Below are 72,089 nucleotides of genomic sequence, written 5' to 3'. Positions count from 1 at the left end.
ACCCTCCTCGACAGGTGCTAAGTAAAAGCATCTATTTTGCTCCTGCTGCTCATCAGGGAAGCTGATCTATTAGTTTGGTCTGTCACATGTTTCCAGGTGTGATTTACTGGGTCTGAGGGAGTGTCCCTACTGTATCCAATGAGGGAGCTCATTGGACAGTGAAGGAAACCTAGGCAGTGGCACACTCTGTTTTATGTCAGTTCCAGTGGGAGGGCATTCCTGCATTGCATCCTGGGATTGCACATAAATAGGAGGGGACATGTGACAGGGTGTCTTTTGGCAGGAGCAAAGTCCTAGGAGGAGGCGGACGGCTGTCTTTCTTCCTGCAGAGTGAGGAAGGTGGTCCAGGCAGTCGGCCTAGGGACCAGGAGTGGAGCTGGGCTGCAGAGGATCCAGTGTGCTGACCAGTGGAGCTGCTGGGCAGAGGACTTTGGGAAAAACAGTATCGTGAGTACTGAGGGATCTGCCCAGGGGTCTGCCTGAGAGAGGGGACCACTTCAGAGAAGTCAGGGGATCAAGGAGCCAGCTCACTCTGGGTGTTACAGTAAAGGTGGTGCCGTGTAGTGAACCCTGAAGATTAGGAACAAAAGGGGGTGCCAGGAAGGGCCCTGGAAGTTGTTCAGCAGTACAGTACAGATTGCTTCAGAGTACAGATTGCTTCAGTTCTGCGTCACAGCAGTGACAGAGTGAAACCAGCAGCCTAGCCGTGACTGACTAGCTCAATTTTAGTGTCACTCAGCGTTAACCAGCGTTTATTCAAGTCGTCCCTGCTTATTGTGTATAGTTTGTTTAGTTGGAGTATCCCACTCATCTCTTCTCATATCCAAGTTCCTACTAAAACATAAAAACCAAAGAAACTGGACTGGTCCTTGTCTGAGGTAAAAATCACTTGGAAACATGTCTGAATGTTCTACTGTTGCTAATGGTAACCCAGGGGAACCCGTCTTCAGCAGCTCCCTTGGGAGTAGTGCTACATAAGTTTATACATTTGATTGTCAAAAAAACTATTGTTTGTAGAGCCTTTGGGAGTGTGTTGATTGACAAATGCTATTTGCTTTAAGTGGATCTAAGAGTTGGAATTCAGAGCTCACAGGTATCCTTGCACAATATAAGAAATAGATAAGTGAGTCTACCCTCTATCAATCCTTCAAAATCACCCACTGTGCGTCTAAACTATTAGGACCTTTGGACTTGTGTCATCTGACGAATGTTGCTTGCTTTTAGGTACATTCTGCTTGAATTTGAAATTAGCTTGAGGTGCTTCTGAGATCATTTAGAAACAAGTGCATTTATTCTGCAGTTTACCTTCCTCTGACCTGCATCTGGCTTCCCTCTGAGCTGAAGCTCCAAACTGCTTTTGCATTTTCATTGGCTTGTACAAAGTAGTTCTGGTCATGACCAAGAGCTCAACCACGCTGGCCATTAGGAATTCTGGATCAGTTTTGTTTCTGTCCCATCTCTGCCTATTTTTCTCACAGTTTATAAGTGGATATTGTAAAGGCTGTGCAACTAAAGGCTCTTGTATGACAGTCTAAACCAGCATTTTTCAACCAGAGTGCCAAGGCACCCTGGGGTACCTTGAGGTTCCTCCAGGGGTTCCTTAACAAAATGCCTGAAAATTGCTCAAAAATTGTATACAAGCTGGGGTGTGGATGAAGCCTGCATTTTATTTACACAAAGACACAGGTTTTCATTTTTCACCTTTACAACCTTCTAGCTGCCGGCATCCTAACGACCAATAGCATCATCAGTTTATATGGAAGACGTCAGTCGCCTGCACAGCATCCTTGTATCCCCCTCTCCTGTCCCTCTCCATTAGTGTTGGGGTCACTTTAGCTGAGTGGTGGTGAAAACTGAGGCAGAAAAGAAGCATTGGAATACTAGTTATTACCATTTTGCAAAAAAGTGTATTTGCTTTGGAAGAATAAATCCCCTGTAATGTTGGGTGTCCTACTTCTGTGGCTATTGCTACATTATGTAGAACTATTAGAATCGTTTTTAAATTTTAGAATGGGGTGCCTCGAGACTGTTCAAAATTTTTAAAAGGGTGCCTCGAGATTGTCAATAATTTTTTGCCTTGACTAAAAAAAGGTTGAGAAACACTGGTCTAAACAGGTACCAAATTCAGTTATTATGTGATGCAAAAGCCTCACAAACTAAACAAAAAAACCTCCCTTTCATCCTCTGACATACCGTAAGTCATATCCTTGTTCATCGGTATCCCACACGCTACCTTGGAAATGAAAACGAAGGCAGCCACCACATCTAATGATTAGTAAGCTGCAACATACTACATTTTGGGTTTTGGGTTTAATACTGCTTTAAGACTTTTTATTGCTTGTTAAGAATATGTCAATAATTTACTGTCCCAGGTGTGGGCACAGGTACACTTTAGATTTCAGTATTTTTTATTGATTTTTAAGAAAAGATCACAATGGTACAAAGGTACAATCAGGCCATGGCCATGAAACAAAGAAATAAAAACGAAACTTTCAAAACAGTTGACATGGAAGTGAAAATAGTTGAACAGTAGCACAAACTTCAGCAAAAGCATAGCCCCCCATGCCCACCAAGTCAACATTGGCTGGCCCGGGCCCCACCAACCCCCCTCCGGCGCCCACATGGGAATTTACTTCCCCCGAGGGGGAGAGCGTCCCCCCCGACCCCCAACCCATTACATCACTATTAGGCTCCATGTACATGGGACGCTGGAAATGGGCGTTTAGGAGCAGTTGGACGTTTTTTTTAGAAGCCCCTGAACCCATCTACATTTTATCTTATCTGTCCATGTACACCAGGTCGTTTGCGGTCGTTTGCGGGCAGTTGCGTTCAGGGACTTTTTTTAGAACGCAATTATTTGCGTTCGAACGTGTGTTTCCCGGCATTTCAAACGCAAAAACGCGGCCGCATGTGTCCGAACGCGACCGAACGCAATGACCCGCATTTGGCGTTCGCATTTTTCCATTTTAAAGGGGAATAATTTTTTTGACCTCTAGGAACGGTTCTAAACGCAAATGCCCGCTAAACGCCCGCTAAACGCCCGCTAAACGCGGGTACAAACGCGAACAAACGGACGTTTCAAACGTCCTAAAAATTCCAGCATTCAAAGGGACTTTTAACAACGTCCCGTGTACATGGACCCTTAACTGGGGAGGCGTCCACCATCTGCGATTCCACAGAAAAGCCAACTGAATGATTAGTTCTTATTGTTAAGAATATGTCAATAATTTACTGTCCCAGGTGTGGGCACAGGTACACTTTAGATTTCAATATTTTTTATTGATTTTTAAGAAAAGATCACAATGGTACAAAGGTACAATCAGGCCATGGCCATGAAACAAAGAAATAAAAACGAAACTTTCAAAACAGTTGACATGGAAGTGAAAATAGTTGAACAGTAGCACAAACTTCAGCAAAAGCATAGCCCCCCATGCCCACCAAGTCAACATTGGCTGGCCCGGGCCCCACCAACCCTCCTCCGGCGCCCACATGGGAATTTACTTCCCCCGAGGGGGAGAGCGTCCCCCCCGACCCCCAACCCATTACATCACTATTAGGCTCCATGTACACGGGACGCTGGAAATGGCCGTTTAGGAGCAGTTGGACGTTTTTTTAGAAGCCCCTGAACCCATCTACATTTTATCTTATCTGTCCATGTACACCAGGTCGTTTGCGGTCGTTTGCGGGCAGTTGCGTTCAGGGACTTTTTTTAGAACGCAATTATTTGCGTTCGAACGTGTGTTTCCTGGCATTTCAAACGCAAAAACGCGGCCGAACGTGTCCGAACGCGACCGAACGCAATGACCCGCATTTGGCGTTCGCATTTTTCCATTTTAAAGGGGAATAATTTTTTTGACCTCTAGGAACGGGTTCTAAACGCAAACGCCCGCTAAACGCCCGCTAAACGCGGGTACAAACGCGACCAAACGGACGTTTCAAATTTCCTAAAAATTCCAGCATTCAAAGGGACTTTTAACAACGTCCCGTGTACATGGACCCTTAACTGGGGAGGCGTCCACCATCTGCGATTCCACAGAAAAGCCAACTGAATGATTAGTTCTTATTGTTAAGAATATGTCAATAATTTACTGTCCCAGGTGTGGGCACAGGTACACTTTAGATTTCAATATTTTTTATTGATTTTTAAGAAAAGATCACAATGGTACAAAGGTATAATCAGGCCATGGCCATGAAACAAAGAAATAAAAACAAAACTTTCAAAACAGTTGACATGGAAGTGAAAATAGTTGAACAGTAGCACAAACTTCAGCAAAAGCATAGCCCCCCATGCCCACCAAGTCAACATTGGCTGGCCCGGGCCCCACCATCCTCCCCTCCGACGCCCCCATGGGAACTTACTGCACCCCGAGGGGGAGAACGGCCCCCGACCCCCAACCCATTACATCACTATTAACTGGGGAAGCATCCACCATCTGCGATTCTACAGAAAAGCCACCTGAGTGCTTAGCAGAGGCAGAGGCCATGGTAAACAAAAACCCCAGACCAACCGTGGTCCGATGACACCCAAATCATTGTGTCGAACAGTTCAAACATATGAAAAAAAAGAAAGAGAAGGAGATAGAAGGATAAGGGAGAGAAAGGGAGAGGATAAAAGATGGGGGAAGAACAGTAGGAATTAGAGAGTAGAAAGGAAGTAGTAGCGGTGAGAAAGGGTCAGTGCCCAGGCTCATGTCCCGGAATCGGGGTTCACTCACAAATTATGCGGTCTTGGTAGGTAACGGTTCCTCCTCAACTCAAGGAGGGCCAGCTAAGTATCGTACCCAAGGGTCCCAAGTTTTCTCAAGGAGGTGCATTTTGTCATGAAGTATCACCCACACGTAAACTTTAAAGTATTAAGTTAAATAAATGTCTTCACTACATTATTGTAATCCAGATATAATCAGATGGCGATTCGCCTTTTGTATGCCAGGAAATGTAATGGGTTTGCAGCAAATTGTGGTTCTATATTAGCGTTAGGGTGTCTGCTCTGTTCTGACTGCCATCAGCAATAGTTTACTGTTGTGGTGTATGATTGTGCAACTAGTTATAATAAAGGCTGTGGTAGATGAAACCATAATTTAATGCTGGTCCTGCATTGAATAAACCCACAAACTGAAATCTGAATTGTGATGATCTAAAAATAACAGGGCTCCATGGGACTTTGATCCAAAGTTTAGAATCCTGTTCTATTCACAATGCACCTCTCCCTGATTTATTGTATGTCTTATATAAGAAAGTACTGAATAAATCACACCTAAATAAACTTTAAGTAATGTCATATTGCAAAAACTCCCTGATTTCAAAACAAAAGTGCATCACCTAATAAAGCTGAACTTGAGCTCTACCTTTAGGCTACTCTCCTGTACTAAAATTCCCTACTCTGGTTTCACTGCACACTGTGAGCTTCTCATAGTGTGCATTATAAACTGTATTACCAAGGGTGTTCAGGTATAGTCTGCCTAGGATTGCCACTTCTCCAGACTAACATTCACCTATCAATGTGTTTTGATATTTGTACAACATCTCCTAAGAGGAAGCCCACTGCTTTAATCAGGAGAAAAGTACAGATGCAGGGTGCTGTGATGTATTTAGGAAGCTATGTACCTGTCCTGCTGGTCCCTTCCACTAGTCATGAGCTGTCTGCTTTGCATAGAGAAGCACAGAAACTCAAATATGTAAGAAAATTTGACATTGATGAGGGGAAAAGGAGGAAACAGGGAAGACACAATTTAGATTAAACGTTAGCTTTATGAAATAATCAAAACGTATTCCAACTTTAATAGCACCTATTCTCCTATAAGTGTAAAGTTTTAATTTAATACTGACTAAACCAACTGCTACATCTTAGAGAACACGTATACTATTAAAAGAGTTTATTTTATTGTTCTGTAAGGATCAAATGCATCTTCAAAGTCAATTAGGAAGACCACTGTGAAATTTATAAATATTTCTCCAAATCCTAAGGTGTGGTGTTCCTTAAGGCAATACTGTGTTTCCCTTGCACTCTGTCCAGCCTGTAAGCAGGTGCAGTTAGCTAGTCTGCCACTTGGTGGCTCTATTCCAAATAATGTGGTAATAGAGAATTATGCCATTGGGTGTTAGGTCCCCATTTAGACAAAGCCTTCCTGTAGTGATGTAATGGGTGGTAAGCGGGATGCAAAAGGCCTTTCAGACCAGGCTAAGAGTTCTCTGATATGGTAAAAAAAGTAACATCAGGGAGCATGCCCGGGTGAGACATAGAAAGAGAGACTGGTATAGACAAGCACCCTGGTAAAGAGATATTAAAGTCTTGTTTTTTTTTTCTTTAAAATAACAAACATGTTATACGTACCTGCTCTGTGCAATGGTTTTGCACAGAGCAACCCATATCCTCCTCTTTTAGGGTCCCACACTGGTGCTGCTGGCCCCTCGCTCCAGTCGGGTGCCCCCACAGCAAGCAGCTTGCTCTGGGGGCACCCAAGCAGGCGCACTGCTGACCTGCGGCTCTGTGTGTCCATTCACACATGGAGATGCGACTCTGCCCCGGCCCCTCTGTCTCCTGATTAGCTCACTGGCTGCTGCCAAAAGCCAATCAAGAGTGCGAGTCCCCAGAGAGACAAGGCTATTGTGGACAGCACTGGATTGAGAGGGTGCTCAGGTGAGTATTCGGGGGGCTGCTGCACACAGAAGGTTTTTTACCTTCATTCATAGAATGCCTAAAGGTAAAAAACCTTGTGCCTTTACAAGCACTTTAATTTTGGTTTGACAGACCAGAATGCTATGGATAGTTTTGGGAGCTGGGTTCCAAAACTATAATGTTACCAAGGAAAAGGGACAGGAGATGCTAAGGGAAGATGGTTTAATAATTCCATTCTGGTGTTCTACGCCTGAGTGACTGCTACAGAATGTCTGCTGATGCCTACGGTGTTTACGCCAAAGAGTTCTGTCAGTATGTCAATGTGATATTGAATGTCACAGCCATCTTTGCAAGCTACAAGCATGAAAATATACTGCTTATGTGGACATTCCTTTCTTATTGAATATAAAGGCTCAAGGCTGGGTTGTCATGGGCAGGCCTATGGCCAGGAGTTGTTCACAATATGCCCAAGGTTTCTATCTACCAGCAGTAGGTCACTGTCCTATCCAAGAAGAAGTTGGCGGAGATTCTAGTAATTTGGCGCCAACACACAGCCAATCATGGTCTCCCTTACAAGCTTCTAGGAAGAAAGAAAATCCCAAGTATGTAGAAGCTTGTGACTCACTATCTTTTCTTTGTATGTGATGAATAGTATTGAATAAAGGGTTAAAATGTAGATGTGTAACCTGGGAACAGATCTCTTTAAAGAATAAGTCCAGTTGCAACACCAAAAAATAAGTACAATCACTTCCAGCTCACTGTACCTTTTTTTAAGTAAAAAACAAATACCCACCTCCTGCCACTAAATGCTGTTCCTGGAATTCGGCAAATGGGTTTCCACAAAAAAAAAAGCAAATGTTGGAGGCACCCTGTTCACTGTTGTGCCCTTTAGTCTCATAGGCTTGTTTTCTACCTCTCCTGTCTATTTAAATGAATATTTGGAGACTATATATGGATTTAAATGGAGCAGCACAGTGCCTTAGTGGTTAGCACCATGGTTCAAATTCTAATCATGACACTACCTGCATAGAGTTTGCATGTTATCTCTGTGCATGCATGGGTTTCCTCCGACACTCCAAACACATACTGTTAGGTTATTTAGCTCCTTTCTAAATTGGCCCTAGTATGTATTTGATATAGGGACCTTATATTAACCACTTAAGCCCCGGAAGATTTTACCCCCTTCCTGACCAGGGGGTATTTTGCGATTCGGCACTGCGTGACTTTAATGGACAATTGCGCGGTCGTGCGACGCTGTACCTAAACGAATTTGATGTCCAGTGCCTGCTGTATAAGCGATGTCAGCGATCTGTTACCAGAGAGAGACTCTGCGTCGGCCACGCACGCTCCTTTCCCCTATACGCGTTACGTCGAGCGTAATGCTCCTTTGACTTCCTCGGTAGGGCTGCCTTTCTCTAATAAAGCACACCCTTATTAGTAAGGAGAGAGCACTAGATTTCTTCATCTGTTTTTTATATGTCCCGGGATCCCTCGAGGTGCAATACAGTGTGGCTCTTTCCTGGAAGTCTGGTCCATGATACATGTGATTGCTGGCCCGTTTGGGTCCTTTAGGAAGGTGAGAGGCTAATTCACCTGGTGGAGGGATTCACTAATTGGTGTTTACAACTTGTTTTCATCACTGGATTTTCTTCAATTGGATACGGGGACACTTTTCATATCACTTTATTGGAAGCACACACATTGCTATGTGCCTTATGAACTGGATATGATTTATAGTATTTAAAGTCATCACTTTTTTATTATATTTCTGGCGCATCACATTTTGGTAGGGTCTAAAAATTGTACCTGTGTAGTTTCAGCTCTGTAGCATGTCCAGAACCAGAAAAAAAAAGATAATTTTTCTTAGAATTTTTAGTAGCACAGGGATAGGGCTCCACTCCTTTTACACCAGGGCGTTTTTGTTGTAGGCATTTATTGGGCATTTTTTGGGTGTTTTATTTATTAGCCAGGCATTCGCCACATTCCCCACTGGACTCCAGAACCAGAAAAAAAAAAGATCGTTTGTCCAGAACCAGAAAAAAAAGATCATGTTTCTTAGAATTTTTAGTAGCACAGGGATAGGGCCCAATAAACGCCTACAACAAAAACGCCCAGGTGTAAAAGGAGCGGAGCCCTATCCCTGTGCTACTAAAAATTCTAAGAAAAATTATCTTTTTTTTCTGGTTCTGGACAAACAATCTTTTTTTTTCTGGTTCTGGAGTCCAGTGGGGAATGTGGGGAATGCCTGGCTAATAAATGTCCTTCTTCTTCATGGAAAGTCGGATCACAAGTCGCTTCAAATAAGATAAGGAGGCGACTCCCATTGAAGTCTATGGGACAAGTAGGATACAAGTCGCCTCAAAGTAGTAGGAGTAGTAGGTAGTAGTAGTAGTAGTGGGAGCGACTTCAGTAGTGCCAATTAAGACGAAACTCATTGATTAACATTGCTTTTGTTATGTCAAGCGACTTTGGGCGACTTGAGGGCACACAAGTCGCCTCACAAGTCGCGGCAGTGTGAATGGACTCTAAGATAGATAGTGGAAATGTTATTATCAATTATTTTATATTAGCATATAAAACAGATAATAACATGCATTGTTGGCAATTTACAAACAAGATAACATGTTGGATGTGTGCAGTCATTCTATAATGGCCGCTCTTCCATTTAGCTCTATAAACGGATAACATCTGCAGTAAATAAACCCTTCAAAATGTAATGACTTCCAGTATTTGACAGCAGCATGTTCATTTGGAAGTGGCTGAAAATAGTTCCTGGGGAGGATTGCACAATAGAGCTCAAGCCACTATTAGAGTCGGGTAAACCTTGGAGGTGTGAAGCTGTTATCCTCATACCTCCTGAGGAAATTAATCATTAAGTAGTTTAAATACACACTGTGACTACATGAATAGCCACACAGAACCTGTGATTTAATACCGTGTTTCATCAAGGAAGAATTGCCGTGTTGTTGTATTAAACTACAAGAAATGACTGATTTCTATACCCCCGTTTTTTGACCAGACCAAACAGAGAAACTTGATTTGGAAGTGTTTCCCAATGTTCTTCTCTCTAGGTAATACTCCATTCTTATACTAATCATCTATACTCTCCATAGTCATTTATTTAGATATGTCCAGGACTGGATTAACAATTAGGTACAGTGGAGTCTAAGTTTGCAGAGGCAAAGGGAAGACTTTTTTACTATATTAAAGTGTATGAATATTCATTTAATTTATTGAATCTTGTGATAAGCATTTGACTAAGGGATTTGTTTTTTCCAGCCCCTTGATCTCAAGAAACACACAGACTGCACAACATGAATTTAAATGGCCACCACAGCCCTTTATTTAACCACAAAAACAATTAACAGCTCAAATAAACAAATAAAAACATACCAATAAATAACATAACGACTGTTGGTTACAAGAATGGAACTTTGTTGTCTGCTAGCTAACAAAGCCTAATTAAAATCAACAGTTGTCCCCAGCGGCACCCCCACTGGCTAAAGGACAGCAACAAAATTGACTAATATTGACTTCACAAAGGACTGAACCCCTATTATTACAACCGACACCAATGTGGGAGCAACATACCACCAGACAGATCCTTTGTAACCATTTCACCTTTTTTTAACAGACCCCCCAAAAAACTCCCCAATCCACCAAGCTGCTGTAGCAATCACATGAAAAACCATATCTGTTGTCAACAGTAAAACAAGGGAGGATGGATATATTTCTCACTGACATTTTGGAATATACTATATATAGATAGTTATTAGAAATGGAACTTTCACACTGGATTGTCACACATGTCACAATCCATAGCACTTCCTTTTTGTCGTTGAAAAGGGTTAGAGAGACTAAAGCTAGACTTCCAGACTGTAAAAAAATATCCTCAAGAAACATTGGAGAAAATCGAATGCAAAAAATGAAACCTAATATAATGTTAATGTAAATGCAGTTTCAAATTGTGTTTCATCTTTTTTTGAATAAGCTGGTATGGGGTGACAACTGTCTGCCAGTTAGGCTTCTGCATTGTCACCTTGTCATATGGGCTCCAAATGAAGACTACTAGCAATGATGCATATCTGATACTGGAATACACGTGGACCAGAAATAGCTGAAAAAGGCTAACAGTGAGATGCAAAATAGATGTAAAAAGATAAAAACAAAATGTTCCAATAATAAAAAAAAAAAAAAACACAAAAAAGGCAATTGTTTATGGCACACAATGCTTATGAAAATGAAGTGACATTAATTTAAGGTTTAAATCTACCTTGTCACCTACGATTTCAATATCCCAACATCAGAAGTGTCCCCAGTACCATTTTTTTTTTTTTGCATTCTTCACGTCTACGTCTCATAGTCTTTTGCAATCAAAACAAAACTAACAATATATAAAATGAATAATGATATTTACCTTTAAATTTAAATAGAAGTGCGGGATTTAAAAATAATAAACATTCACATTTACCAAGGTGGATGCAGCATTGGTCCAATGCTGCAGCTATCCTCCACTGCCTCTACACCAAGAACTGAGCAATCAAAGCCTGCTGTATTAAGTATTATTAAGGCACCATAATACACTTGGGTACAACACAAAGCGGTTGATTTATCAAAGAAAAATAGACTGTTCACTTTGCAAATTCATTGTCTCTTAGCTTAGTGCAGCCTTTTTCAAGCAGGGTGCCCAGGCAACCTGGGGTGGCCTGCAGATTTCTTCAAACAACAGTAAACCGCACCTTTAAAAAAAAAAAAAAAAAAAAACCTGCAAGATAATGGAATAATGTGCTACAAATTACTAGCACATTATGAAACACTCACCTTAGAACTACTGTAAGTTCTTAAGAGACGCGCTGTCACAGCTGACAGGGCTTCCATCTTCATCCGGTCTTCCTTCCAGGTTTGAGTGCTCCGGCTGTCTGATTGGCCGAGCCATGATGATGTTGCGCATGTGCTCGGGAGTCACAGCCATGGCACAGAGCTCTGAAGTAATGGCACAGGTATGCAGTCCCTTCAGAGTGCTTGCGCCAGTGACGTCTTCGACTGCATGCAGTGTGAATATCTTATTATATGCTTACCTGTAGGTACAAGTAAAAAAAAAGTCTTTACTACCACTTTCAGGGGTGCCTTGGCAAAATGCGTCGAAAATTCCCAAAAACGGTATGCGAGCCAGTGGGTGGATGAAGCCTGTCTTTTAGTTACACAAAGCCACAGGTTTTCATTGTGCACCATTACAACCTTCTAGTCGCCCGCATCATAATGTCCGATGACATCATTGGTCGATAATTAGAATGTGGGGTGCCTGCACAAAATCCTTGTTTGCCTCTCCCCTGCCCCTCTCTGTCAGAAGTGGGGTCACAATAGCTTAGTGAGGGAGAGAAACTGATGGGGAAGAGAAACATCAAAATACTAGTCAGCACCAGTGTGAAAAGGTGTGTTTGCTCTGGAAGAATAAATCACCTCTAACTTTGGGTGTCCTATGCGTGTAGATTTCTCTGTGTTCTGTAAAACTATTGGTTTTGTTTTTTTACAATTTAAAATGGGGTACGTTGAGATTGTGCAGAATTTTAAAAAATGCTATGACTGAAAAAAAGTTGAGAAACACTGGCTTAGTGAATGTGTTGGGAAAACCTGCCTACCTAATCACGTGCAAGAAAAATAAAGAAAATGTAATTTTGCTTACAAATGATTGGATGGTGGAAGTCATAAAAAGATTCTGCTTGTTCACTAAGCTAAGTGAAAATTTCCTTACAAAGTGAACAGCCTTTTGCCTTTAAAGCCCCGGAAGATTTTACCACCTTCCTGACCAGGGCCTATTTTGCGATTCGGCACTGCGTGACTTTAACGGACAATTGCGCGGTCGTGCGACGCTGTACCTAAACGAATTTGAAGTCCTTTTTTTCCCACAAACAGAGCTTTCTTTTGGTGGTATTTGATCACCTGTGCGATTTTTTGATCATGCGCTATAAACAAAAAAAGAGCGTCAATTTTGCAAAAATAACAATATTTTTCACATTTTTTTTATATGAAATTCCCCAAAAAAAATGTAAAAATCAAAATTTTTTAACATTTTAGGCCAATTTGTTTTCTACTACATATTTTTGGTAAAAAAAAAAATCGCAAAAAGCGTATTTTGATTGGTTTGCGCAAACGTTATTGCATTTACTAACTAAGGGAAAGATTTTTGTCATAGAAACATAGAAACATAGAATGTGTCGGCAGATAAGAACCATTTGGCCCATCTAGTCTGCCCAATATATCTGAATCCTATGAATAGTCCCTGGCCCTATCTTATATGAAGGATAGCCTTATGCCTATCCCATGCATGCTTAAACTCCTTCACTGTATTTGCAGCTACCACTTCTGCAGGAAGGTTATTCCATGCATCCACTACTCTCTCAGTAAAGTAATACTTCCTCATATTACTTTTAAAACCTTTGCCCCTCTAATTTAAAACCGTGTCCTCTTGTGGTAGTTTTTATTCTTTTAAATATGCTCTCCTCCTTTACCGAGTTGATTCCCTTTATGTATTTAAAAGTTTCTATCATATCCCCTCTGTCTCTTCTTTCTTCCAAGCTATACAAGGTCATTTTTGTTGTTTTTTTTTTAACGCGTAATGGCGGCGATCTGCGATTTTTTTTTGCGGGACTGCGACATTGGGGCGGACAGATCGGACCCTTGACTGACATTTTTGACACTTTTGGGGTTACCAGTGACATTTCTACAGTAATCAGTGCTATACATATGTACTGTTACTGTAAAATTACACTGGCAGTGAAGGGGTTAACTTTTTTGAGAGGGAGGGGTTGTGTGTGTCCCTAGGGGCGTGATTCTAACTGTGATTGGCTGTGGCTTGAGGTGTGGGAACAGTGATCAATTGTCCTACATAGTAGAACCGTATGATCACTATTCTTACACAGGGGAGAATGACAGGCGGCTTGTTTACATCAGCCGCCTGCCTTTCTCCCGCTGTCACGGACGATCGCGAGTGCCAGCGGACATCGGGTCCGCCAGGCACACGCGCGGGGGGGGCCTGTGACCGAGCGGGAGCGTGCATTTGGCGGCGCGCGCTCTCTCCCCAGAGCCTCACGGGCTAGCGACGTAGACGCTACTACGTCGCTTTGCCTGTGAGGGGCTGACTGCCGCAGTAAATATACTGTGGGCAGTCGGCAAGTGGTTAATAAATCAATCCCAGTGTCCCCTGGTCATAACTCAGTCAGCTAGTTCAAACTATACACCATATCCACTCTTTTAAAAAGCCAATCAATGAGCAAGGTGACCAAACTGTGTTGCTTTACTACTATAAAGAAAAGGTTGTCGACTAACCTGGATCTGATATCTGCTGTGTAAATCTCAGGACTGGATGGGTGAAAATACAAACCTTTGGCAGGAAACACAGCATCTATACATTTGTTTCAGCAGTGTAATTAGCTTGCAGTGGGACTTTAAATGGCAAACTACTTGCTTCCAGATTTTCAAACAGATTAAAATACTGGAATAACGTCTTGAAACCAATGTTTCTGAAGCCGGATAATTGAATTGCAATAATTAGCGTATATTTACAGCCAAAGAAGAAAACATAGAAAAGAAATTGAAAATATTTATAATAATCAACTAATTGAAGATCAGAAAGAACTTTAAAACAAAAATTGAATGTAAATATTGGAAAGTCTGCTTTTTTCTACCATATACTTTCTTCGCAATTTTAAATGGTATGTCAAAAATAATTTAATTTTAGTGTTTTCTTTCTGTGGAATGTTCAACAGAGGAATTCCAGAATATCCCCAGAACCACAGGAAATTTGTGGAGCATTTCTCACAAGATCAAAGGGTTTGCCTATTCCTAGATGAGAGTTCCTAAAGAACTACGAGGTATAATGATAGCCGAAGTTCACATGAAATTGAAGCAAAGTTCAGTGATGCATACCTCTATCACCCTTGGGTATCCAGCGATTGAAGTCGGTGCTCTAGTGTACCTTATACATTAAATGACATTGAGCTGGTCCAATCAAATTAATTGAACAAAATTTCACTGGAATTTGAAACGTGGCCAAGTAAAATGTATGGATTGGTTTCTTTCTATTCTTCACATCCCCATCATTCCTAGCAACCTTTCTAATGTCTACAATGACAAATGAATCTTAGTAAGAAACATGCTTCAGACATCTCAGCAGAAAATTCCTTGAGCAAGAAAAAAACTTTATCTACACATTTGCTGTCAGAAAGTAAGACAAGCCAATCACTTTGCAACTACAAAAATTGAATGTGCAATCAACCCTTTTATAGGGATAATTAGACTAGGAAATACAACCATTCACATAGCTGGATAAATATTTTACAAAATGGAAGTGTCAACTGTCACAAATAGATATACAGAACTAATCAAGGAATCATTGAATGTATTAAAAAGACAGCATGCAGTCACAATTGTAGATGGCATTCGTTTCTAATGGTGAAAAAAGGGGAAGACATCTTTTTCAAGTTATGTCTTCAACATAAATACACTATATTACCAAAAGTATTGGACTGTCTACTTTCCAAAATGGGGTCATTTAGGGGGGTGGGGGGGGAGAGTATTAGTACTGTCATAGCATTTTATGGCTTCAAGAAATGAGATGATGAGGCCATCAGTATTGATCGATATTCAGCTATACAGTGTCTCACAAAAGTGAGTACACCCCCTCACATTTTTATAAATATTTTATTATATCTTTTCATGCGACAACACTGATGAAATTACACTTTGCTATAATGCAAAGTAGTGAGTGTACAGCTTGTATAACAGTGTAAATTTGCCGTCCCCTCAAAATAACTCAACAAACCCCTAAGTGGAAATGTCCAAATTGGGCCCAAAGTGTCACTACTTTGTGTGGCCACCATTATTTCCCAGCACTGCCTTAACCCTCTTGGGCATGGAGTTCACCAGAGCTTCACAGGTTGCCACTGGAGTCCTCTTCCACTCCTCCACGATAACATCATGAAGCTGGTGGATATTAGCGATCTTGTGCTCCTCCACCTTCTGTTTGAGGATACCCCACAGATGCTCAATAGGGTTTAGGTCTGGAGACATGCTTGGCCAATCCATCACCTTTACCCTCAGCTTCTTTAGCAAGGCAGTGGTCGTCTTGGAGGTGTGTTTGGGGTCGTTATCATGTTGTGATACCGAAGTCTCCAAAGGGAGAGGATCATGCTCTGCTTCAGTATGTCACAGTACATGTTGGTATTTATAGTTCCCTCAATGAACTGTAGCTCCCTAGTGCCCGGCAGCACTCATGCAGCCCCAGACCATGACACTCCCACCACCATGCTTGACCGTAGGCAAGACACACTTGTCTTTGTAGTCTTCACCTGGTTGCCGCCACACACGCTTGACACCATCTGAACCAAATAAGTTTATCTCAGTCTCATCAGACCACAGGACCTGGTTCCAGTAATCCATGTCCTTAGTCTTCTTGTCTTCAGCAAACTGTTTGCAGGCTTTCTTGTGCATCATCTTTAGAAGAGGCTTCCTTCTGGGAAGACAGCCATGCAGACCAATTTGATACAGTGTGCTGTGTATGGTCTGAGCACTGACAGGCTGACTCTCCACCCCTTCAACCTCTGCAGCAATGCTGGCAGCACTTATACGTCTATTTCCCAAAGACAACCTCTAGATATGACGCTGAGCACGTGCACTCAACTTCTTTGGTCGACCATGGTAAGGCCTGTTCTGAGTGGAACCTGTCCTGTTAAACCACTGTATGGTCTTGGCCACCATGCTGCAGCTCAGTTTTAGGGTCTTGACAAACTTCCTATAGCCTAGGTCATCTTTATGTAGAGCAACAATTCTTTTTTTTCAGATCCTCAGAGAGTTCTTTGCCAAGAGGTGTCATGTTGAACTTCCAGTGACCAGTATGAGAGAATGAGAGTGATAACACCAAATTTAACACACCTGCTCCCCATTCCCACCTGAGAACTTGTGACACTAACGAGTCACATGACACTGGGGAGGGAAAATGGCTAATTGAGCCCAATTTGGACACGATCACTTAGGGGTGTACTCACTTTTGTTGCCAGCAGTTAAGACATTCATGGCTGTGTGTTGAGTTATTTTGAGGGGACAGCAAATTTACACTGTTATACAAGCTGCACACTCACTAGTTTACATTGTAGCAAAGTGTTATTTCTTCAGTGTTGTCACATGAAAAGATCTAATAAAATATTTACAAAAATGTGAGGGTGTACTTACTTTTGTGAGATACTGTATATACCATAGTTCGAGGACTCTATAACTTTACTATGGACTAAATATATTACACTGAGTTGGGTTTTTTTTAGCAAAGAATTATAGCAGAATACAATTTGGTCTAAATTTATGAAGAAAGATTACTTATTTGAAAATTTTTATATTTCAATAATTTTTATTGAAGTTTCTTATGGAAAAAGGTAAAAAGGGATACGAAAACATTGAAACTTTCTGTTATGCATGAGTACAATGGCAAAACATGAATACCAATGAACTTGTACAGTGGATGCAGTATTTGTGCTAAACTAACTGGCAGGGTACTGTACCCCACCTCCAGACACCCCATCTGGGAGCAAACTGTCAAAAGGAGGAAGGCAACACAGCCAACCTTCAATTTACCTTGGAAATCTTTCACTAAATTTAGCATAAGGCAATACATATTCAGATACCATGGGAGGGGTATACACCCAATGAAACAGAGACAAAAAAATAATAAAGAATAAATAATAAAGAAAGTACAGAAGGCTAGATTAGAGACAAATGAAAACTTCATCAAGTAAATAGTGTTATCAGCTAAATAGCATAATGTGTCAGCCATAAACTCTAAGAGAAAACTATACTTGAAATACTCATACAATTGCGACTGTAACAAAAAAATGTCCTGGTACAAAAATACAAAAGTTGTTGAAAAAATGAGAAGGAAAAAGAAAACAGGGGATAAAGGAAGGTGAAGGCAAAAGCCTACAAGAGAAGAGGAGTGAGGCACCAAGGTTGAGACTCAATGCGACAGACTACACAGGCTTATTTTCAAAATGTTATAACAGAAAAGCGAAAAATAATTTTTTTTTTGTTTTTTTTGTTTATTTAGCAAAAAAAAAAACTCAGTGGTGATTAAATTAAAGAAAAGAAAGTTCCATCTGTCTTAAAAAATGATAAACAACATTTGGGTACAAAGTTGCACAACTGAGTAATTGTCACTCAAAGTGTGACAACGCTAAAAATCTGAAAATTGAAGTTGGCAGGAGGAGAATGAAAGTGTCTGGTATTGAAGTGGTTTAAAATATGTCTAAGCCATGTTCTGCACCTACTTTACATGCAGATAGCTTCAATATTCATTCCTATGGCGGGAGTCATGTGCCCCTGGAGGGCTGCGATCATCTTCGATTTGGACCAACCATAGGAATTACTGAAGCCGTGGCGCACATCCCCAGTAAGTGCAGGGATCGACTGGCACTTTTTGTCAGCAAAGGCTGTGCAGTGCCAGACAGGGCCATGCAGTTAAGATCTCTGGAGCAGGTCTGAAGGCAAGTACTTTACCATGTGGGTTGCACTTCACCAAAAGTGAAATTGTCCTTTATTGTCTTCTACCCAACATGGCCTTGTGTGTAAGTAAGCACATTTTTGTTAACCAAGCCATTCATATTAAGTGAAAAATACTTCAGAGACTGGAACACTAGAAATGTGTGATTCTGAGCCATACACAGTATTTTCATATTATTCTACCAGGACAGAGTCTTTGATAAACGACGGCCATTGAAAGCTTTAGAAATAATGGGCAGGCATTATGTTCCTTTAAAACAGGTATGTGAATTTATTGACTGCTCTATAAACTAACAAAGACAGACTTCACCCCTCTACAAAGCTCAGATGATGTGTTAGAAATGTGGAACAAATGTATGTATATCACATGTGGTGATGGCCTTCTGCGTTTGTGGTACATATCCGTCAATTCTCCTCTGTATAAATTTGTACCAGGCTGGTAAAAAAAAAAAAAAAAAAAGGAAACAATAATAGAAAAATCCATTAATTAATAACAGCAAGCCTGAGCAGAAAAGGTGTCCCATTTCCAAAGTGCTTACAGCGCAAGGTGCTGCTGACATGATCAAGATGGGAGAGTGTAGATTAAACTGAGCTGCACCCTCCATTGTATGTGCTAAACTTGGGTGGCGCTATTCAGTATAGCTCTCTGTTTTCCCTAACAGCTGCAGAGAGATGTACACTGAGCTCCACTCAGTGAATGCCATGAGGTTCTGATGGTGCTAAGCTCTTCACACCACTTGGGTAGAACTATGTTTTATTAGAGACATCTTAATACTCAAACGTTTTTTTAACTAACTAGGGCTTCAAGATTATCCTGGGGGAAACGCTGCAGCCAAATTCTGTACAGAAATATAGACCATTTCAATAAGAAGTGAACAGAGTGAAACTTTTTTCCAGGGCAAAAAAAGTGAAGACAAATGGGGAGATTAATTAGGTAGACAACATATAAATTAGTCAGGATGACGTAATCTACAGGGCCTTTATGGCCTGAGATTTAGTACTGAACGTGCCTCGGGGAACTCCTGAAATGTACTGGGCTGTAGATTTACAAACAGCAGAGTTATTTCAGCCGGGACGGGAGGATAGAATGCAGAGTAGAGATTTTGACTTTAAGTCTTTAACATTTACAAGCCGCAGAGTAAAAATTCTGCATTTGCGTTGCAAAAAATTGGCTTTCAGATGCTGCTAAAAATAAAAATAATAAAAAAAATAAATATGCAGCGCCTTCACACAGTAAATAAAAAGTCTATCACAGTCCCATAATAAAATCCAGAGATTGGTAGATGCACCACCACAAATACACTATTAACACAAATAGTGATCTGAAGATGTCCCCCCCAGTATCACAGCACTCCAAGCCTCTTATCCTTTGTTGTGGACCACCTAAATAAAGTGGTCAGCAGTGCTCAATTAAACATCAGCCCCAATTGGTGCATCCAGAGTGGCCTCCTGGTATATTAAAATTCTTAGGACCAGAACATTCCACCAGAAACAATATATAAACCATGCAGCATAGGGGGCTCAAACAAAACCTCATTAGAAACAAGTCTACATTTATTTAACCACTTAAGCCCCGAAAGATTTTACCCCCATTCCGACCAGGGTTTTTTTTGCGATTCGGCACTGCGTGACTTTAACGGACAATTGCGCGGTCGTGCGACGCTGTACCTAAACTAATTTGACGTCCTTTTTTTCCCACAAACAGAGCTTTCTTTTGGGGGTATTTGATCACCTGTGCGATTTTTTGATCACGCGCTATAAACAAAAAAAGAGCGTAAATTTTGCAAAAATAACAATATTTTTCACATTTTTTTATATGAAATTCCCTAAAAAAAAAAAAATGTAAAAATCTAAATTTTTTAACATTTTTGGCCAATTTGTTTTATGCTACATATGTTTGGTAAAAAAAATCACAAAAAGCGTATTTTGATTGGTTTGCGCAAAAGTTATCGTGTTTACTAACAAAGGGAAAGATTTTTGTCATTTTTGTTGTTTTTTTTTTAACGCGTAATGGCGGCGATCTGCGATTTTTTTTGCGGTGCTGCGACATTGCGGCGGACAGATCGGACCCTTGACTGACATTTTTGACACTTTTGGGGGTACCAGTGACATTACTGCAGTAATCAGTGCTATACATATGCACTGTTACTGCAAAATGACACTGGTAGTGAAGGGGTTAACTTTATTTGAGAGGGAGGGGTGGTGTGTGTCCCTAGGGGCGTGATTCTTACTGTGATTGGCTGTGGCTTGAAGTGTAGGAACAATGATCAACGGTCCTACATAGTAGAACCGTATGATCAGTGTTTCTACACAGGGGAGAATGACAGGCGGCTTGTTTACATCAGCCGCCTGACTTTCTCCCTCTGCACCGACGATCGGCGAGTGACCGGCGGACATCGGGTCCGCCGGTCACATGCACGGACTTGCTGGGGAACAAGCCGGGGCGGCGGTCGGCAACCGGTTAACATTTACAAGCCGCAGAGTAAAAATTCTGCATTTGCGTTGCAAAAAAATTGGCTTTTAGATGCTGCTAAAAATAAAAAAAATAAATATGCAGCGCCTTCACACAGTAAACAAAAAGTCTATCACAGTCCCATAATAAAATCCAGAGATTGGTAGATGCACCACCACAAATACACTATTATCACAAAGAGTGATCTGAAGATGCCCCCCCACCGGTATCACAGAACTCCAAGCCTCTTATCCTTTGTTGTGGACCACCTAAATAAAGTGGTCAGCAGTGCTCAATTAAACATCAGCCCCAATTGGTGCATCCAGAGTGGCCTCCTGGTATATTAAAATTCTTAGGACCAGAACACTGCACTAGAAACAATATATAAAGCATGCAGCATAGGGGGCTCAAACATAACCTCATTGCGCAGTATTAGAAACAGGTCTACATTTATTTACGTACATCAGAATACTTACAAGCAACAATGCATGAAACACATTTCAATCCAAAAGAAATGTCAAAGTTTCCAACCAACAAAATGGCCGACTTCCATGCGTGGCAATGTGTCATAAGCCAGGCTCTACCCAAGGCGTTTTGTCACACTAAGACATCATTAGATGCTGCTGGCCATTTTTTTGTCCTGATTTTTTTAGTGTTCTATCCATACCAACAATAACGTTTTTTGAGGAGGCACATCCTAAAGTGGAATTACTGTAAATCCAAAAGCAAACATTTATCATATTGCAGCTTACCAATCCTCATGTGTGGTGACTGCATTAGTTTTCTTTTTTTTAGGCTTTCTTTCCTTTATCACCTGGTGATCTGGTGTTTTTCAAAAGAACAAGCTGTTCTGTGGATGTAGCAGTTACAGCCCTGAGACAAACCATTTGCTACTGATAGGTTGCTTACAATGATCAACTTTTATTTATGCAAAAACTTTATTCCAAAAAGGAAAAAAAACTGTTTGCTGTAACTGCTTATAAAGTTTGAGCTGGAGTTTGGCTTCAAATTGTTAGTGCATCGAAATCTGCTATTACTAACACTCCCCTTCCCAGCCTGGCATTGCTGATATCCATACATGCCCCTGTGCTCCACTGGAGGCACTCTAATGCAGGAGGTGTGTTATTGGCTAGGTCACCAGGTGAAAACAGAGGGAATAAAACCTAAAAAAAGAAAATGAATGCAGCCACCACACCGAATGATTTGTAAGCTGCAATATATAAAATTTTTGGTTTTGGGTTTATCACTGGCTTTGAAGACAACCTGGAATTTACAAAGCAGGGTACAAATGGCGAATATCATAAAAACATGCAGAAGTAAAAGGTTATTTTCAATGCAAAACAGATGATATTACAGGTAAGGGCATCACTGACACTGAGATCCTAAAAGACCCCCCAGAAAAAAATGTGGTAGCACCTATAAAATTGGGTCAGGATTTTTTTCCCCGTTTACTGTTTTCTAGGGTCTCCAGTGTCTCCCCCTCAGTCAGCTCTCCTTGACCTCTGGTTTCAGCTCCATTCCTCTGGCCTTCAGGGCGACCCTCCTGAGGCCACATGCCAATGCTACAGAGGAGGAGGCAGCCGCCATCCTCCCTCCGGGACTCTGCTCTCCAGCCAAAGACCTTGCAGCACATGTGCTCCTGGCTTTTTTACAGTTTACCAGAATGCACCGAGGCGACCTGCCACTGCCAATCACCAGGACTGTATCAAAGCCTATTCATTCATTCATTAGGCTTCCTCCCACTGTCCAACATGCCTCCCTAATGGACCAGTGAAGCGATCTAGACACAATGAATCGCATACCGAGTACAATGAGCAGACCTCACTAACAGATCCTGCTCTCTAGTAGGCAGAGAGCAATATCAATTTGCCGGCAGCTCCTCTGATAGACAGACAGAGCCATAAACTATACTCTCTCACTAGCATCTACCTAGGAGGGTGCTACACTCACCCCCCCCCCCCCCCCCCCCGTGAAAACGAGCCATGTCCTCACTGGCTTTGGGCAGCTGCCCTTATAAAAATTATTTTACACAAAATTCTCATGGAGTATCCCACAAACTTGGAAAAGGGGAAAAGGGAAATAACAAATGTACAGGGCCATGGAGCATACCCCATATGTGGCCAGTAGATACAATAAATTACATGGAAAAATATATGACTCTGCTGTACAAATATTCACACATTTATGTACACATAACAGGCACATTTAAATCAATGCACACACCCCCCCCCCCCCCACGCCAAACCAAAATCTGCTTGGACAGAAAAACATCACCCTGTCTAGTTAACTACTGTAAATACCGTATCTACATTGCATGGAAATTTGCATTAAGTAGTGGAGGGCTTAGCCAGACCCGGCCGGAAATCCTAAGGAAGCCTGCAATGGAATCAAGTTAAGCATGAGTTAATACATTGTTACTTATTCACAGTGAGATTGCCCTCTCCTCAGAGACAACCTTTTCACCACATTTATCTCTAACTGCAACTTCTTGTAGAAATCTTCATCAGTCCAGGCACCCTAAGGGCACACTTGACTCGATGTTTCATTGTTATTCCTGAAACAGATAACAAACAAACCCTGCTAGCTTTACCTTTTTTTTTTTTTTACAGCCCCTTTAGGAATAACAATATTCACCAAATGAAGTTTTGTTCCAGAATAAGATTTTTTTTTTTTTTTACAATCCCTAACTGTTTCAGCCCTGGAAGATTTTACCCCCCCTTAATGACCAGGCCATGTTTTGCGATACAGCACTATGTTATTTTAACTGACAATTGCGTGATCGTGCGACGATGCACCCAAATAAAATTCATGTCCTTTTTTCCCCACAAATAGTGCTTTTTTTGGTGGTATTTGATCACCTCTGCGGTTTTTAATTTTTCTGCTATAAACAAAAAAAGGGCGACAATTTTGAAAAAAAAAAAATAAATAATAAATATTTTTTTCTGCTATAAAACAAAAAAAAAAGTAAAAAATCAAATTTCTTCATAAATTTAGGTCAATATGTATTCTGCTACATATTTTTGGTAAAAAAAAATCCCATTAAGCATATGGGATATTTTTATGGAATTTTTAATTTTATTTATTTTTTTACTAGTAATGGCTGCGATCAGCGACTTATAGTGGGGCTACGACATTGCGGCAGACAAATCAGGCACCTAACTGACAATTTGACACTTTTTTGGAGACTAGTGACATTATTACAGTGATTAGTGCTAAAAAGATGTACTGTCACTGTACCAATGACACTGGCAGAGAAGGAATTACCATCAGGGGTAATCAAAAGGTTAAATGTGTTCCCTGGGAGTGCTTTCTAACTGTGTGAGGATTGCTCTGATTGGGGGAAGACAGATATCGGTGTTCCTGCTTAGCATGAACACAAGATCTCTGTCTTCCTCCTTGTCAGAATAGCGATCTGTTTACATAGGCAAACCACCGTTCTGTATCTCTCGGAAATGACAGGTCTACTGGCCCTTGTAGCCAATGACCGTGCGATCGCGCCTCAGGCGGTGCACACGTGCCCCCTGGGGCCCCTGCAAACAATGATATACAGGTATGTGATTTTGCTCAGGGGAGCCGGCTTGCCACAGTAAAAGTACATTAGGCAGTCGTAAAGTGGCTAACCATGGTCAGATAGATCCAAATCAATATATAAAATTTAATTTTCATTTTAGGCAAGCTATTACTTAACTGCAGCAAATTAAAAAAAAAAAAAAGGTGCCGACACTCCATAGTAAAACAAAAGTAAGTAAATACAATTTGGTTGTCTGTACATGATCACTGCATTATGTGCAAAAGCTTTAATAAATCAGGCCCATTTTGTTGTGCTATTAAAGAAAACCTGTAAGAAAACAGAGATGCGTTTGCTAACTTGAATTTAAAGTGGTTCTAAAGCCTTGGTGTTTTTTACCTTAACGCATTCCCTGCATTAAGATAAAAAAAACACCCCACTAACTATTTCTCTCCACTCAGAGACTCGGGCAGCAAGGGGAGTGATTGGTTCCTGCTGCTGTCAGTCAAATCCTATGAGCAAAGAGACAGGGGCGGGGCTGAACCTCACTGCCTGTGTCTATAGATCTACGCAGTGTGGCTGGGGATCGAGCCGCAGGAGTGCCTCAATAGGCAGCAGCTTCCTATGCTGAAACACCAAGAAAAGGAGGAGCCAGGAGTGCCAGCGGGGGACCCAAAAAGAGGAGGATCGAGGCTGCTACTGCGGCAGGTACTGTAGGAGGAGGGGGGAGGGAATGTTTTTAACCACTAAAGCCCCGGAAGATTTTACCCCCCTTCCTGACCAGGTCCTATTTTGCGATTCGGCACTGCGTGACTTTAACGGACAATTGCGCGGTCGTGCGATGCTGTACCTAAACGAATTTGACGTCCTTTTTTCCCACAAACAGAGCTTTTTTTTGGTGGTATTTGATCACCTGTGCGATTTTTTGATCATGCGCTATAAACAAAAAAAGAGCGACAATTTTGCAAAAATAACAATATTTTTCACATTTTTTTACATGAAATTCCCCAAAAAAATGTAAAAATCAAAATGTTTTAACATTTTTGGCCAATTTGTTTTCTGCTACATATGATTGGTAAAAAAAAAAAATCGCAATAAGCGTATTTTGATTGGTTTGCGCAAAAGTTATTGCATTTACTAACTAAGGGAAATATTTTTGTAATTTTTTTTTTTTTAACGAGTAATGGCGGCGATCTGTGATTTTTTTTGCGGGACTGCGACATTGCGACGGACAGATCGGACCCTTGACTGACATTATTGACACTTTTGGGGGTACCAGTGACATTACTACAGTAATCAGTGCTATACATATGCAATGTTACTGTAAAAAATGACACTGGCAGAGAAGGGGTTAACTTTATTAGAGAAGGAGGGGTTAAGTGTGTCCCTAGGGGCGTGTTTCTAACTGTGCAGGGATGTGGCTTTTCATGTAACAGCAGAGATCAACGGTCCTACATAGCAGGACCGTATGATCTCTGCTGTTACACAGGGGAGAATGACAGGCGGCTTTGTTTACATTAGCCGCCTGCCTTTCTCCCTCTGTAACTGACGATCGCGAGTGACCGGCGGACATCGGGTCCGCCAGTCACTCGCACGGAGGTGTCTGTGAACGTGCGGGGGCGGGAGCACGCCTGCGGCGGGGTGCGCTCGCCCCCTATTGGCTCACAGGAGAATGACGTACCAGTACGTCACTTAGCCCGCACGGGGCTGACCGCCGCAGTATATGTACTTGCGGCGGTCGGCAAGCGGTTAATAATAGTTAAAGGTAGGCCTTACTACCACATGAGGTCATTACTAGGTCCACTTTAATGGCCCAACAAAGCTAGAAAAAACAGGTTGAGCTGCCCACAATTCTGTTACTCCATCAAGGCCACTGTCAACAGGCTTTTGTCCATGAGCAAATGGAGGGTGCTTTACGGATACGAGTCCCCTGACCCAATGGGTAGCCCACAAGTGCGTGCTGTGGGGTGAACTTTTATTGCTCTCTGCGGCGCTCAAGAAGGAGCGCCAATCATTGATCGAGTCACTTCACACACGCCTGCGAGAACTTGAGAGATCCCATAACAGGTCCAGGGCTGCTTTGACCCTGGAGGAATTGTCAGAGACGAGAGCCAGGCTGGTTGACATTCTGGGGAAACAGAACCACCGGCAATGTGTTCTCCGTCAAAAAATGAGCAGGGCAACAAAAGTGGGCGCCTACTGGCGAGGGCAACTTATGCCCGTAGGAAGACCTCCAAAGTTCACTTTATCAGGGATTCGGCAGGGGTAAACTATTGCTCCAACGAAGCCATTGCCCAACAGTTTCAGATCTTCTACAGCTCTCTATATAACCTGCAGGACACCCAACGTTTTCAGGCCCCGAATCAGGCAAACTCTCCTTGCCGAGTTCTTCAGGAACTTTGGTTCTGCTCCAATCCCCCACTCCGATGCCCTTGATCTCGAGGCGCCCATCAGGCTTTACACAGCGCTTAAGGAGATGAAACTGGGGAAGAGCCCCGGCCGGATGGCTTCCCGCTCCAATATTATCACACCTTTTCCGCTGTTCTCAAGCCTCATTTCCTCAGAGCATTCAGAACCTTAGCTGACTCCCCTCATCAATCTCCCTCCTTGTTGGAGGCGCATATAACTGTGATCCCCAAGGAGGTCAAGGATCACTCCTTGGTTGGCAATTACCGCCTCCATCTCCCTGCTTAATGTGGACATTAAGCTCTACGCCAAGATCCTTGCAAACAGATTACTTCCCTTCTTACCCTCCCTCGTCTCCTTGGACCAAGTGGGCTTTGTCCTGGGGAGAGAGGCGAGGGACAATACCACGAAGGCTCTAAATATCCACCACTGGCTAATCTCACATAACGAACCTGTTTTTTTCCTTTCCCTGGATGCCGAGAAGGCGTTTGACAGGGTGGCCTGGGACTATTTGATGTCCACTCTGGAATCCATCGGTCTCCTACCTCGTACGATATCTAACATACAGGCTTTGTATACCAACCAAAAAGCGTTGTATACCAACCAAAAAGCAAGGGTCAGAGTGAACGGCCACCTGTCAGACGCCTTCCACCTTTCTAATGGCACAAGACAGGGGTGTCCACTATCTCCTATACTGTTTATCCTCTCCCTTGAGCCCTTCCTAAACTGAATCTGCACCAACCCAGATATGTACTACCTACAAAATCACCGCCTTCGTGGACAAAATGTTGCTGTTTCTCTCCCATCCCCACACCACACTGCCTAACCTCCTCAGTGAACTGAAATATTATGGATCCCTCTCGAACATGAAAATAAATTACTCTAAATCGCAAGCCCTAAATATCTCTATGGCCCCGGGGGAGGTTGAGAGATGCAAATGCAACTTTCCCTTCCTTTGGACTCCCGAGAAACTGGCGTACTTGGGCATGCATATCCCGCGTGTACTCTCAGATCTATACCACTCGAACTACCGCCCAGCGGTGACAAACATTTGCTCTGATCTGAAATCCTGGCAATGTCCTGGTTTGGGAGGGTGGCTTTGCTCAAAATGACGGTCCTCCCATGGCTGCTCTACCTCTTCCAAACTGTCCTGATCCACCTACCCTCGTCCTTTCTTGCCACTTTTAGAAGGAGTGCTCGAAGTTTGTATGGAGAGCCAAACCGCCCAGAATCAATCTCTCATGCCTATCGGCCCCAAAGCGACGGGGAGGTCTGGGACTCCCAGACCTGGTCAGCTACCACGTGGCTTGTCTCCTTGTCAGGCTGGTGGACTGGAATTTACATTCCCCGCTGAAAGCGGTGGTCATGTTGGAACACTTCTGGTCTGCAACCCCACTGCGCCTTTTGCCCTAGGCAAGCACCTTCTGACTTGCCTCGAGATCTTAAATCCCACCCGTTTATAGGTCCGCCATTGAAGGCCTGCTACCATTGGTCTAAGCGACTGCAAGCCGGAACAAGCCAAGGACCCCTGACTTCATTGCGCATGAACCCCGCCTTTCCACCTGGGATGGCCCATTCCTTCCTTCAGCGCGGCTGGCCCCACAAGGATGTCCTTGCAAAACACTTCTTCTTACATAAGGGAGCCATGCTTTCCTGGAAATCGCTGAATCTCAAGCTTCACCCCCATTAAATGCCCCTGTGGACGTACTTTCAGATTAGACACTTTTTGACCTCAAATCAAAACATGGCCCTCTGGACGAGGCCTTCTAATGGCTTTGAGGCTATCTGTGAGCACACAGGCCCTCAACGCCACCTGATCTCGGAAATCTATGGCTTGCTCACTGTAGCCGCCCCTGCTTCCTCGTCTTCCTTTTGCCAAGCCTGGTCGCAGGACCTGAATCTCTCCTTATCAGAGAAAGAGTGGGAAAGCATCTGCATCACGACACATCAGGCATCAGTGAATGTAACCATTCAAGAGAATGGCTACAAAGTCCTCTCCCGCTGGTACAGGACGCCATCTCTCATTCACAAGTTTTCTCCGGAAGTCTCCGACCTCTGCTGGCGTTGTAACGCCAGCGAGGGTACCATGCTGCACATCTGGTGGTCCTGTAAGGACATTCAGCCTTTTTGGAAAACAGTACACAAACTTATATTGGAGGTCACTTAGTGCGTTTTAGAATACACACCTGTCCAATACCTTTTGCACTTTTCCGTTACGATTTATTTTACCAAAAATATGTAGCAGAAAACAAATTGGCCGAAAATGTTAAAAAAATTGTAATTTAAACATTTTTTTTTTTTTGAGAATGGCATATAGCAGAATGTGAAAAATATTGTTTTTTTTTTTTTTTTTCAAAATTGTCGCTCTTTTTTTGTTTATAGCACAAAAATAAAAATCGCACAGGTGATCAAATACCACCAAAAGAAACTCTATGTGTGGAAAAGAAGAACATGAATTTTATTTGGGTACAGCGTCCCATGACTGCGCAATTATCCGTTAAAGTAATGCAGTGCCGAATCGCAAAATAGGGCCGGTCAGGAAGGGGGTAAAATCTTCCGGGGCTGAAGTGGTTAATTTGTGACGCTTATGAGATCATTTAATATCCATTGCAGGTGCAGTTGACCTGCTTCTGAACTGCTTCAAGCTGCTGTTGTATTCCCATAGACTCGTACAGAGAGAAGCAAACAAAAGCTTGTCGACACAAGCCCTAAAATAGGGGGCATATTTATAAATCAGTGAATGTGACATTCACCAAAAATGCAGGGATAATTTTCTGGTGCCTGTGTTTAAATTTCAATGACTGCTTCACCTGCAGTGAGCATTAGGTTCATGTCATGTTCATACCTAAAACATGACAATTAGACAGAATTCCAAGGGGCCTCAAAGGGCCACAAGGACACTTGTTTGGGAAAGTGTAGAAGTAGCTCATCTGGGAAGATTTACACTCACGCAGGGATGTGAGCAAAATATGCCCACATTTTAATTAGACACATTTACAGTAACTATGCACATACCTTAGGAGCATAGGAGAGGAAAATGTGCAAATATGCTAGAAAATTCCCGCATACACTATAAAAAGTATAAAAAGCAACAAAAAAATCCCTGAATAACTGTAAATCTTCCCCATGGTCTCTTAGTGTTATTGGACCTCCTATGTTCAAATAAGCAGGAACACCTATTAAAAAGAATGTATCAACAAGTCAAACAAATACAAACCCAATATGATGGGATATTTGCTTTTGTTTCTGGGGTTACAGAAAGATGCATTGAGGCTGATTTGCTTAAGAATATTCACATCAGCAAGTGAATGATAGTAAAAAAAAAAACAACCTCTGTTCACTTTAAATATCCAATCATGTGCTTGAAGTGAACACAGATGTATCCTATTTCTAAACTCAGGGAACAATCCCTTTTACAAAGTGAGAAGTCTATATTCTTTTAATAACTTAGTATATATAACTATATATGAGGGGTCTTCAAAAAGTTTCCACCCTTTCTTAAAATTAAGTTTATATATATATATATATATATATAAAGTGCAGAAACTTTTTAAAGACCATATATATATATATATATATATATATATATATATATAGACAAAAGGTTGGGGGGGGGGGGGCACACCCTAAACATGCATTTCTAAAGCTGGTGCTGCAATAAAGACCAATATGCATATATAACCACAGAGAATAGCGCACACATACAAAAAGGAGTAATGCCCCGTACACACGTGCAGATTATCTGAAGACTTTTGTCTGCAGACTTACCAAAACCATATAATATGAGGTCAAACCTAAACACTTTCAATTTGTATGCAATCCGGCAGGCCCTTGCACTACATAGAAAAGGTAAATCTGAAGACAAAAGTCTTCAGATAATCTGCACGTGTGTACGGGGCATAACTTACAAATATTACAAGGCTACTGAGACCTGATCAAAATGAGAAAAAAATGGGGATTTGGTCACACCATATGGTCATATCATGCTTAACCCCACCACTGCGTCAAAGTATCCCCATTTTTACTCATTTTGATCAGGTCTCAGTAGCCTTGTAATATTTGTAAGTTACTCCTTTTGTATGTGTGCACTATTCTCTGTGGTTATATATGCATATTGGTCTTTATAGCAGCACCAGCTTTAGAAATGCATGTTTAGGGTGTGCCCCCCCAACCCTTTGTCTGTTTGTTAACACATTGAGTCCTGACCAGACTCCTGGGGTGGAGCACCCCACTCTCCCACACCTGTACTTCCTTATCAGTGTCCACTAGTAAGCAGATATAGGAGGAGTCCCTTTATAGTGCAGTTTAAGCAGCGTTTTCTGCAGCACATTTCTCCCAAGTAAGCAGTAAGTATCTCCCATGGTTAAGAGAGGTGGGAATTATCTTTCATTTTATGGATAGTGTAGGACCCACTGATAATGGGGTACTTTGACGCAGTGGTGGGTTTAAGCACGATATGGCCATATGGCGTGAAAAATTCCCATTTTGATCAGGTCTCAGTAGCCTTGTAATATTTGTAAGTTACTCCCTTTTGTATGTGTGCGCTATTCTCTGTAGTTCTATATGCATATTGGTCTTTATTGCAGCACCAGCTTTAGAAATGCATGTTTAGGGTGTGCCCCCCCAACCCTTTGTCTGTTTGTCCTGACCAGACTCCTGGGGTGGAGCACCCCACTCTCCCACACCAGTACTTCGTTATCAGTGTCCACTAGTAAGCAGATTTAGGATTAGACCCTTTTATAGTGTAGTTTAAGCAGTGTTTTCTGCAGCACATCTCCCATGGTTTAGAGAGGCGGGATTAATGGCCATACACACTATACAATTGTCTTTAGATTTTTTTTTTTTCCCTTTAGATTTACCAAAACCATATAATATGAGGTCAAATCTAAACACTTTGAATTTGTATGCAATCAGGCAGGCCCCTGCACTACATAGTTGAAGGTAAATCTAAAGGAAATCTAACAACAAAAGTTGTATAGTGTGTATCCAGCTTTACTCCTGTTGTATGTGTGTGCTATCCTCTGTGGTGGTTATATATATATTTCTTAATATGTCAGTGAATTTGTGTTTCTGTTCACCCATTCCTGAGGATTGCACAACTCTGTCATACAGCACACACAGGAATAAATGACACGAAACAATATCCTTATTCTCCAAAAGTTATCCATGCAAATCCACTAGTTTTATGGCCCTGTGATCTATTTTTTATACATGAAATTGTTTCTTAGTGTTTTTTTTTTATATATATATATATATATATATATATATATATATATATATATATATATATATATATATATATATATATATATATATATATATATACCTCCTTTGTAATAGCCTCTGTGCATTTCTGAACCTCTCCTTGACCCTCAACATTTGTTTATAATGGACAGTGTACCTAAAGCCCCGTACACACGTACCGATGGTCGGCATACAAATGTTCCTCTTTTCTCCCCGGGATGTCGGTGTCTGCTGAAAAGTGCAAAGACAGCACAAGAATTTTGTCCGCCGACTGCAGAAGTGATGTCATGTAATGGTTAACTTTCCCTGTGTTTTCTATTTTCTGAGCATGCCCAGTCTTGCAAATCTGCGGTCTGTCGGCCGAATTGTGTACTGACAGGCGAACAATCGTCCGTTCTGGTGTCGGCATACAAAAATTTTCATGTTTGCAAGAAAGACTTTTGTCCGCGGATTGTGCGCAGACATCTGTCGGAGGCACCATACTAACACGCGTACAATCGGCAGATCCTTCGTCCACCGACGTTTGTATGCCGACGATCGGTACGTGTGTACGGGCCTTTAGTTGCAGCCATGTGCACTGCTCTATGCCCATTACACAGCCCATAGTCGACAGTTCACCCTCAATAAAGGGTGTTTTCGTTCAAGTGGTATTATGTCAGAGGCCGGGAGCAATAGAAGGTATTTTTTAAAATTAGAAATACATAGTTGAATATTTATTTCTTATTTTTTTTTTTGTAAAGCAGACTGTCCCTTTAACCACTTCAGCTCCGGAAGGTTTTACCCCCTTTATGACCAGGACCATTTTTAGCGATGCCGCACTGCGTTACTTTAATGAAAAATTGCGCGGTCGTGCGATGCTGTACCCAAACACAATTGATGTCCTTTTTTTTCTCACAAATAGAAAATTTTGGTGGTATTTGATCACCTCTGCGGTTTTTAGATTTTGCGCTATAAACATAAAAAGAGCGACAATTTTGAAAAAAACACTATTTTTTTTTTTTACTACATTCCCAATAAAAAAATGTAAAAAATTTAATTTTTTTTATCAGTTTAGGCCAATTTGTATTCTGCTACATATTTTTGGTAAAAAAAAAATCCCAAAAAGCGTATTTTAATTTGGTTTGCGCAAAAGTTATAGCGTTTACACGCTGCGGGTTAGATTTTTGGACTTTTCATTTTTTTGTTTTTATTAGTAATGGTGGCAATCAGCAATTTTTAGCAGGACTGCAACATTACGGCAGACAGATTGGACCCCTAACTGAGATTTTTGACACTTTTTGGGGACCAGTGACATTAATACAGTAATCAGTGCTAAATAATATGCGGTGTATAAATTACACTGGCAGGGAAGGGGTTAACACTGGGGTGATGAAAGGGGTTAATGTATGCCTGTTGGTGCTTACTGATTGGGGGGGTTCTGTGACAAGCACAGAGAGATCGATGTTTCAGCTTAGCTGAAACTCCTGATCTCTCCCTGCCTGTGTGACAGAAGACTTGCCTGCTTTGTTTACATAAGGAGGCGGGTCTACTGTCAGTTTCTCTGACGATCGCGGGAGGCCAGCGGCAATCGCTGCCGCTCCTCCCGCTGTGCCGAGACTGCGTGCACAAAATCACGTAGAGCAACGTGATTTTGCGCAGCCGAGCCGTTCTGCCGCAGTATATCTGTGGTGGGCGGGCGGCAAGCGGTTAATTTATGCAGTAGTGTCCTCTATCCTCTCTCAGCTTTCTGACTGGGCAGTGAAAGAGCAGCAGCAGACTAATAAGGTCACTTGTCTGCTTGTAAACACAACTCGCCTAATTGGCTTCCAGCCCTGTCCTTGTTTTACCCCCTATTCTTCAGTAGTACCTACACTAAAGGTTAAAGTATTTCCCAGTTGTCCCTGGCAGGTAAAGTGGTTGTAAACCTCAGACCTGAAATCTGAGCAAAGTAAATATTTCTATAGTTTTTGCTTGTCTCTCCCCCAAGCACAAAGTGTCATTTTGCTCTGCTGTCTAGTTCCTGTTGTCAGCATGAATGCCTTCTGAAAGTTTTTCAGACACCAACCAAAAAAAGGTGACAGGGAGGAATCACTCTATGATTGACAGCCACAGCTCTGTTCTAGTGTGCTCTGTGAAGGGGGGTGTATCTCTTCCTTCCAATCAGCTCTCAGAGCTCTTGTACAGCATGTAACTGCAGCTTCCCGCCCCCTGCTCTGTAAGCCTGTGAAAAATGATTTTAATCTCTGAGGTTGTACAAGGATGTACCTGTGAAATTGCTGCAGATAAATAGGTACAACGTATGTAGGAGGATTTGTTTTACCTCTGTGTATCACCTGAGGCCAGTCACTTCACTGGGCATAGGTAAGGGTTTTCATCCACTTTTGAGCACTGTGGAGGTTATTTGCTAAAACTGGAGAGTGCAAAATCTGGTGCAACTCTGTACAGAAGCCAATCAGCTTCCAGGTTTTATTGCCAAAGCCTAACTTAACAAGCTGAAGTTAGAAGTTGATTGGCAACCATGCACAGCTACAGCAGTTTTAGTAAATCTGCCACAATGTCATGAAAGTTGGATCCACAATTGGCTGAAATGGCTAATCCAGATTCTTAAGACAAGATGTTCTTGGATAACAACTTTATTTGCTACTACAGGCCCAAAATATTACAAAACATTTTCTTCTCCCAGACAGAGATTGCAAAACCAATTGCTGACATCGGTAGATGGCTTTTGATTTTATTATTGAATATTACACTCTAGCTGCATTTCTATTTAATTGTGAAGAATCCCTATTCAAAATGGTAAAAGAGTATTAAAAAAAAAAAAGTATTTATTAAAAAATTGGTTTACTATTATAAACCCTGTTTTGCTCTACCTAATACAGTCCAGTGATGGCTATAAGGCGTGGGGTTGGCAACCAGTCGATCGTAGTCTACCTGTCGAACAGCGGGCAGAAGACTATTGAGACCATTGAGTCTATGCCCCGCCGACCCACAAGTGTCCCCCCCCCCAACTCCATTGGCAGAGCAGTGCAGCATATGTGATTTGTAATGTGTTTTGTGCATAGCGATTTTCTTCTGAATTGCAAGTATTCTGTTGAGGGTGTTGACATATGTGCGGCTGATTCGCAGTGCGGGTCTTTTGGACAGTGCAATACAAATTTGTACTCTATAGAAGGCAATGCGTTTTTGCTTAGACTTCGCTCTGCTATAGAGATGAATGCGGCCTCCCTCTCACATTAACCACTTAAGCCCCGGAGGATTTGGCTGCTAAAGGACCAGGGGTTTTTTTGCGATTTTTTACTGCGTGATTTTAACGGACAATTGCGCGGTCGTGCGACGCTGTACCTAAACAAATTTGACATCCTTTTTTTCCCACAAACAGAGCTTTCTTTTGGTGGTATTTGATCACCTGTGCGATTTTTTTGATCACGCGCTATAAACAAAAAAAGAGCGTAAATTTTGCAAAAATAACAATATTTTTCACATTTTTTTATATGAAATTCCCCCAAAAAAAAAGTAAAAATCAAAATTTTTTAACATTTTTCGGCCAATTTGTTTTATGCTACCTATGTTTGGTAAAAAAAATCGCAAAAAGCGTATTTTGATTGGTTTGCGCAAAAGTTATCGCGTTTACTAACAAAGAGAAAGATTTTTGTCATTTTTGGTGTTTTTTTTTTTAACGCGTAATGGCGGCGATCTGCGATTTTTTTTTTTTTCGGTACTGCGACATTGCGGCGGACAGATCGGACCCTTGACTGACATTTTTGACACTTTTGGGGTTACCAGTGACATTACTGCAGTAATCAGTGCTATACATATGCACTGTTACTGCAAAAATGACACTGGCAGGGAAGGGGTTAACTTTATTGGACAGGGAGGGGTTAAGTGTGTCCTAGGGGCGTGATTCTAACTGTGTAGGGACATTCCTATTGGTGTAAAAGCAAAGATCAACCGTTCTACATAGAACGGACAGATCTTCACTTTTACACAGGGAGAACTGACAGGCAGCTTGTTTACACAAGCTGCTCTGTCTTTCTCCCTTCACAGGAGCGATCGCAGTGTGACTGGCGGACATCGAGTCCGCCGGTCACACGCACTGACTTGCCTGTGAACGAGCCGCGGCAGGCGCGCGCCTCGGCGGGCGCGCGCCCGCCCGCGATAGGCTCGCAAGTCAGTGACAGGCGAGTGACGTACCGATACGTCACTCTGCCTGGCCGGGGCTGACCGCCGCAGTATATAGTCGTGCGGCGGTCGGCAACCGATTAAAGTAGAACTAAAGGGCAACATTTTTATTTTATTTTTTTTCCATTTTGGATAGAGCAAGAGTGGGTAGTAACCCCTGTCAGAATTATTTTTGCAATCTGGGTCCCACTGCGGAGATTTCCCTTCACTTCCTGTTCCATAGCCAAACAGGAAGTGAGAAGAAATCCCTGCAAATTAAGGGAATTCCTTGGGGACCCCCAAGTCACCAGAACTAGTGTCCTCATTGGAACATTTTCCCTCTATTACTTTTCTGGAGACAACCCAACATTTTGGGGATTTTCTTTTACTTGCTCTGTCAATAATGGTAAACAGGACAAATAGAGAGGTTAAATCTCCTTAATGGGGACACAGACCGCAGAAAACTGACACGTTCTAATTTATCTCCACTCTATTCAAAACGAAATAAAAATGTTGCCGTTCGTTATACTTAAGCTCTTTGACACTGTGTCACCTATAGAGCAGAGCGTTCCTGTGTTTGGGGGCAGCAGTATGAGAAGAATATGATGGGACAGAACATGCCCCTCCACACAGGTGCCATGCAGGACGGGGCGCTGAGTGGCAGTAGCGAGTGGTGCAAAGTCTTCTCCCCTCCCCTGCCTCTCAACCCCATGTTAACCCTGTCCATGCTCCTCTGTGAGCTTGTTCCATACTCCTCCTTTATAGTCGCCTCCCCTCACCTCCATGTAAGTCCCGCAGATCACCTCCCTCTTCTCTTGTTGCCCCGATCTACTGTCCGTCAGGGTGGGGGTAATGCCGTCCAGCTGGAGCCATCCCAGCGATGCTACAATGGGACAGCTCATTAAGGCCCCTTTCACACATGCTGTCCGTTTGTCGGTTTTTCATCCATCCGTTGACGGATGAAAAACGGACATCAATGTATCTCTATGTAAAAACGGATGACAACTGATGATCATCAATTAACATCCGTTTTCATCCACTTCCGTCAATGTCCGTTTTTTTGAACGGATGAATGCCCTATTTTTCATCCGTCAAAAAAACGGATCGGACGAAAAACGGATGAAAAACGGATGAAAAACTGATACATTTGACGTGACTGAACTGATGAACTGAACGGACCGTAAGTGTGAAAGGGGCCTTAGAGAGAGGAGGTAAAAGTAGAGCATGAAGGAAGAAGAGGGGAGCGGAAAGTTAAAGATTCTGGAAAAATGTCAGTCTGGGACCTGGGGGGACTTCCAAACATTGAGGGGGGACTGAAACCTCCCCCGGTACTGAGGACATCCCATGTGCTGGAGAGGGACAGGAGCAAACATGGCATACACTTGTAGTATGCAGGCAGCAGAGGAACCCCTGTGTGACATTAATGGACCACAACACTAGCATAGTGTCAGCTGTGGCAATGGTGACCCCACGCATGCTCCAGGGGTCCATGCAGTTTCCCTGTCGCATTTGGTTTTACACCTGTACAGGAGGGGCAGCTGGGGTGGCATATATAGGAATAGGAACTAATATTCTTTATTTTCCTCCTGCAGCCACAGAAAGCTAGCTTCTCCTCTTCTCCCTCTCACTGGCATTTAGCAGGAGATACAAGAAATCTATTATTGTACATGCCAACCCCGCTGATCTTCCTGTCCCAGTTATTTGGACTGCCCAGGGCTCCTTTGTGCTCCCCTGTCCCACTGCTCACCCCACAACTTTGCCAGCTTCCTTCATTTCCTCTCCCAATCGGCTGCTGCTTTCAGGATGGAGAGCAGAGGAAGGGGCCAGTAAACATATTGTATTTTCCAACCCTTCCTTTCCTGAATGAACACAGTGAGTGATCGGTGCCAAACGTTCCTGTGTCCATTCATAACTGAAGCATAGTAAACTGTGTTTACTATGCTTCCATTTGTGAATGAACAGGAAGTCTCTGAGCACATCCCATTCATTCATTCTGTGCAGCTGAGGCTGCAGAGATGGAGGTTGAGGACTGTTTCTCCTTTCTCAAAAGTGAGACATCAGATATTTGTTTAAGGCAACCCAACAGGAATAATAATAATAAAAAAAAAAACATAATAATAATGTAGCAGTTATGTGGGTCTGCCATTGTTACCGGTGACGCCTCCAACACTTTTGAGCTGTGAACCCAGGTGTGAGAACTGAGACAATGACCATTCCGGCATCTTTGGTTTGTTTTGTTTTATTGTATTTGGGGATGGGAGAAGGGAATGAGTGGGATACTCCTCTGGCTCAACTAGGTACACTTTGGGACACTTGAAGAAAAATGCCTGTTGGCGCTGTCTTGACGCCAGCTGAATGCCGACCAGCGCTTCCTGACACCTATAGATACTGTAGTACAAAAACTGTGCTGGAACCTCGACTTTAACTCAGAAGATCCAGGACTGTAGAACACTTGACTCCTCACACTGCTTTAGCTTAAAAGTCACTGAACAGCTCCCTCCAGCCCTGCACTGGCTGAGGTGGCTCTGTGTAGATACTTGTGCTGCTGCAACTCTTAACTCGTACACTTCCCACTGTACACTGACTCTTCAGGGCCCAAACTACAGGCGCCCCCTTTCACACTTCAGGGTCCTCTACCTAGGTACTCCCTCTAATACTTCAGGGTCCTCTTCCTAGGTACCCCCTCTAATACTTCAGGGTCCTCTACCTAGGTACCCCCTCTAATACTTCAGGGTCCTCTTCCTATGTACCCCCTCTAATACTTCAGGGTCCTCTTCCTATGTACCCCCTCTAATACTTCATAGTCCTCTGACTAGGTACCCCCTCTGACACTTCAGGGTCCTCTACCTAGGCACCCTCTCTAATACTTCAGGGTCCTCTGACCAGGCTGACTCCTGGATCCCTAGAACCTTCTCCGGAGTGGTCCCCTCTGACTCTAGGCAGACCCCCAGGGGAAATCCACAGTACTCATGACCTTTGTAGGCTTTCCTGAAACTGGACCCCCCTCTCTCTCTCTCTCCGCTGGTTCTCGGGCACACCGGATCCCCTCTGCAGCTCAGCTTCACACTCTTTGGATACCCAGGACACCCGCTTCCTCTGACAGGAGGAGAGACAGCCGTACTCTCCCTCCTGGGACTCTGCTTCCTGCTAAAGATGCTGTGTCATGCGTTCCCTTCAAAACTTAATACCCACTCCCAGAATCCTCTGCGGCAGAATCTGCCTTCTGGGGTAGATACAAGCCTGACTGAGCCACTGATTGGGTTTCCTCCACTGCCCTATGAGAATCCTCACAGAGCCAGTGGGGAGACTCCCCTCTCAGTAACCTCACCTGGGAGACATGACAGTCCATCTGAAATCATGGCCCTGCTGTTAAGCAGCCAAGGCCCACTATACTTTACCTAACACCTACCTGTAGGGTGCTACATCAATAAAAAAAAAAAAAAAAACTACTTGCACTGCCCACTGCTCTACTGACCCCGTTCTCTGCCCTACTAACATCATCCACTGCCCTCAGGACATGTCTACTGACACCATCCACACGCCGTTCACTGTCCTACCACCAACCTCAGGCCTTCAGACACTGTCAACTATCCTAATGACTGACACTGTCCCTTTCTTAGGTAGTGTAAGTATATATTTTTATAGTGATATTTATATTATAGGTTTCTTATAAGTTTTCATTACTATTTAGTTAGGCCTGTCCTTTTTTTTTTTTTTTTTAATGGTGCCGAATCCCGGTGATCTTTAACCACTTCCCACCCGCCCTATGGGCAAATGACGCCAGGGATGCCCACTATGGCCACCAGGGATGGCAATCAGGGCTCAGGGAGCCCACCAGTGCCCATCATTGCCATCTATCAGTGCCACCCACCAGTGCCCATTATTGCTTATCAGTGCCCACTAGTGCCGCCTATCAGTGCCCAGCAGTGCCGCCTATCAGTGCCTCCTCATCAGTGCCTGTCAGTGCATGTAGTACATATTCCTATCGCACACCTTCCTGGTTTGTAGGCTCTTATGTGTTGGGTGCTGAAGCGATCACCAGTTGGCAACTGGATTAGATACAGGTAAATACATATTCGCCAGCACACCAAGGCTCTTGCAAAAGCAGTCCAAAATTTATTGAAGTTGCGTCACATCAAAAATGGTGCAACGTTTCGGAGCTGCACAGGACCCCTTCATCACATGCCTGACGAAGGGGTCCTGTGCGGCTCCGAAACGTTGCACCATTTTTGATGTGATCGCAACTTCAATAAATTTTGGACTGCTTTTGCAAGAGCCTTGGTGTGCTGGCGAATATGTATTTGCCTGTCAGTGCAGTCTCATGAGTGCAGGGAAAAACATATTTATTGAAAAAAAAAAAAAATTTTGTTTTATGTTATACAATTTTGTAAAACTTTTCGGTCTTTTTTTTATTTGTTTAGCAAAAAAGAAAAAAACCTTGCGGTGATCAAATACCACCAAAAGAAAGCTCTATTTGTGGGGGGAAACTACATAAATTTGGTGTAGGTACAGTGTTGCATGACCGCGCAATTGTCATTCAAAATGCAACAGCACTAAAAGCTGAAAATTGGCCTGGGCAGGAAGGGGTGAAATTGCCCTGTATTGAAGTGGTTAATGTTGTGCAGGTAGATTTCCGCCTCACAAAGGTTGCTTACCCTGCTATAAGTAAGGTTGCCACCTCATCCCTTTAAGCCAGGACATACATTACAGGTTCTGTGGCTGATTAAGGTGGTAAACTCACTTAGTGCCTTGTGTGCATTATATTGCCTCAGAACCTGTGTAATTCATGGGTCCTGGTTTAAAGGGATGAGGTGGCAACCCTAGCTATAAGGCATAAGCCATCTGAATGGACATAATATTACATGTAACCAACTAACATCCTTTAGGTGCTAGACTAGGAAATGTGTTTTATTAACAGCACAACAGTGCCATCATGTGGTTATATCAGAAATTACCATAAATTGGTTTCCTTTTTCGTGGTGTGGATGCAGGATGATTTTTTTTTTTTTTCCTGGCAGTCATCTCCAACAGTAATTTTCATGTGGAGATAATGCAGCTTTATTGAGCTCAGCAATAAATGTTTACCCTGAGCCCCGTTCACATGCAGTGATGTGGGAGCATCACGTTTTTCGCATTTTTTGTTGCAATTTTAGAGCGACAGCATTTTGTCGCAGTAAAAAAATGCCTTTTTTTTTTTTTTTTTTCTTTTTTTCGTGAGCTCAGGGTGAAATTAAGAATAAATGCCATTCAAACACGCATTACGCGTTAACCACGATTTTAGCGTGGTCAAGAATCCAAATCTGATTCTGAGTCACTCTAAAACTTTCTTAAGAGAATTAAAAAGCATTAAAAGCTCTTTTCTCCAGTCCGAAGGATAGGATTATACCCTTTTAATCCCCTGTCTGAATAATAACCAGTTCCGGAACCGCCCACTGCATATATACTGCGGCAGGACGGCCGGCTGCGCAAAATCACGTACATGTTAGTTTGTTTGTGCACGTCACAGGTCATATAGGGGTGCACGTCTCCTGGAGTGCCACACAGCGGGAGCCAATCAGCAAGTTCAGTGGTCGCTGATAGTTTGGAGAAATGACAGAATGGTGGTCTGCCTATGTAAACAAGGCAGACCGCTGTTCTGTCAGGGAGTAAAAGAGAGATCCTGTGTTTCAACTATGCTATGTCTCTCCTTCCCAGCAAACCAAACCCCCCCTCCCCCCTTTTACACCTCCATAACTCTATTCCACTCTTGTGCATCCTCCCCTCTTTCTCTATACTCATCTATGCTTGTTCCTCCTTCTCCCCTATTCCTTCCAAATTCCTGCATATCTGCTAGTTTTTTTAAATTCCTCCCATTTATTCAAGAAAATCTCTTGTTTAAATCCGCCTCTCTACCACCTAGATATTCCATATTATAAGTGTATTTGATTCTTTTAAACCAATCTCTAAGTGTAGGGCTATTGGCTCTAATCATTTTTTTGTGGTAGGGCTATCCGGCTCTAACTGTCGGGGCCGGGACTTTTCCCTGTCGCTGAGTTTTTCAGTGCCCTCTCCATTTTTCATAATTCAAGGGCATTTACATCCAAAATCAGGTGAACAGTGCAGGAATTACAAGTTTTTATATGTGCCTCCCACTTTTTAAGGGACCAAAAGTAATGGGACAGATTAACAATCCTAAATCAAACTTTCGCTTTTTAATACTTGGTTGCAAATCCTTTGCAGTCAATTACAGCCTGAAGTCTGGAACGCATAGACCTCACCAGACGCTGGGTTTCATCCCTGGTGATGCTCCTCCAGGCCTTTACTGCAACTATCTTCAGTTCCTGCTTGTTCTTGGGGCATTTTCCCTTCAGTTTTGTCTTCAGCAAGTGAAATGCATGCTCAATCGGATTCAGGTCAGGTGATTGACTTGGCCATGGCATAACATTCCACTTCTTTCCCTTAAACTCTTTGGTTGCTTTCGCAGTATGCTTCGGGTCATTGTCCATCTGCACTGTGACGCACCATCCAATGAGTTCTGAATCATTTGGCTGAATATGAGCATGCATTGGGCGCTGACTTCAACAGTAGAGAGACCTCTCTACTGTTGAAGTCTGCACCCAATAGGTTTAGATGTAATGCGTATAGGGGACAGAGCCTTCCCTGCTGATTGGTGTATCCTCTCAGCGATCTCATTGTTACAAGCATGACTCCAAGTGGCTGTTTGTGAGTATATTGATTTTAATAAACGACTGTTATCAGCTTATCTGCACGGAGAGCATTAGATTTATTTTTGCTTCTTTGCTTATGTGGTGATCCCTGTGTGAAAGTGGCACCATCGCAGTTACCTTGTCCCTGTGCATCCATCTGAGACCTCCTTACAATTTGGTGACATCTGCCTGTGACCCCAGAGGGGTAAAAAAGCTGTTTTTGACTCAGTGGTCTGGGTCAAATCTTAAGGTGAGAGGCTTTGATCTCTGGTGGCGGTGGAGTGAAGAACAATACCATATATTAATCACGTCTGTGGTGGCCATTACTTTGAGGATTGGAATGCACCTATTTATGGACATTTAATTTCATGATTTTGAGTGTATGCACACATTGATTTATTGACACTTATTTAGTTTTTGAGTGATATTAGGAAGCACTTATGATTTAAGGTCATTGAGTTTGCTTATTATTTACACATATTGTCATTATACACATTTTTTGACATATTCATTTTTCTGGCGCAGCACCGGTTTGTTATGAATTACTTATATTGTGGAAGTGGATAACACTATCTCATGGTGGCTGCCGAATATATTCTTTAAAAAAAAAAAAAAAAAATGTCGCTATTTATTTCACATAACTGCGCTGATAGCTTTTTTTGCACATTCGATATCAAACAGCCAGCCAGCTTGGCCCAAACAAACTATGTAAAGTGCATCAAAAGCTGGAGTTCAGCTTTAAAGTGTCAGTAATGCTGGACGTATGCTTTAACCACTTCAACACCGATGCATAAATAATACTTGTTACATATTTGTAAAAATCTACTTTAGAAAATGACTTGGAACCCCCAAACATTTATATACATTTTTTTTTTTTTTTTAAGCAAAGGCTCTAGAGCAGTGGTCTCCAAACTGCAGCCTGGGGGCGAGATGAGGTCCTTTGAGTGCCTTTATTCAGCCCTTGGTCACTTTTCCCCCTGAGGCTCTATTCTTTCCACTGACACCACAGATGGGGCACTATTCTTTCCACAGATTTTCAACTCCCACTGGCCACAGTCCAGCCCTCCTAATGTCTATAGGGTAGTAGACTAGCTCTGTTTAGAAAGTGGGAGACCTCTGCCCTAGAGAATAAAACGGTGGGTGTTGCAATTTTTTTAATGTCACACAGTATTTGCACAGTGGTTTTTCAAACGCAACATTTTTTGAAAAAATGCACAAAAACACAATATAATACCCAATTGTTTGGTCAAATATAAATGATGAGGTTATCCCAAGTAAATTGATATCTAATAATTGATGCTTTATAACTGTGCAGCTCATGGACTGGTGCTGAACTTTGGTTTTTAAAAATCCCCAAAGGCAATGCTTTATAAGCCTTCACAGGTTACCAGTATTGAGTTACACAGGTCTGATGCTAGAATTATTGCTCTCACTATAATATTTGCAGCAATACCTCACGTGTGTGGTGCAAACACAATTTACATGTGCATGCATGACCAGCGCATGCGTCCAATTTTGTTAGTCATTTTATTTAATTTTTTTTTTTTGATCAACGCTATTGCCATCACAACACGAACAACATCCCTTGTAATAGGATAGGCAGTGACAGGTACTCTTTACTGATACATCTGTGGTTTATTAGACAAAACCTCTCTGCTGCCCTTAAAAGCATCAGATCAAATGCTTTGGACAGGCTGGTAGCAGCCTGGTAACATTCTACCATAACCGGAAGGGACAACATACTCGTCACTTCCCGTTTCTTAGACCATAGATATAATCAGGGACCTTCTTGTCCTCGGTCATCTCTATAAAAAGTTTCACTTCTGGGTTTCCCAGAGGGACAGGAGAGCAAGGGAATTAAGGGATGCCCTTTCGCTGCATGTAACAGCATCCAGTGGCTTTTTAGCAGCTAGGATTGCTTATTAAAAAAAAAAAAAAAAAAAAAAAAAAAAAGCATCACTGCCTCAACAAAAACAATACCAGGGTCATGGCTGCAGCTTCCAGATTCTTTTTTCAAAGCTTAATTGAACAAGCTGAATTTAGAGGCCGATTGGCTACCATGCAAAGCTGCACCAGAGATTCTGAGTGCTCCAGTTTTAATAAATGCTTTTAGCTTGTTAAGCAGGGTCTGTCCTAATCAAATGCCAGCCATTTTAATTTAACCTTTGTTGTATCTCAGGGCAGCCTACATGAAGCCACTTCCTGTCTACATGCACTCCAGGGATAGCTGTATGATCACTCTTAAGGGTGACAACAGTGGACAATGCCCCTTTATAATATCTTAACATTACCACTTTTTAATCTCTGTTGTAAGCCCATGGAACAAGGTGACATTACAGTGGTACAGTTGAGCAAAAGATAGTATCACCCCATTACAGAAAATTCAGAATGAGTAATTTGCTGGTTGTAGAACCAAGTTTTTTTGATGAAAGTTGAAGATTTAAAAATACCATACTTAATATTAAGCGGAACTACACTGGATACGAGCATCACAAATCTAAAACGCTATTTAATTCATTTTTGATATTCAAAGTAAACTCCCTCATCCATGTCTCTATGCTTTAGTAAACTTTGAAAAACAACCCCCGCTCCTGAAGACTCCTGGGATTTTTGACAATTTGACTAGGACACCAGGAAGTAACTACCGTATTTTCCGGCGTATAAGACCCCCCTAATTTTCAAGTTAAAACATAGGTTTTGGGCTATACTCGCCGTATAAGACTACCCCCCCCCCCTTCCGAAGCAAGGCAACACCATTGAAAAACAGATTATTCATAAATCTCCAAGGTACCCTAGTACTGTAATATGTAATATCTCCAAGGTACCCTAAGTATTACCAGTAGATGCAATCTCAAGACGCTGCTGTGTGGGAATCCTGTACCGGTATACCGTAGCTTCGGCTACATACAGTGTATCGCGCTAAGCCAATCACAGTGAGCGATGTATTCTATTATTGAATGCAAAGCCTGCTCGGATTGGCAGAGTCTTGGCAGTTACTCCGCCAATCCGAGCAGGCTTTGCATTCAATAATAGAATACATCGCTCTCCCTGATTGGCTCAGCGCGGTACACTGTATGTAGCCGAAGCTACGGTATACTGGTACAGGATTCCCACACAGCCAGCGTCTTGAGATTACATCTACCGGTAATACTTATACTTAGGTTACCTTGGAGATATTATACTCGGCGTATAAGACAACCCCCCATTTTTGGGGGATTTTTTTGAGGTTCAAAAGTCTTATACGCCAGAAAATACAGTAAAAAAAAAAAGGAAGGTATATCATTTTCTATCTATTTACTAATGCTAGTAATACAACACAATATTACTAATGCTAGTAATACAAAGTGATACACACAATGAGATTATCAGAAAAAGGATTGTCTTTTTTTTTGCATGCTAGTCTCATATTGAAAATAAAGGGGGTTACCAAAGTTACAATAATTTGGAAGTGATGCAATGGATTGTATTGCATTTTCAGATGAAAACTGTACTGGTTAAGCGAAAATCATACAATCTGGTATAGTACAAGAAAAATCTTGGTGCTTGTCCCATTGGATAATTTCACATGACCGGTCCTGAAAGGCTCTCGAAAGCTGTATACTCATGATTGGATTATCGTACGATCGCTTCAAAAGGCAGCATTTTTTGTATGATTTTCTGATTGTGTGTACTAGGCTTTAATTAGCTTTTACTGATTAGATTCATGTGCAAGAGAGTGCTCAGCTTGTTTTACGAGTACACTTGCAATTTGCATCCAGGCCAGATTTCCATTACCTTGTTTTAAAGGAGTTGTAAAGGCAGAAGGTTTTTTTTAATGCATTCAGATAAAAAGCCTTGTGTGAAGCAGCCTCCCCTCAGCACCCCCTAATACTTACCTGAGCCCCATCTCTATCCACGAGTCCTCAACTGTCTGTAACTCACCCTCTGGATTGGCTGAGACACAGGCATGGCGCCTTTGGCTGCCAAAGTTAGCCAATCGGGGGGGCCCAAACCACAGCTTTGAGTCTGAATGGGCACACGGAGCTGCAGCTCGACTGCCCCCATAGCAAGCTGATTGCTGTGGGGGCTCTCGACAGGAGGGAGGGGCTAGGAGCAGTGAAGAGGGAGCCGATAAGAGGATCCAGACTGCTCTATGCAAATTCACTGCATAGAGCATACAAGTATAATGTTACAAAAAAAAAGTCTTTAAAATCACTTTAAAGCGGTTGTAAACCCTAGAAAAAAAAAAAAAACTGCAAGACCAAGGCATAATGGGCTAGTATGCATCGCATACTAGCCCATTATGTGTAACTTACCTTAGAACGAAACCCCGACACAGACCCCCAGACATCGCGGCGGGCGCTGACATGATCCCTCGCCGTCTCTTCTGGGTTCGGCGGCTCCGGCGCGGTGATTGGCCGGAAGAGACGGCTCCGGCGCGATGATTGGCCGGAGCCACAATGACGTCACGCATGCGCGCGGGAGTGATTTTCCGGCGAGCTCCCGGCAAATTAATTGAAGGTCCCTCCGGACCTTCAGAGCGCATGCGCCACTCGCGAGAGCGGCTTCATGCACTGTAAATATCTCCTAAACCATGCCGGTTTAGGAGATATTATTTGTACCTACAGGTAAGCCTTATAGGCTTACCTGTAGGTAAAAGTGTCAAAAAGCGTGATACTACCGCTTTAAGTCTCATGTAAGGCCTGGTTCACACCTATGCATTTTTTGTGCATTTTCAGTTTTGAAGAAATGCACTGCAGTCCATGTACATGGTTTTCTTTGGGCCACGTTCACATCTGCATTTTATGGAAAGGGCCAGGGACTTTTTTTTTTTATGGTTTTTGATTCCATAGACTTCAATGAATCAAAAACGTGTATTGAAAAATGCACCTGGAATATGCAAACTGCAACTTACATACATAGGTGTGAACCAGGCCTTAAGCACACACAAGAATTGTAAAATATAAACCTTTTACTTATACATATCCACCTGAATGAACATCTTCTGCTTTGATGGCGTTATCACAAGTCAGGCTAAAGTGGAGTTTATATTTTCGTGTTCTTAGCACATGGCATTTTGTTAAACGTGAGACAAAAAAGAAAACACCTTCTGACCTTTAAAAAAAAAAAAAAAAAAAAAAAAAAAAAAAAAAAATTTCAGTCATAGGTTGAAGAGCTCTTGTCAAAACGTAATAAAACTGTAATAATAGTGGTTGATATTATTGTAAACTTCCATGTTTATTAATGGCCATTGTATTTATAGAAAACATTTGCAGTACATGTAAGTGTGTGCTTTACCCCATCCTGCTGCCCTTTTAAGTAACAAACCCTGAAAGCATGCAAGTTACCTGGAGCAATTCTGTGCGACGGAACAGTTCCAATCTGTGCGATTTGGAAAAAGGTTCCTGCACTACTTTTGGTCCGACTTAAAAATTAATTAACCAAAGTCATGCTGGGGTCCGACTTCAAAGTCGCGCCGAAGTCACACAGCAGAGACAGGCATTAGGTGGGGTTCTAGGACGACATCCATAGATGCCCTCCTGAAACTGGAAGCCCGCACTGTAGCTGTCTTTTTAGCTACAGGATGGACAGGAAGTAGTTAATACGGCTTTAAAGGACACCAGTAAATAGATTTTATACAAACCAATCCCATATATTATTATTCAGTATTTTTTTTTTTAAATGTATTATTGCTTAATTTAAAGATCTCTCCCCTTTTACAGGAGAACCAATCTGTCCACCAATTCTGACAAAATATAACCTAAACCAGGGTTTCTTACAAATAGTTCTCTTTTATTTACAGGATTTTGTTTGGGGGGGGGGGGGGGGGGGGAGAAAAAAAAGCTTGTACTGGGGTTAAATTACTAAAAGCAAATAGTCTTAGTTTTGCAAGGGGACTTTTCCCCAGAGCTTAGCGAATGAATTGAAATTTCAATCTGCAAAAAGTAACCAAAAACATTCAAAAAAAAAAAACTTTTTTTTTGCTTGTACAGTGATTGAATAGTGGTAGACAGCAGCGGTTCATACATCATTCACTAAACTATGTGGAAAATTCCCTTGCAGAAGGCAACTTCCCTTGCAGAGTGAACACTATTTGCCTTTAGGAAATCAACCGCAATGTCTGCAGTAGTTCAATCACACCTGGCAGTAGTATAGGTCATCCCTACTGTCATTTTTAGACCACTTGCCCTGCATATAAAGGGGAAGAAATCTAGCGGCAGATCTAGAAATACTGAAAGTCTTTTGAAACTTTTGCAGAAAAAGGGATCAATTATAAATCTGCTCCAGCAGGTGCTCAAAAATCATTCTGTAATTTTAAGCCCACCCCACAAGTCCATGTTACTGCAAGCTCCTGTCACTGCTTGTCTAGTACACACAGGCCAAATGTCGGGCGGCTTCGGCCAGTTCAATAGAAGCCATTCAACTGGCTTCTGTCGAAGGGGCATGATCAAAAAAGGTCTGGTGATTGGCTCCCGATCAGCGCTCTCAGCCAATGGCTAAAAGCGCTGACCAGTGTGTTCTGGTGGGGAAGCCGTCCCCCTGTCAGAGAACAATAGAACAGCAGGGGAAATCACTGTACTAATGTTGGATAGTTAGTACAGCGGCTCCTCCTGAGCTGTCAGTTTACCACCAGTGTGTATGGGGATTCAACCCCCCAATAGACCTGCTAATCCTTTGATCATCTCGAAAGGAAGCGGCTTTGTCAATTGCAAAATCTTCTAATGGCAGCAGATTGCCACAGCAATAAGTCTGGCTATAGCCATTTTAATTACAGAATGTACACAAGAGTCTGGACCCTACAGACTCTTAACCAGGCAAAGAGGATGGTTCTAAACACAGTAACTAATCAGAATTCATCCCTTCTTGGACATGAACTGGGATAAGAGAATTCTGAGGTTGATATGAATTCCTGCACATCAATATATCTCTTTGAATTGCCTGAATAAGTTTTTTTTTTTTTTTTATTAAAAAGTATATGCCACTAATGATCTTTCATAAACAAGAAAATGCATTTTATCATCTGAGGAGCAGTGTTCTGCGTGTGGAAACTCCATGTTACAGGTCTTACTAAATGTGCTGTGGCTGGGGAGGTTCCTATTAAATAATTCAAAAATGTTTATGGTAAGAATATGCATTCTAATTGATTTTTTAAAATGTAATTGACACACCATTCGGTCAGAATTAAAATATATATTCAATAAGAAAATAGAATTTTACATATTTCTTAATCTGAAAAATTATTCTTTCCGTTTCTTTTTGGCTTTTGGTTCTGCAAACTCCTGGCTGTAAGCAGGCAAAAAACTGTCCACAGCAAGGTAAGCACCATCGCTTGCAGCTAACACATGATCACGAGATTTCCTTTTATGCTTCTTCTGCTTTGGGGTCTCTTGCTGGATTGTGAGGTTATCAAGCTGGGGTTCCTGGGATACAAAGTCTATTCCACCATTAGTGGATTCTAGAGTGGAGTCCTCAATGACAGACGATAGCTTGCGTTTTTTCTTTTTAATTTTTTCTAGAATAGTTACAACTTCAGCCCCTAGGTCCTCCGAGACGCTACTCTCTGTAAAGGTTGGCCCTTCTGTTATTCCATTCTGTAAACTTTCAGTAAGACTTTGATCCGAATTCTCCTTACGTTTCTTTTTCTTTGACTTTTTAGGCTGTTCTTCACTAGAAGGAACCAAAGTTTCAAAGCCATGGCCCAATATACTGCAGTTTTCCACTCTGATGTTGTTATTGTCAATGTCAACACTAGGCAGGCTATCTTGATGTTTTTTCTTTTTGCGTTCTTTCTTAGACAGATTATCAACCGATTGGAATAAACTTTTCTCAGCATTATCCACAGCAGAAATATGCTCAACCTCAGCAAAGTCAGTCTGAGAATTTAATTCCTGATATTTTCTCTTTTTGGATTTTTTCTTAGGGATTTTTTCCAAGGTTGTTGTGTTGGTCTCAGCTGGACCCTCTGGATTTCCAGGAACAATATGTATCAGTGTTTCCTGAAAAGCATGTTTCTTAGCTTTTTTCTTTGGAGCATCTTCAGGGATCTCATTTGACTCAGCGTTCGCACCATCTTCTGCAGCTTTCACGTTTTCAGAAGAAACTTCACCAATTTGTTCCTTAGTTGCCTCATTTAACCGCTCTATGGCATCAATCTCCATTCTGTAAAAAGAAGGCAGAACAAAAAACTTGCATTATAACTCCGCCTCCCTTTTAAAACATGTTTCTAAAATGCTTTCCACCTATTCAGAATGCTTAAAAGGTGTTCAACCCTGTTTAAACAGGTTAAACGATATGGCTTTTATATAGATTGAGCATTTATGCAAGTTTATGAATTTTAGGTATGTTTGCATTTATATGCAAGTGGTGGTGAAAAGTAACAGCAACTATAAACATAAAAATAAATGTGGAAAACTGAAAAAACTTACAAAAGGAGAAAAAAAAAAAAAAGTGAAGCATCTCCATCAATACACCATATAAAGCGCTCAGCATAGTGCAAGCACGTGTATGTAAACATAAATTCAAAGGCAACTCTAAACTGATAACTTGGAAAGACTTTTAAAGTGTGGCCTACGGAGATTTTTTGGTACTATAGTTTTTTGCAATTTCACGAGTGCACAATTTTAAGGCTTGATGTGTCTGGTACCTCTTTATACAACACAATCCGACATCTTATCAATTTTGCATTTTAAGCAAACAAGAATATAAAATCATTTTAGGCCTGAAGACTTGTTAAAGCCCCCAAACTATTTTACTTTTCTTAAAGCAGACGCTGGAGAATAAAATGGTGGTAGATACAATCTATCTCGCATGTGATTAGCGTAATGGTTTATCCAGTGCAAATTCAATAAATACACTAGCATTCATTTTTTTATGTCAAATATAAAAGATGACGTTGCACCGAGTAAATGGATGCCCCCTCTGTGAAGCCTTAAAATTGAGTGCATCTATGAAACAACAAACTTTGGTACCCAAAATATATAGAACACACACACACACACACACACACACACAGATACAGACACACACACACAGTGGGTACGGAAAGTATTCAGACCCCCTTAAATTTTTCACTCTGTTATATTGCAGCCATTTGCTAAAATCATTTAAGTTCATTCTTCTTCCTCATGAATGTACACATAGCACCCCATACTGACAGAAAAACACAGAATTGTTGACATTGTTGCAGATTTATTAAAAAAGAAAAAACTGAAATATCAAATGGTCCTAAGTATTCAGACCCTTTGCTGTGACACTCATATATTTAACTCAGGTGCTTTCCATTTCTTCTGATCATCCTTGAGATGGTTCTACACCTTCGAGTCCAGCTGTGTTTGATTATACTGATTGGACTTGATTAGGAAGGCCACACACCTGTCTATAAGACCTTCCAGATCACAATGCATGTCAGAGCAAATGAGAATCATGAGGTCAAAGGAACTGCCTGAAGAGCTCAGAGACAGAATTGTGGCAAGGCACAGATCTGGCCAAGGTTACAAAAAGATTTCTGCTGCACTTAAGGTTCCTAAGAGCACAGTGGCCTCCATAATCCTCAAATGGAAGACGTTTGGGACGACCAGAACCCTTCCTAGAGCTGGCCGTCCGGCCAAACTGAGCTATCGGGGGAGAAGAGCCTTGGTGAGAAAGGTAAAGAAGAACCCAAAGATCACTGTGGCTGAGCTCCAGAGATGCAGTCAGGAGATGGGAGAAAGTTGTAGAAAGTCAACCATCACTGCAGCCCTCCACCAGTCGGGGCTTTATGGCAGAGTGGCCCAACGGAAGCCTCTCCTCAGTGTAAGACACATGAAAGCCCGCATGGAGTTTGCTAAAAAAACACCTGAAGGACTTCAAGATGGTGAGAAATAAGATTCTCTGGTCTGAGGAAACCAAAATAGAACTTTTTGGCCTTAATTCTAAGCGGTATGTGTGGAGAAAACCAGGCACTGCTCATCACCTGTCCAATACAGTCCCAACAGTGAAGCATGGTGGTGGCAGCATCATGCTGTGGGGGAGTTTTTCAGCTGCAGGGACAGGACGACTGGTTGCAATCGAGGGAAAGATGAATGCAGCCAAGTACAGGGATATCCTGGACAAAAACCTTCTCCAGAGTGCTCTGGACCTCAGACTGGGCCGAAGGTTTACCTTCCAACAAGACAATGACCCTAAGCACACAGCTAAAATAATGAAGGAGTGGCTTCACAACAACTCCGTGACTGTTCTTGAATGGCCCAGCCAGAGCCCTGACTTAAACCCAATTGAGCATCTCTGGAGAGACCTAAAAATGGCTGTCCACCAACGTTTACCATCCAACCTGACAGAACTGGAGAGGATCTGCAAGGAGGAATGGCAGAGAATCCCCAAATCCAGGTGTGAAAGACTTGTTGCATCTTTCCCAAAAAGACTCCTGGCTGTATTAGATCAAAAGGGGGCTTCTACTAAATACTGAGCAAAGGGTCTGAATACTTAGGACGATGTGATATTTCAGTTTTTCTTTTTTAATAAATCTGCAACAATGTCAACAATTCTGTTTTTCTGTCAGTATGGGGTGCTATGTGTACATTCATTAGGAAGAAGAATGAACTTAAATGATTTTAGCAAATGGCTGCAATATAACAAAGAGTGAAAAATTTAAGGGGGTCTGAATACTTTCCGTACCCACTGTATATATTAGTGTGAGTGGAAATCATATAGGGGACCAAAAGCCCCCTATGTGACGGCATGTTCACTTGACAGGTTTTCTAATTTATTGAGACATCATAGAGCTGTTGGACCACTGATGTCACCCCCTACACTAAGCTAACGAAGTTTGATCATCAGGGTAAATGACAGTCAAAATCCTCACTGCTTCTGAGTTCTTCCTAGCTAGAGGAGATCAGCAAACAGACATTGCAGGTCTTGGGCCTGTTGGGGAGACAGCCGAGCCCAGAAAACATGGAGGTGGTGGCAATATACTGGGGGTCTATGAATGCGGTCGGGCAGCTGTACAGCCACCTAAACGTTCCCTTTTGAAATTCAACCTGTCCGATTTACACACATGGAGTTTGTGTAAAACCCCCTCCTACCACCAACGTATGATATAGATCAGTGGCAGTAAAAGGGTTGAACAATTGTTTCACATAACTAGAAAATTCACTGATCCTTGAACAAAAGGAAGATCTGGCACTTTGATTAATTTTAGCTTGCAGCAATTAACACTTAATGTGGTGCAGAACTTGGGTCCCCAAATGTTCTTTTTTTATAAAGAGGAAATCAAAAACCTTTCCAAAGGATTATATGCACATTTTATGTAATTTATGCATGTAATTCAACTTCTAAAATACCTGCCTTGTGTAGACTGTTGCTGGGTACTGCCATCTTGGAAGTGATGTCAGCACTCCAAGCAGATTCAGAGCTGTCACTCAAGTAACACTGTAGTATTCTCCCCCGTTCCTCCCTGGACTTCACATAAAAGGTTATATAGGGAGAGGAAGGGTTGAAAAGCTGGGCCAGCACAGATTAAAAAGACACTTTCAGGAAAAGAGAGAGTATGACTATTATAAGGAAAGAGGAGGTTGTGCAAAACAACGGATTCTTCATGGAGTAGTCAATTTGCTCTCATTACATTGGAGCGACTTATCATGCGATTTGACACATCAAATCGCATGAAAAGTCACATCCTATTGCTGGCAATTTCACTGTTCAAATCAGGGAGATGCCCATTTTGCAGTGCCGCATCAATTTGAATAGTACATGCACTACTTTTGGCGATATTGGGTGCGACTTGAATAGACATCTGTACGTGAAGCCACACTCAAAGTCACACTGAGATGTGGCTTTGAAGTCGTGCGATTTCAGCTGAAGGTCCACAATTTCAAAGCTGCAGTCAGTATGATCGGGGGCTTAAAGGCACATTGCAAGAAAACAAAAAAAAAAAACTTATGGGAAGGAAAAAATGCTGCAAGTAAGCATTTGATACATTTTTAAGTTGGTAACAGGGTTTCTTTAACCTGATGACTCTTTACAAATATTTTTTAAATTAGGAGTGCTATACTTGTCTAGAAGTTAACACAAATCTAATAATCAGACTGAAGTGAACTATTTTAATCATAAAAAGTGCAATCTCTTTCATATTCAAAACTCATCCAATTCACATATACGTGAATCGAGCCTTAGTGCCATCATCGGAGATGAATCCATCTTCTACACACTGCAAAAACGTAGACATTTTTCTGTTGCCCAGGCTATGTTTTTTTTTTTTTTATTTTAGAAGCTGCAGAGAAAGAAAGTGATGATGTAAATCCATTTTTCTCTTTAAAGGGCTCTGGACAACGTTCAGGTTTTCTGTGCAGCCTAATCCACAGGCAGGCAGCTTTAAAAATCAGGAGTGTTGAGTGTACAGAGCTGGCCAGATAGGAATATTTAGATATGTGCTGAATTCGCCACTGCCAAGGCAGAACTTTCTTATATCTTGTAAGTGGGTTGAAAAGTTCTGAAACGGTCTTTGGTGAGTGGACTGAGCCTTGTGTGCCTTATTGACATTAAACCCTTACAAGTGCTGCTTTTAGAAATTCAATTGCTTGTGGGGCTCTAGCTTTAAAGATAGACATTGCAGCAAAAATCTGATGGCATTCCAAGTTTTGAAAGGGGCTAGACTGGCAGCAGTTACACAACTTACTTCTTCTCCATCTTTCCACGGATGCAAAAAACACCAACAGCATCCGAATCTAATCGGAACACTTCAAACTCCATGTGGTCTCCGACCTTCACTCCTACATGCTGCCAAGCTTCAATAGGCATCTTAAAGGGCTTTGGTACAGAGGCATTGAAGCAACCATGAACCAGACAGCCAATATGACTTGGAGCCACTTTATTGACAACACCCTAAAAAAAAAAAAAAAAAAATACAAACATTATAATCAGCATGCTATTTTAGAACAAAGGTGACCCAAACCCTAATTAAACCTTCAGGTTAAAATTAGCTGAATACATTCCAAGTGCATCAAAACAAAAGTTGTTCAACGTCAGTCTTACAATTTGTTTTGTCTTTATTGCTGCCGCAACCGAGTAGAGAAGCCTGTCCCCTGCCGGCAGCGTCAAGAGTGGATTCCTTCTCCGTGAGAAAGCAGTAAGTTTTATTGCAGACGTCCAACATGCCTCCTACCGAGTCAACTGAAAGTTGATTTGGTTTTCAATATCATGCCCGTTACCATTTTGTTTGCTTTAAAAAGGGAACATTTCAGGACAAAACTTTGAGAACTGCCCTTGTTCATTTGTTTCGCTGCCTAGTCAGTTATTGACCTAGAACAGGGATCTTCAAACTACAAATTTCACGAGGCATTGTACAACTGACATTCACAGACACAACTAGGTATGATGGGAATTGTAGTTCCTGAACAACTGGAGGACCACGGTTTGGAGACCCCTGACCTAGAACAAGAATGTGCATATACATCAGCCCACCAGTTATTCACATAACTGTTTCCAATCCTTAGTAAGTAGGATGGATAGGAATATTAGCCCCAGATCAGACACCATTAGAAACTATTTAGCAAAGGCAAATCCCCCTATAGCTAGAATACAGTCAAGTTATTTTTAACTAATGAACGTTTACAGCTTTAACCCCTTCGCACTGATGGATATGCGGCCTCAGCTTCAAGGGGTTGTACCGGGGTGATGCCTACAGCTAGAGGCATTCATCCCAGTACCGTTATTTCGATCCGACAATCGGCTTTCTTGTAGTAACAACCGATGCGGCTAAGGAGCTGCTCGGTTATTACAAAGAGCGGGAGAGGACGTTCCCGCCCACGGCTTGCCCAGGTCTCCCGCCAGCTGACCGAATACTCAAACTATTCCAGTTACTGGAGCCTTAAAGGCACCAGATAAAAAAAAAAAAAAAAAAGCATTCAAAACAGCCAAATTTGGCGTTTTGAGTGCTTTTAAGTGCAGAGAAGAGGTTTGGGTACTTTTAGACCACAGATCCCCCCCCCATAAAGAGTACCTGTCACTGCCTATTACTGTCACAAGGGATTTACATTCCTTGTGACAGCAATAAAAGTAATCAAATTTTATTTATTTTTTTTTTAAAAAGGGACAGTAAAAATAAAGAAATTAAAGCACCTCGTGTGCATAAGCGAACGCATACGCAGGTCACGTCCGCATATGTAAACGGAAATTCAAATCACACGTGAGGTATCGCTGCGATCATTAGAGCAAGAGCAATATTTCCAGCAAAAAAAACCTCCAGCAAAAATTGGGCTGAGGTTACTGTTTTTATAATTCATGAAAGTGTATTTCTTCCAAAAAAGAAAAATGCATTTGACCGCTGCGCAAATGGCGTGTGACAAATTGCAATGATTGCCATTTTATTTTCTAGGGTCTCTGCTAAAAAAATAAAATTAAAAAATACATGTTTGGGAGTTCTAAATAATTTTCTAGCAAAAAACACTGATTTTAACTTGTAAGCAACAAATGTCAGAAAAAGGGGCTTGGGCATGAAGAGGTTAAAGAACAAAATACCTAAATACTAGCATTAACCACTTCCTGCCTGCACTATAGCCAAATGACAGGTACAGCACTGGCTTACTTTGCCAGGAGAATGCAATAATGTCCTCTCGTGATTGTGCTGCCCGCTCGCCCCCTGCGGTGAGGTTTGTGATCGTGAAGTATTTTGGACTCAGCTGATCACAGCGACCTTTACCACATACCAAAGACAACTAATCACGATGTAAACAAAAGCCAATTATTGGCACTCCTTTCCTCACACTGTCAGCATGAGTAGAGCCCATAACATGCTTCTCTTAAAAGGGATATCAGCACGGATTATCAGTATCCTGATTATCAGTGCAGTCCCACCACTGCTGCCAATCAATGCCACCAAACAGTGCCCACCAGTGCTGCCTCGTCATCGCCGCCCATCACTGTAGCCGAAAATTTACCTATTTGCAAAGTTTTTTTCGTATGTTTAGCAAAAAATTCAAAAACCCAGTGGTGATTAAATACCACCAAAAGAAAGCTCTATTTGTGTGAACCAAATGATACAAATGTCATATGGATACAGTGCTGCATGGCCACGCAATTGTCATTCAAGTGGACAGCGCTGAAAATTGGCCTGGGCAGGAAGGCGTTAAGTACCCAGTAGGCAAGTGGTTAAAATAGAAAAGAATTTAAAAAATAAATATTTGCAATTTCATAAGGAACATCTAGAAATATTGAAAATGCCTAAGCATTACCCTGAAAAATGTATACAAAATAGTCCACTTCCTAGTATGCAAGTGTGCTAATGTACTCCTTTGCCTTCAGCCTTATTAGGTATCTACAGCAGGGGTCCCCAACCCTCAGGCTGCGGCCTGTCTGTACTGAGTGAGACGAGTGGCGGGCCAGCAGTCTCGGCTTGCTGAAATTACTGCCTGCATCACTGCTGGTAAGGACCTAAGAAAGTGCCTTTTTTGAGAATCGACAAGGAGGTCCAATAGGGCAAAAGCATAGTTTGAATCTGCTTATGGTCCAGCCAGGCTTGATTTAAAGTGGCACTTTAGGCATGCTTTGCCTCTTCCGCATTAAAAAGTTACTTACTTGCTCGTCTGTCATTGTACAAATTTGACAATGCCAAATCTAGCTAACGCACATGCATGCACGGGAGTGACACCATCCCAGCCTGCCCAATGAAAGTGGCCAGCGATGGAGACTCCGAAGCAATGTCAGTGGCCAGATGGGGAGCTCAATAACGCTGCATCGCTGGGGTAAGTATGCTTCTGCTTTAAAATAAAGTGCTGGGTTCTACTTTTGATTACCTGTAGGAGGCGTTAGAGAAGTTTACTATGTCTGCTGAGGGGAAAACTCAGGTGCCCTATAACTGGAGAGAGACGTAAAGGAGCAGGAGTGATCCCTGGTAGTTCGAGGTGCTACAAACGGTGGCATTTAAAGTGGTAGTAAAGGCACAAGTTTTTTTTACCTTCATGCATACAAAAAAAAACAACTTGGGGAACAAAGACACTTTGTTGTCCCACTGTTGATTGAGAATACCAAGTGACCACCAAGGTCAGATAAGTGGCTTTATAGTACTTATCGATGTCTGGAAGCCAAATACCACCATCTGCCTAGCAGAGGGATAAAAGAGAATGACTTATCTGCAGGTGCTGTTTTGTCCAGAAAAAGGACCTCATCATAACCTGTAAAAGAGTGGTAATAGGTTTGTGGAATGTGGATGGAAATGTATAAGAAGCTGAAGGAGACATTTTGAGCACATTACACCACCTGAACCAGGTCAGAGTAAGGATTGTCAGTTTTGCAAATCCAGTTCTATCTTCTGCAATATAGGTTCAAAAGTAACTTCATATAGAGTGGAGGGGTCAGGGGTAATCTTGACACAAGAACACGCCCACTAAATGGGATACGCCTCCTTCAGTTTTTGTATCAGGGCTAGGGAAAGTGATAGGGCTCTTTCACATGGGCGTTCCGTATGTCCGTTTTTCATCCCATCCGTTTGCGGATGAAAAACGGACATAATGTATCTCTATGTAAATACGGATGTCAGAGGATGATCATCCTCTGACATCCGTTTTTTGTCAGTTCAGTTCAGTTCTGTTCAGTTTTTTTGAACGGAGGAGAACCCTATTTTTTCTTCCTTTCAAAAAACGGAACTGAAGCAAAAACGGATGTCAGTGGTGTCATCTGCAGACATCCGTTTTTACATAGACATGCATTATGTCAGTTTTTCATCCGCAAACGGATGGGATGAAAAACGGACATACGGACCGGATGACACAAGTGTCATCCGTGTCCGTTACAAAAAAAAAAAAAAGGACCTGATCGGGCAAAAAAAAAGGAACGCCCGTGTGAAAGAGCCCTTAAGTGCCTCGCATTTACCATAATTGATTTCAAAATTTTCTACTCAATTATAACATGACAGGTGCACAGTAAAGGAGAGCTTCGCCACACTAACTGGAGGAGTAGTGATGGAGTGAGTAATGAGCGAATGGTAGTGGAATAGGACTCCTGATTTAGGAAAAAAGAACAAACAATCTTAGTGGAAAGTTGAAACATTAAATTATGCTACTGCTTACCACAAGTTTCTCTCCACATTGTGGCTGGAAGATGACAAAGTCGACTTGAATATTTAGGTGAATATATCCTACATCATCATGTATGTCTGCAAGCTCTCCAACTATTTTTACATTCTCATATGCAACTGGAACACCTTCCAATCTTTATGGGAAAAAAAAAAAAAATAGAATTGTCAGTCCAAAATTATAAAAAGGTTATATTTACAAAAAATTATAAATAGGTACAGTTCTCAGCACCAACAAGTGAACAACTCCAAGAAAGTATATTATAATGACCTTTACTTACGTACATATTCTTTCAAAACCCATGAATTTGATGGTTTGAGTTTGGTTGAGAACACCAGCAAATGTGACAAGATTCCTGGCATGCTGGAACTCTTAAGATTTTTGAAACCGTTAAATAGATGTGTTTAGTTGAGCTTTGAAATGTTAGTGTGCATTCCCAGAACGGTAAGATGTCAACAGAGCCGAATTCTTCATGTACACCGGCCTACATTTACCACAGCAAAATGGTAGCTCACCTAAATGCAGCTTCTAAATTCTGCTAAAAAGCCTACAGCCGTGGCCAAACGTTTTGAGAATTACACAAATATTAAATTGCCACAAAGTCTGCTGCCTCAGTTTTTATGATGGAAATTTGCACATACCCCAGAATGTTATGAAGAGTTATCAGTTGAATTGCAAAATCCCTCTTTGCCGTGAAAATGAACTTGATCCAAAAATACATTTACCACTGCATTTCAGACCTGCCACAAAAGGGCCAGCTGACATCAGGTCAGCGATTCTCTTAACATGGGTGTCAGTGTTGACGAGGACAAGGCTGGAAATCACTTTGCAATGCTGAAATAGAATAACAGACTGGAAGCTTTAAAAAGGAGGGTGGTGCTTGAAATCATTATTGTTCCTCTGTTAACTATGGTTGACTGCAAGGTAACACATGCAGTGATCATTGATTTGCACAAAAAAGGGATTCACAGGCAAGGATATCGCTGCTACTAAGATAGCATCTAAATCAACCATTTATCGGATCATCAAAGAGGTTCAATTGTTGTGAAGGCTTTGGGGAGTCCAAGTCCAGCAAATGCCAGGATCGTCTCCTACAGTTGATTCAGCTCCAGGATCGGGGTACCAGCAATGTAGAGCTTGCTCAGGAATGGCAGCAGGCAGGTGTGAGTGCATCTGCATACACAGTGAGGCGAAGACTTTTGGAAGATGGCCTGGTGTCAAGAAGGGTAGCAAAGAAGCCCCTTCTCTCCAAGAAAAACACCAGGGACAGACTAATATTATGCAAAAGGTACAGGGACTGGACTGCTGACAGGGGTAAAGTAATTTTCTCTGATGAATCCCCTTTCCGATTGTTTGGGGCATCCGGAAAAAAACCTTGTCTGGAAAAGGTTAGCATAACGTGATAAAGAGCCTCCGCGATTGGCTCTTTAGCTCCATCTGTGATCAGCTACATCTGAAGGACGCAGCAATCACAGATCACTGCTGACATAAACCGCAGGGCACGCGCACGCAGCACGGGAAGACCGCATATAATGGCCTCCTGGCAAAGTGTGGCTGCAATGTAGCCGTCATTCGTCTATAGCGCAGTCGTGAAGAGCTTAAAGAGGAAGTAAATCTTCCTCTGTAACTTATACCTATAGGTAAGCCTATGATAAGGTTTACCTATAGGTACTGTAAATATCTTCTAAACATGTACCGTTTTTAGGAGATATTTACTTTGCATGTAGCCAGCGACATCACTGGCGCATGCGCTCTGAAGGAACGACCACTGAGGCCTGTGCAGTGAATAGTGGCTCCGGCGCACATGACATTGCGGCTTTAGCCAATTAGATGGCCGGAGGACGCGAACCCAGAAGGGTGAAAATGTCGGCCAGTCAGTGGTGAGCGGGCAGCGCTGCGGGGGCTTCGTTCTAAGGTATTTCATAATGAGCTAGGATGCAATGCGATGCAGGTGACAATCAGGGATTTTCCCCACTTCCTTTTCTGGCTATGGGACAGGAAGTGAAGGGAAATCTCCCCAACGGAAAACACACATTGCACATGTAGCACCCTTCTAGGTAGGTACTAGGCAAAACATATCTGTGACCCCGTTCTGCTTGTCAGGGGGGTCTGCTCTGTTAGTTTAGCCTGTTGCATGTTTCCAGGTGTGATTCACTGGGTCTTAGGGAGTGTCCCCACTGCAGCCAATGAGGGAGCTCATCGGACAGTGGAGGAAACCTAGCCAGTGGCACACTCTGTTTTATGTCAGTTCCAGTGGAAGGGCATTCCTGCAATGCATCCTGGGATTGCACATAAATAGGAGGGGCGCATGCGACAGGGGGTATTTGGGCGGGAAGCCAGGTCCCAGGAGGAGGGTGACAGCTGTCTTGCCACCTGTTGCTGAGGAAAGGAAGGTGGTCCAAGCAGTCGGCCTAGGGACCAGGGGATGAGTTGTGCTGTGGATGATCCAGTGTGTGCTGACCAAGTGGAGCTGCAGGGCAGGATTCTTCTGGAAAACCAGTGATGTGAGTACTCAAGATCTGCCTAAAAGAGGGGACCACTCCAGAGAGGTCAAGGGGATCAGAGAGCCGGCTAAAAGGGGGTAAAGTTGTGAAGCCCTGAAGAATAGGGAGTAAAGGGGGTGCCAGGAAGGGCCCTTTAGTGTCTCAGCAGTACAGTCTGCACTACAAGTCAGCTACCTCAGGAAGGAGTACCTTAAAGCGGAGTTCCGGCCTCGGGGGTCAATTTAGATAAAAATACCCCCGGGACAGTCAGGGCTGGTACATTCCACAATGGATAGCCTCTAAACTGTCCCGGGTCGCACTTACCTGTAAGAAGAAATACTTACCTTGAAAAGTTCTTCTCCAGCGCTGCCATCTCAGGTGTGGGCAGCTGAAGCCTGAGCGTCCTCTTCTGCGCCCTATTCGGTTAACGTTGGAGTCCCACAATGCACTGCACCGCCCCTTCTCGTCACTTCCGGGGCATGCACGTCATCTTTGCACAGCTTCTGGGCATGCCCAGAAGCTGTTTAGCAGGGAATGCCGCGCCCTTGAAGTGACGAGCGGGGCCGGTGCAGGCGCATTGACTCCTGGGAGCGATGACGTTCAGCTCCCAGGAGTCAATACAAGCAGGAAGTGACGGCGGCGGCCGTGTCCGCAGAGGGAGGAAGAGGAAGTAAGGTAAGTAGATTTTCTTTAAAAAGAAGGTATGTGAATAATAAAAAAAAAAAATTAACCATTTGTTTTTATAGGTTATTAAGAGCAAGCGGACAGTGAAAAATTTTTTTTTAAGGGTGGAACTCTGCTTTAACCACTTGACGACCGGACCGCTGCACGATTTACTGCGTCAGTCTGGCTCTCCTGGGCAAACCGACGTAGGGCTACGTCGCCGCCCAGGCGCGCTCCCGCCCCCGCTCGTTCCCTGACATCCCCCGCACGAGTGACCGGCGGCTCCGATGTCCGCTGGTCACTCGGGATCTCCTGCTGTAGAGGGAGAAAGGCAGGCGGCTGATGTAAACAGAGCAGATCTAGCTGATTATGGCACTTTTCCACTGCAAGTACCGGCTCGGCTCTACTCGGCCCGGTTTGCTTTTCCACTGCTGGTACCGCATGGTATAGTATGGTATAGGTTTGCTTTTCCACTAAAGTAGTACTAAAGTTAAGTGGGTGGGATAACAATGGGGTGGGTGGGATTCTCTGACCAATCAGTGGCTAGTAGTGACTGCATGCAAAGGATTGTGGGATATGGTACCAGTTTGGTACCTGTTGGAACCACAATCGAGTAGGTACTGTTTTTTCAGAGCCGTACCGTTCGGTTCCATGCAGTGGAAAAGCAAACCTATACCGTACCGTACCGAACCGTTCCGACCCTATACCATGCGGTACCAGCAGTGGAAAAGCACAAAAGCGTGCCGAACCGGTACGGTTCCATGCAGTGGAAAAGCGCCATAACTGCAGAGACTACATCGTATGTCTCTGGTTACATCACTAGCCACGCCCCCCCAGTTAGAAAAACACCCCAAGGGATACATTTAACCCACTGATCACTAATAGTTAACCCCTTCCCTGCCAGTGTCATTTTTACAGTAACAGTGCATATTTATAGCACTGATTACTGTAGTAATGTCACTGGTACCCCCAAAAGTGTCAAAAATGGCAGTCAAAGGTCCGATCTGTCCACAGCAATGTCGCAGTCCCGCAAAGAAAAAAAAAAACAAAACACAGATCGCCACCATTACTAGTTAAAAAAACAAAACAAAACAAAAAAATAATAAAAATGACAAATCTTTCCCATAGTTAGTAAACGCAATAACTTTTGCGCAAACCAATAAAAATACGCTTATTGTGATTTTTTTTTTACCAAACATAGGTAGCAGAAAACAAATTGGCCAAAAATTTAAAAAAATTTTGTTTATACATTTTTTTGGGGGGAATTTTTTCCCATAAAAAATTTTTTAAAAATATTGTTATTTTTTTCAAAATAAACGCATTTTTTTGTTTATAGCGCAAAAAGTAAAAATCACACAGGTGATCAAATACCACCAAAAGAATGCTCTGTTTGTGGGAAAAAAAAGGACGTCAATTTTGTTTGGGTACGGCGTCGCATGACCGTGCAATTGTACGTTAAATTAGCACAGCACCGAATCGCAAAAAGTGGCCCAGACGTAAGACAGCAAAATCCTCCGGTGGTAAAGTGGTTAAAGTAAGCGGCCTAGCTGTGACCAACGTCCGTCAGCAGTTCTGTATATCCCTGCCTATAGTGCATAGTTCCGTTGTTGGAGTCTTCCACTCATCCCTTCTCCTATCCAAGTTCCCAATAAACCCAAAGAAACTGGAAAACTGTACTGGTCCTTGTCTGAGGTAATAACACCTGGAAACACCTAAATGTTCTGCTGTTGCTAATGGTAACCAAGGGGAACTCACACTCAGCAGATCCCTTGTAGTGCTACACGAAAAAAACAAAGCCTGGCAGGGGTTTACACCTTTCCTTCCTTCCTTCCTTCCTTCCTTCCTTCCTTCCTTCCTTCCTTCCTTCCTTCCTCTATCTGAAATGAAAAGTGTTGCCTTTAGTCCTATGACTGATAGATATCATGCTGCTTGGAGGGACAGAGGTCTTCCTTCCACAGAAGGCCATGACACGATCCCTCTATGAGGTCACACAGAGCCATGCTCACCGCGGGCTGTATTTGAGAAGCTCTCCATTGAGCTGTTCCTGTATTCCGCTCCTCTTCTTGTTCAGGTACCGAGGGGACAGGGCCAGGTGTCTCCGGTGTGTCCTCACCACCAGACACGAGTAAGGACTGCCCACCAACTTACAGGCCTCCGAGAAGGTCGGCAGCAGGCAGGGCGGGGGCTCGAATCTACGCGACTCCGCCGGCCTTTCCGCCTCACCCGGTTTAGAAGTGATGGCATTATCCGTATCGGCCATGCTATGATATCCACATGTCTCATGGAAAACGGTCCACGGATAATGACGTAATACATCGCACGCCCCTCACTGAGACCAACCAATCCCCTGTCCCCGGACACTAGAGTGAAAGCTCAAGTCACGTGTGGCCTCTGTAAACCTGTAATAGCACGGAGCCATTTTGTTGGAGACCAATGGGGAAAGTTTATTTCTTCTCACAGACAATTGTGAATCACTAGGAGATTCACAGACTTTCCAACACTCCACAATTCAGCTCATTTACATCCCTCTGCTTCTCTGCATGGCTGTTGGCATTGCAGTTTGTGGAATAAATGTTTATTATTTTTATACAGGATTTACATAGAGCTTACATTAGTATGAGCTCGGCTTTGGAAATATTGAGTTACACTGAGAAACGTTTTTCTAATTTATTTCAATTTTTGCTAAGTTGCATTTGCACGCAGTCATGGCAATGCACGGTGTGTTTGCGAAAGTTTACCGTGCGTTCTGGTACAACAAAATGCGACACTTTGTGTTGGTCTATCGCATAAAATCCCAATAGAATACATTTATGTTTTTGGTTGTAATATGACTACATGTGGAAAATTTCAAGGGGTATGAATACTTTTTCAAGGCACTGTATAATGCATAGAACTTTTATGATGCTGTACGTTTTTAACCGCTTGACCCCTGGAAGATGTATCCCCCTTCACGACCAGGGAGAGATACGGCACTGCCTTTTATTTTACTGACAATTGCACGGTCGTGCGACACTGTACCTTGAAAAAATGTAAAGTAAATCCCCGCTCTATCGCGGTTCAGTTTTTGCGGTCCCGGTATATTGCGTTTTTTTTTTGTAATGTTATTTTACTATATAAATCATTAAAAATGAAATATTTTTGTGTTTTCCATAGCTCTTGCTATGTCTCTCAGTATATTTTATGTGTTTAAATGAGTTTCCATTGTTTTAAAAGTGTGTTTAAAGACCTTAAAATGCTTTTACACGTACAGTGACAGTAAAGAAAACATGCCTGCAATGCATTTTAATAGGGTTTTTCTATTTCCCGGATTTTCACTTTTCGCGGCTGGGTCCGGAATGTAATACCCGCAATGGAGGGGGGTTTACTGTACGTTCTTTTTTCCCCACAAACAGAGCTTTCTTTGGGTAGTATTTGATCATCTCTGTGGTTTATATTTTTTGCGCCATAAACAAAAAAAGACTGACAATTAAAAAAAAAAAAAAAACATTTTTAATTTTCTGCTATAAAACATATCCAATAAAAAAAATTGAAAAAAATCGAATTTCTTCATCAATTTAGGCTAATATGTTTTCTGCTACATGTCTTTGGTAAAAAAACAAAATCCCAATCCCAATACAAGTATATTGATTGGTTTGCGCAAAAGTTATAGCGTCTACAAGCTATGGGATATTTTTATTTATTTATTTTTTACTAGTTATGGAGGCGATCAGCGACTTATAGCAGGACTGCGATAATGCAGCAGACACTCTGACACTGACACTTTCTGGGAACGATTTACACTAATACAGTGATCAGTGCTAAAAACATGCACTGTCACTGTACTAATGACATTGGCTGGGAAGGGGTTAACATCAGGGGTGATGAAAGGGTTAACCGTGTGTCTAGCCTCTGTTTTACTAAACTGTGGGAGGTGATTTAACTAGGGGAAAATATGGATCCTAGTCCCTGATTTGCAGAGACACAGGATCCATGCCTTCCCTCCTGTCGGAACGACAATCTGCCTTGTTTACATAGATAGATAGACTGCAGTTCTGTCTTTTGGCTGATGATCGTCGGGTGTCGGTGGACATCAAGTCAGCAGTACCCAATGATCGGCTCCCGCTGTGTGCAATCACAGCAGGAGCAAGAAGGCAAAGGCCCTCATTCGCGCCCCCTACCCGGAAGTGCAGAGTCATATATATATATATATATATATATATATATATATATATATATATATATGTGTAACACCCTACAGGTAGGTGCTAGGCAAATGTATAGTGGGCCTTGTCTGCCTAAAAGCAGGGCCATGATTTCTTTTTGTCAGGGTGTCATGGCTTCCAGGTGTGCCTGCTGAGGGGGGAGTCTCCCCACTGGTTCCTGTGAGAGGCTTCTCATAGGGCAATGGAGGAAACCCAATCAGGGGACACATCCAGTATTGTAACTACCCCAGAAGGCAGATTATGCTGCAAGGGATTCTGGGAGTGGGTATAAGTTTGAGGGAAGTGCGTGATTGGGTGTCTTTGGCAGGAGCAGAGTCCCAGGAGGGAGAGAACGGCTGTCTCTCCTCCTGTTTGAGAAAGAGGATGTCTCGGGTGCTGCCTGAGAGTGCGGAGTGGAGCTGAGGGGGATCCGGGGTGCCGAGAACCAGCCGAGAGAAAGAGGGGTCCAGTCCCAGGAAAGCCTACACAGGTCGTGAGTACTGAGGATTGCCCCTGGGGGTCTGCCTGAAGTGTTAGAGGGGACCACTCCAGAGAAGGTTCTAGGATCCAGATATCGGCTAGCGAACAAAGGGGGTACCTAGGTTGAGGACCCTGAAGTGACAGAGGGGGTATCTAGTCAAGGGGCCCTGAAGAGTTAAAGAAGGCGCCTGCAGTTTGGGCCCTGAAGAGACAGTGTGCAGTGTCTTAGTTGAGGGTTGCAGCCATACAGGATTCCACAACAGTCTGCCTCAAGCCAGTGCAAGGCTGGAGGAAGAAGTCAGTGACTTTGCAGTACAGCAGTGTTTATAGCTCATTGTTCTACAGGCCTGGATCTTCTGGACTCAAGGTCGAAGATCTAGCACTTCTTTCAAGTTACAGTGTGTTCTGAGCGTCAGTGAGCGTTGGCTGGCGTCAAGACAGCGTTAACAGACATTTCCTGAGAAAGTCCCAAGTTGTACTTAGTTGAGCCTAAAGGAGTATCCCACTCATTCCCTTCTCCCATCCCCTTAATTACAATAAAACAACAAAACAAAGATGCCAGAGTTGTCAATGTCTCAGTTCTCACACCCAGGGTCGCAGCTCACATGGGCTGGAGAGGTAACCAGTAACAATGGAAGACCCACATCAGGGCCAATGCCTGGAAAACCTGCTACATGTGTATGTAGCACCCTCCTAGGTAGGTGCTAGAAGACCTCTTAGGTAGGTGCTAGAAGAGAGTATAGTTTTTGGGTCTTTCTGCTTACCAGGAAGATTGCCAGGTAAATTTAGATTGCTCTCTGCCTACCAGAGAGCAAGATATAATCCTGACAGGTTTGCTCATGGTGCTCAGGTGCAGCTCAGCTTGTCTAAAATGCTTCACTCTGGTCCAATAGGGAGGCATATTGGACAGTGGGAGGAAACCTGACAAGTGAGGGCACAGGCATTGTTAGAGCCCTGGTGATTGGCAGAGGGAAATGCCGCGATGCATACTGGGTGACTCTCTAAATGTCAAGGGCACATGTGCTTGGGGTCTTCGGCTGGAGAGTAGAGTCCCAGGGGGGAAGGGGTAGCTGCCCCTCTTTTGTAGAAGCTGCCATGTGGCCTCAGGTATTCGACCTGAGGGTGTAAAAGTCAGATAGGAACTGAACCCAGATTTCCTGCAGAGCTGACTGGAAAGGATCTGGTTCTGCCTACAATGAGTACAGATCTGTGTCATGGGGCCTGTCATGTGAGGACCATCCCTTCAGTGGAAGAGTCAGTGGACGGGTGTCAATCAAGGGGATGCTAGAGAGTGTCCTGCAGATTATGTAGTTGCATCAAGTCTGCTGCTAGAGAGAGCAAGAGGACTTAATTCATCCATAAGTGACAGTATGGTTAAAGCAGTGTGTCTGCTTCCACAAATACCCTGGTGACACCAAGTGAGAGTTGTCCTTATCCACTGTAAATGGTTCAGTTGGAGTATCCCACTATTGCCTTCCCTCTTCCAAGTTCCACATTAAATATCAAACCAAATACCCCTGGACTGTTTATTGAGTAACAAGCAAATGGAGATAAATGGATGTGTGAAAAATCCCCTAGTGACTGTCTGCAAGGTAACCAGAGATTGGCCCAAGAAGTCATCACACAGCAAGCTCTACGAGGACAGTGCTACATATACATGATCCTGTGCACATCTGCTGCCCTGTAATAGTAAAACTGCATCTGGTGTGCGGCCCTTTTCAGGTGTGCAACGGTGCCATTCATTGTTTGGCTCTGTTCACACCTAGTCATTGAAACACAGAAAAAATGCGCTAAAGAAGCACATGACCCTTTTCAAAAGTCAACAGAATGCATGGTACTTGCCTGGCACATGTGCACGCTTTGCTAGATGTGTGGGGGTGGTGTTAACAAATAATGGTAAAGCAAAAGGGCTGCACATTTTTATGCATTGTGGAAACATGCATGATTTTGCATGTGTTCCCACAACGCAAAAGTGTGAGGAATGGCAACCCCATGCACCTTGATTTGTATTTCAACCCTTTTGCTGCGAGGTCTGTACGTCATACAAACCTGACAGTGGGGGGTTTTTACACACATTCTCAGTAGCTACAGCCATCGAGATTGTGTGTAAATCTGACAAGCAGACTCCTGCCTGTCAGGTGGAAGTATTCCAATGGCTGCTCTGCCACCCAATTGCTTTCACACACCCCCAGTAACCATGCGCCCCCCGCCATGTATCCCAGACTATGCTTGCCAATCTGTGGGCCTGGGACCGACATAGCAGATGCTGCTAGGTAGGGGGGAAGGGAGCAGAGTGGACTGACATCCGTTCTCCTCCCTTCTTGTTGCTGACCTAGAAAGTGACTCATTTCACGTCTCTGTGTTCTTGGCCAGCATACCCGGGAAGTAGGGATGGGCGAACGGTTCGGCCCGAGCATGAGTGTCAGTTTGTTTTGCCAGGGCAGGTTTACTGCTAAACAGCTCAATGCGTTACTGCACGTTTAACGGAGTTTATTTCTGTGCGTTACTGCACGTTTAACACAGTATATTTCAGTGCGTCACATGCCTTTTACAGCAGTATACTGTATTTCAGTGTATTAGTACATGTTTAACACAGTATATTTCTGTGCATTAGTGCATGTTTAATGCAGTATATTTCTGTGCGTATGTGCCATTTAACGCAGTATATTTCAGTGCGTTACTGCACATTTAATGCATTATATTTCTGTGCGGTAGTGCACGTTTAACGCAGTATATTTCAGTGTGTTGCGTGCCATTCACAGCAGTATATTTCAGTGCGTTACTTCATGTTTAACCACTTGCCAACCAGCCACCGCAGATATGCAGGGCCGGTGGCGGCGATTGCCACCAGGCACTTGTGATCACTCCCCGTGGAGACAGAATGGCGGTCTGCTGTTGTAAACACAGGAGACCGTTGTTCTGTCAGCAATTCACACAGGGCTCTTGTGTTCCTACTATCTAGGAACACAGGTCCCTGTGTAAATTCCATAAGCCCCCCCCCCCCCCACAGTTACAAAACACCCTCTAAACATGCATTTAACCCTTTGAGCGCCCCTGGTGTTAACCCCTTCTCTACCAATGTCATTAGTACAGTAACAGTGCATATTTTTAGCACTGATTACTGTAGTAATGTCACTAGTCCCCCCAAAAGTGTCAAAAATGTCAGTTAGGTGTCCGATCTGTCTGCCACAATGTCGCAGTCCCACTAAAAATTGCTGATCGCCGCCATTACTAGTAAAAAATTTAAATAAATAAAAATGACCTCAATCTTTCACCTAGTTTGTAGACACGATAACTTTTGCACAAACCAATCAAAATACGCTTATTGGGATTTTTTTTTTTTTTACCAAAAATATGTAGCAGAATACAGATTGGCCTAAAATGATGAAAAAATAGATTTTTACATTTATTTTTTTTCTATTGGGAAAGATATATAGCAGACAGTTTTTTTTTTTTTTTCAGAATTGTCACTCTTTTTTTGTTTCTAGCGCAAAAAATAAATCGCAGAGGTGATCAAATACCACCAAAAGAAACCTCTATTCTTGGGAAAAATTTTATTTTATTTCGGTACAGCATGCAATTGTCAGTTAAAGATAGGAAAATAAAGTGACCGCACTCAAACAAGTGACACACAATAAATATATAATGTGAAAAACCGATAATTCTGTGTGAACAAGTTTTATACTAAATTATATCTGAAATTCCATAAATAATAAATTATATTAATTAAATATGGGTGAGTCTTTTGTGGTGAAAAAACACAGAGGATATTAGTCTATAGGTGACGGACAATTTCCTTAAGGAAGAGCACTGATATTCATGCAGATAAAGTGCAACCTCCACCGGATAGCTTCCACCAAGTGCACACAAAGTCTGCTTACCAGATGGATTTGACCCCTCAATTACAGGGGTTCAAATCAGGCAGTATTCCCAGATATGTGTTCTTTCTGAGATCCGGTTCCAGCACTCAGCAAAACACCAAATCCCAGGCAGGCATATATCCTTCTGAGATCCAACTCCCAGCTAGCCAAGAAGCACTCAGCCAGAAAACCAAAATTCAGGCAGACATGGATGGATGAAGATAGACAACAGAAGGGACTCTTATAGTGTAGTAAACTTAACAACCATTTATTAAAACGTTAAATGTTACACTTACTACAAGTATTCCCAAGAACATCCATTTGCAAAGTTTAGATGCTTGAAGTAGCGGTTTCCGACAGGGGACGCCGTTCCATGTTCCACCTGCGTTCCAGGAAACCAGATGTGGCATGTTGCGATCTCACGTTCCCGACACGTTTCAGCCAACGTCATCAGGGGTCATATTGTCAGTTAAAGTAACAGTGTTGAATCGCAAAAAATGGCCTGGTCATTAAGAGGGAAAATCTTGCGATCCAGAAGTGGTTAACATAGTATAATTCTGTGCGTTACTGTGTGTTTAAAGCAGTAAATTTCTGTGCGTTACTGCACATTTAACGCAGTATATTTAAGTGTGTTATGTGCCGTTTAGGGATGATCGAACTTTTGAAAAGTTCGGTTCAGCCAGAACATCCGAACTACCTGAAAGTTCGGCCCAGATTTCAGGACCCCATTGAAATCAATGGGACCCGAACTTCGGTAATCAAAAAACACCATTTTAAAGCCCTAAAACCCAATAAATGCCCCTAA

The 72,089-nt window shown here is 42.5% G+C and overlaps 1 protein-coding gene across 1 annotated transcript; it reads right to left on the bottom strand.

Annotated features, from left to right (window-relative positions):
* Positions 1-49,755: 49,755 nt before the first annotated feature.
* On the bottom strand, positions 49,756-65,023 carry POLR1F (RNA polymerase I subunit F; the record flags this gene model as incomplete). Its single annotated transcript, XM_082258817.1, has 4 exons — positions 49,756-50,732; positions 55,225-55,430; positions 59,612-59,753; positions 64,770-65,023. The coding sequence occupies 4 exons, from the start codon at positions 65,021-65,023 to the stop codon at positions 49,811-49,813; spliced, it is 1,524 nt and encodes a 507-aa protein (XP_082114943.1). The 3' UTR covers positions 49,756-49,810.
* Between the last annotated feature and the right edge of the window lie 7,066 nt (positions 65,024-72,089).

The sequence above is a fragment of the Pelophylax lessonae genome (assembly GCF_965119305.1).
Source record: "Pelophylax lessonae genome assembly, chromosome: 5".
Taxonomy (NCBI): Eukaryota; Metazoa; Chordata; class Amphibia; order Anura; family Ranidae; genus Pelophylax; species Pelophylax lessonae.
Note: the sequence above shows the minus strand (reverse complement) of the source record. Positions and strands in the feature narration are given on the sequence as shown.